This window comes from Dermacentor andersoni, chromosome 1 (genome assembly GCF_023375885.2).
Source record: "Dermacentor andersoni chromosome 1, qqDerAnde1_hic_scaffold, whole genome shotgun sequence".
In the NCBI taxonomy this organism is placed as follows: Eukaryota; Metazoa; Arthropoda; class Arachnida; order Ixodida; family Ixodidae; genus Dermacentor; species Dermacentor andersoni.
Window position 1 is genome coordinate 27,929,160 of NC_092814.1, and position 65,841 is coordinate 27,995,000.

Here is a 65,841-nt window from a genome sequence, read left to right on the forward strand (position 1 = left end):
ACGTTAAAGAACCCCAGGTGGTCGAAATTTTCGGAGTCCTCCACTACGGCGTGCATAATCAGAAAGTGGTTTTGTCACGTAAAACCCCATAAATTAATTTTTAATTTAACTCCTACGGGGACGGTAGAGTATCCGTCTCCAGTGCAAGAGGACCGTGATTCAAATCCCGGTGCCGCGCTATTCTTCACCGGAAAATACAAAAAAAAAAAAACGTGTGTTGAGAAAATTGCACAAACAGGCCTGGAGTGCGGCCTGATCCCGGTGACCAGAACCGGTAACGCACTCTCTCACCAGAGCAGGATTGGCCACCCTGGTGCAGTACTTGGCCACAACCTCCTATATGAATACAACAATCAAACCCCGGCCCTCAGTCCCCAGCAGCCGCGAAGCAACTGACCACGGCGGCGGTCAGATCTGTGACGCTGCAGAGGGTGCTAAGAATACCTGGCTCCGGACAGGCCGCCATTGGAATCTGAACCTGGCAACGTTTAACGTTAGAACGCTATCTAGTGAGGCGAGTCTAGCAGTGTTATTGGAGGAACTAGAGGGTAGTAAATGGGATATAATAGGGCTCAGTGAGGTTAGGAGGACAAAAGAAGCATATACAGTGCTAAAAAGCGGGCATGTACTGTGCTACCGGGGCTTAGCGGAGAGACGAGAACTAGGAGTCGGATTCCTGATTAATAAGGAAATAGCTGGTAACATACAGGAATTCTATAGCATTAACGAGAGGGTGGCATGTCTTGTTGTGAAACTTAATAAGAGGTACAAAATGAAGGTTGTTCAAGTCTACGCTCCTACATCTAGTCATGATGACCAGGAAGTCGAAAGCTTTTATGAAGACGTAGAATCGGCGATGGGTAAAGTCAAAACAAAATACACTATACTGATGGGCGACTTCAATGCCAGGGTAGGCAAGAAGCAGGCTGGAGACAAGTCAGTGGGGGAATATGGCATAGGCTCTAGGAATAGCAGAGGAGAATTATTAGTAGAGTTTGCAGAACAGAATAATATGCGTATAATGAATACCTTTTTCCGCAAGCGGGTTAGCCGAAAGTGGACGTGGAGGAGCCCGAATGGTGAGACTAGAAATGAAATCGACTTCATACTCTGCGCGAACCCTGGCATCATTCAAGATGTAGACGTGCTCGGCAAGGTACGCTGCAGTGACCACAGGATGGTAAGAACTCGAATTAGCCTAGACTTGAGGAGGGAACGAAAGAAACTGGTACACAAGAAGCCAATCAATGAGTTAGCGGTAAGAGGGAAACTAGAGGAATTCCGGATCAAACTACAGAACAGGTATTCGGCTTTAACTCAGGAAGAGGACCTTAGTGTTGAAGCAATGAACGACAATCTCATGGGCATCATTAAGGAGTGCGCAATAGAAGTCGGTGGTAACGCCGTTAGACAGGAAACCAGTAAGCTATCGCAGGAGACGAAAGATCTGATCAAGAAACGCCAATGTATGAAAGCCTCTAATCCTACAGCTAGAATAGAACTGGCAGAACTTTCTAAGTTAATCAACAAGCGTAAGACAGCGGACATCAGGAACTATAATATGGATAGAATTGAACAGGCTCTCAGGAACGGAGGAAGCCTAAAAACAGTGAAGAAGAAACTAGGAATAGGCAAGAATCAGATGTGTGCGTTAAGAGACAAAGCCGGCAATATCGTTACTAATATGGACGAGATAGTTCAAGTGGCTGAGGAGTTCTATAGAGATTTATACAGTACCAGTGGCACCCACGACGATAGTGGAAGAGAGAATAGCCTAGAGGAATTCGAAATCCCACAGGTAACGCCAGAAGAAGTAAAGAAAGCCTTAGGAGCTATGCAAAAGGGGAAGGCAGCTGGGGAGGATCAGGTAACAGCAGATTTGTTGAAGGATGGTGGTCAGATTGTTCTAGAGAAACTGGCCACCCTGTATACGCAATGCCTCATAACCTCGAGCGTACCGGAATCTTGGAAGAACGCTAACATAATCCTAATCCATAAGAAAGGGGACGCCAAAGACTTGAAAAATTATAGACCGATCAGCTTACTGTCCGTTGCCTACAAAGTATTTACTAAGGTAATCGCAAATAGAATCAGGAACACCTTAGACTTCTGTCAGCCAAAGGACCAGGCAGGATTCCGTAAAGGCTACTCAACAATAGACCATATTCACACTATCAATCAAGTGATAGAGAAATGTGCAGAATATAACCAACCCTTATATATAGCTTTCATTGATTACGAGAAAGCGTTTGATTCAGTCGAAACCTCAGCAGTCATGGAGGCATTACGGAATCAGGGTGTAGATGAGCCATATGTAAAAATACTGGAAGATATCTATAGCGGCTCCACAGCCACCGTAGTCCTCCACAAAGAAAGCAACAAAATCCCTATAAAGAAAGGCGTCAGACAGGGAGATACGATATCTCCACTGCTATTCACAGCATGTTTACAGGAGGTATTCAGAGGCCTGGAGTGGGAAGAATTGGGGATAAAAGTCGATGGAGAATACCTTAGCAACTTGCGATTCGCTGATGATATTGCCTTGCTTAGTAACTCAGGAGACCAATTGCAATGCATGCTCACTGACCTGGAGAGGCAAAGCAGAAGGGTGGGTCTGAAAATTAATCTGCAGAAAACTAAAGTACTGTTTAACAGTCTCGGAAGAGAACAGCAGTTTACGATAGGTAGCGAAACACTGGAAGTGGTAAGGGAATACATCTACTTAGGGCAGGTAGTGACCACGGATCCGGATCATGAGACTGAAATAACCAGAAGAATAAGAATGGGTTGGGGTGCGTTTGGCAGGCATTCTCAAATCATGAACAGTAGGTTGCCACTATCCCTCAAAAGGAAAGTGTACAACAGCTGTGTGTTACCAGTACTCACATATGGGGCAGAAACCTGGAGGCTTACGAAAAGGGTTCTGCTGAAATTGAGAACGACGCAACGAGCTATGGAAAGAAGAATGATGGGTGTAACGTTAAGGGATAAGAAAAGAGCAGATTGGGTGAGGCAACAAACGCGGGTAAACGACATCTTAGTTGAAATCAAGAAAAAGAAATGGGCATGGGCCGGACATGTAATGAGGAGGGAAGATAACCGATGGTCACTAAGAGCTACGGACTGGATTCCAAGAGAAGGGAAGCGTAGCAGGGGGCGGCAGAGAGTTAGGTGGGCAGATGACATTAAGACGTTTGCAGGGACAACATGGCCACAATTAGTACATGACCGGGGTAGTTGGAGAAGTATGGGAGAGGCCTTTGCCCTGCAGTGGGCGTAACTAGGCTGATGATGATGATGATGATGATGACCCCAGCTAAAGCTTCCTCTTAAAGGGCCCCTCAACAGTTCTGGCCTTTTTGAGCTGACAAGCGCAGAGCGCACAATGCGCGCCAACGATCGTGTTTGCAAAGAATTACATCACTACGCACCGCGAAAGGGCCTGAAATTTCAATCCGAACGCCGTTTCCCTCTTCACTCGCGGCGAATCCGCCCGGAGAGGGACGGTGACGTAATCGTGCCCCTGCGCCTACGTAATCGTGTCCGCAGTGTGACGTCACTCGTGGTGACACGTGACTTCGATCATTATTCAAGACAACCTCTGTTATCTGTGCGATCTGTTGCTTGAATTGACGAATTGAAGTTCAGAGAAATAATAAAACACACAAACGGAATGTCTGCGTGTTTTTTGTTTTACTTCGCACCGAAGCAAGAGAGATGTACTTCCGCTTCGTCTGCTTGTCGGGCCCGAGCTTGTCGTCCCACGGTCGTACGGTCAAGTGCGCAGGTACCGAAACTATGCCATTTTCTACCGTGGTCCAGCGCGTGGTCACGCTTTGCGATCCGCTTGTTAGCCTCAGTATTCGTGTAGCACAGAATTATACCGCTAATCATGTTGCCTTGTGCACAGCGCGCAAAATCGTGCGCTGCGCGAACGAGACAACAGCTCGCGCGCGACACGGTCGGCGGAAATGCATAGTGCAGAAAAAAAAAAAGCGAGGAAAGAAAAATGAAGGCGGGGCCTGTGACGTATGCGTCACGCGATCCTCGAGTTCTGGTATGGCTGAACGCAGGGAAGGAATTTTGCTTGCGAAGGCTAGACCAACACCATCTATGCTTGTCCAGGTGGTGTTGGACAGACGGGACGAGTGGAGAGAGCGTCTTGCTTGGCAGTGGAGCCCGCCTCCTGAAATCATGGGTTCGCGGCACTGAAATATTTCTATCTGAACTATTAATGAGCCGATCTGAAAAATGTTTGCCGCAGAACGCTCCCTAGAGGACACGTAACAACTTCCAGCGTATAACGAAAATTTGCTTTCGGGCCTGGTGAGGGGGTCTTTAAGTGGCTCATTGCGTGGTGACCTTGAGCAAAAACCGACAGGCCCGAAAAGTCGTACAAAAACCCACGTGACCTTCCCCGAGCAAGCGGCGTGTGAAGAGGGGAATGACGGCGCGCATTCAGAAAAACAGGTGTTGCGTCGCTGATCTCACGCGGCGGCGGTTGTGGTGACAGTCGACTGCGAAGCCACCGAAAAGCCTGTTTCACACGCAAGCGATTGAGCGAATGGAGCGAACAGCGGTGCGGCGCTGCGAAGCTTTTCGCGAGGTTTCGTTTCACATGCATTGCCGCCGCGTGTTTTCCGCCGCTACGAATATCAATGTTACTGGCAAAAAACACGGGACTTTCAGCCAGTTTCGGTAGTTTACGACTACAAACACAAGCATTGTCTTGTCCCTGCTTTTCAAATTTTTATTTTATAGGTACATATCCTATGTTTTAAGCATCTAAATCATGCTTACCTTTTATCTTTGTGCTGTTTTGTAAAAAAAAAATTACAAAATGCGCCTATGCGGCGCGCAAACTCGCGAGCGGCTCGGTACTGTATGGTTCTGTGCCGTAATGGACGCTAGCGTGTCGACGGAGGTGGATTTATGTGCGCCACATGATGAGTAAAAAAAATTTAATTATGGGGTTTAACGTGCCAAAACCACTTTCTGATTATGAGGCACGCCGTAGTGGAGGACTCCGTAAATTTCGATCACCTGGGGTTCTTTAACGTGCACCTAAATCTAAGTACACGGGTGTTTTCGCATTTCGCCCCCATCGAAATGCGGCCGCCGTGGCCGGGATTCGATCCCGCGACCTCGTGCTCAGCAGCACATGATGATTCTTACACGCATCTCTTACATCTATTTAGATTGGAGCACCCGAGCTAAAGCTTCCACTCAACTAAAGGAAAAAAATTATAGGGTTTTACGTGCCAAAACCACTTTCTGATTATGAGGCACACCGTAGTGGAGGAATCCGGAAATTTCGACCACCTGGGGTTCTTTAACGTGCACCTATATCTGAGTACACGGGTGTATTCGCATTTCGCCCCCATCGAAATGCGGCTGCCGTGGCCGGGATTCGATCCCGCGGCTCAACTAAAGGAATGCCAGCTTTCTTTTTCTCGCGGCTGCGTAATTAAAGCAATAGTTGTACAACTCGAGTGCGCAGAACAACCGCATGCAATAATGAAAAAAATCCAAGGAGCGTGTGATGTGTGCGTAAACCGGGACAATAAATATATACGAACGCGTGCAGGAGCGCGACGAAGAGCGCTGCTGTGCGAATCACGGCAAGCGCACGAAGTCTGGGCGGCGACAAAGATCGAGTTTCCGATAAGCTTCAGCGTTTCGCTAGAGAGGCGAGAAAGTTTACATTAAGACAAGCATCGTCATGCCGTTCAAGGGTCTGCAGCATTAAAAAATATTAACAACACTGACAATCTTGCAGTTCGGTACAACTGGCGTTTTTGCTTACCGGTGTCATAGGCGTCACTGACTTCTTCCCAAAGAGACTCCTCTATTGCGGAAGTTGTATTTCACATTCCACAGCCGTGGCCGTTTGGAAACCTCACTGATTAGCAATTCGTCCAAAAGCTATCTTGGCATGCTGCCCGTACCACGTGTAGCAAGTAAATAAACATCGTCCTATGCGCAGGCTTTCCCGCACTAGTCCTCCACTGGTCACGTGGCGAGGCGGGCCGTCATTGGTTCGGAAGCGGTGCCGCCGCGATGAAATTCCAACTTGCCCGAACCACGCCGCTCCCGCCGCTAGTGCCGCCGCCGCACGAAACAGGTTTCTGCGTCGCGGCGGCAGGAATCGCGAGCATTTTCGCTTGCATGTGAAACAAGCTAAACAGCCATGGAGGACGCTCGCGCGGAACCTAGCGGATTGTGCGGTCGGTCTCGGATGCTCGCCAAGCGAGAGACGAGGTGCGACGTGGGACGCAGCGGGAGCAAGGCGTTCGACCGCGGCTTTCCCCTGCTGAGAGGATGCAGCTTAATTGCGTTCGGCGTGTGTTACACGTTTGTAACACTTACTGGCTACAAGCATGCTGCACCTTTAGATAGTGCATGAAGTGCTCGCATATGTTGTTGAGGCGGTCGACCTAAAGCGCCAGACGTGCACTTCACACTGCGGCTCGTTATGTCTTGCAAGGAGTCTGGTCGCCAAGTGTATAACTTAATGCACTACCAAGTGTGCGGCAGGCTTTCGCCTTCAATTGTTACAGGGAGTGTAACATGCTGCTGGACTTGCTTCTTCTTTTCGACATGGGCCCAGCTTGTCGTCATAACTGCAAGAGAGTAGAGAGCTCGTCTAGTTGGCACAGATTCATTGTAAGAGAACTCAAACAGACGGACACAGAACAATTGGAGTCTACGTGCTCGGTACCATTTGTTTCCGCGCCTTTACAACGTGGCATGATAATGTATGGTTTCATATTTTATTACTCAGCTCAATGCACAGATATTGTAAACCAGACACGTAAGACGAAAACGGGAAGACAATAATTTCCCTAGCGCTTCATTTTCCTGCAAGAAATAGACCAACAGTCAAATTAAACCACGCTCATTCGTTCACGGCCGTATTTACTCTCGGCAGACTTGTAGTTTCATGTATGTACGCAATATAAACAGCTGCCTGACGAATACGAGCTAAGGACGAGCTAAGGAAGTTCTGCGTTCTTTATCAGAGACGGTCGCTCAGTCCAGTAGCCTTCAGAAATCACAACAGGGCTTTTGCGGCCTCCTGCAGCTGTGATATACGAGACCGTGGTCGCAAGATTTTTTTAAATAATACATTTCTTCCAGCTAGCTGGTTTGGAGGTGTGCGGAGGTCAATCCTTTCTTTTTGAAAGGACAGGCAGTATTACTGCAGAAGGTGTTCTACAATTTCTTTGCCACCACAGGCATTTCATTCGGCGTTATCGGTAATTTCACTCAAAAATGAGTACGCATTGGTGAATGAAACACCCAGGCGCAAACGACACATTACTATTTCTTCACTTCGGTGACCGGCGCTAGTAACTAGGTAACCGGCGCAGTTGCGTATAGATGAGTCGAGGAAGCGCAACCGATGGTGAGTGAAGTCAGATGTGTGCCACTTCTGCAATGTAAAATCATGCGCTTGCTTGCTTATAGTGCTGGGCTGTGTCGGTCCTCGATAAAGGTATAGAAACAAGACTTGTTTCTTCGTGCGCGTTTCTAGCTGCTTCATCGGCGAGGTCGTTGTTGGACAGTCTATATTATTGTAGTCTACGCCTGGCATTCTAATGTGCCCCAAATTATTATGACACGCACGATGAAAACCCATGCCGTGGTCCCACACTTGAGTTCATTTCGGTTATCGCCATGTCACTTGTGTGAACGACTACTAGACGAAGCAAAACTATCTGGCCTTTGCGACGCACCGCTAGTGATGCCCGAGAGTTCACATGATATCTTTCAATGGCATTGTTTCACCTCAACAACGCTGGCAATGAAACGGGGGAAAGACGGGCTTGTACATTTTCGACCGCGTGTGCACCACTAATTAGTGTAATTTTTTTTTCAGACAAACAGTCCTTTGACGATCAGCGCTTGAGAAGTGTTCCTCGGCGTGTCACGGAGCTTTCCTTTTCACCATTCGTGAGGGAGGCGCAACAACAGAATCGTGCCGATGAGCGAGCCTTGGCCTAGGTAAATTGAGTTTGTGCCTTGCGGGCGAGGTGATGGAGTTCTTGCGTGCTCGGCGTATTCCCTCGGAAAGCGTCGATCGATGCCTCACGTTTCCCGTCGTTGCGCACCGGAGCGCAGACGGGGCGCGCCGTCTCGGTTCCTGAGGTCCTGCGATTTGCCCGTAACCGCTCGCACGAGCGACGCACTGTCGCCCCAACTGTACCGCGCTTTGTTTTCTAACGCCACGGAAGGTGTTCGCGATGCGCCCACGCGCTTCCTCAAAGATCATGCGCCCGAGCTAATGAGCTCGGGCGGAGATGGGATTGGAAACGTGGGAGCACCATACGAACGCACAGGGAAACGAAAAGCAAACGGTCGGCCGGGAAAAGGCACGTACGCGCTCAACATAGCGGCAGAAGCAAGAGATATCTCGGTTCGGGAAATACAACTGCTCACGGTTACGGCCAACTTTTAACGAGAAAGCGCTGCAGCTAATTCTCCTCGCGGCGCTTCTTTACAAACAAGTTACAGAAAGCCAGCACGCAGGTCACGTTACACGAGTAGCTGATGTCAAGCTGCTGCACTGTGCGGATAAAGAGTGTTTGTGTACGTGTTGAGAAAGGATGTAGGTTTCGTCTCGGCAACTTTCGTACGTAGACAGTGGGAATGTGTAGAGGTGTGCACTGCACTCATGTCACTGTAGTAGATAAAGAAGCCGTCTCGTCCTTATTTAATTATTCATGTGGGCTGTATGTTCTAAAGAAATGTGCTAGAGCACGTACCAATCAAAAACACTGCAAAATACGTTAGGAAATTCTGGACAATCTTTTATTCTGTGTACTTGAAATCTATTTTTATAATAAAAGGAAAAAAAAGAATAAACACACGTCAAGATAAATTTATTTCGGATGAAATAAAATGCAAATGTTTGGTTCATACCAGACGTTTAGTAGGCTTGGTTAAAAAAAGGCGCGATTAAAAGAATAAAAGAGGAGCAAGAACAAAAAGCACGATGCATAGCACAATTGTAAGAGTATCGCAGTCCCATAAAAATGAGTCACTAAAAGTAGATGCAACCCAAGAAGCACCACCTTACGAATTAACTTCCTTCATCTTATTCGAAGGTTCGTGCACTCGTCGGGATTCATATTGCGTCATTACTTCAATGCCTGGAAACCTAACCGAGATCAGGCTGCCGAAGCAAATAAAAATGTGAGTTTAAGCAACAGCGCCCTTCAGCACTCCATCAGCTTCAATTTTGCAGGCATGCTATTCAAGCCTGCAAACATTGATACTTGCCGAAGTGTTTTTGTACTTAAGCGTGAAAGCACTTTGCTTTTCCTCAGTTTCAGTTACCCCGTGTACACACTGCCATTTATGACCATGAACGGACGATTTTGTTGAGTACCGTAAATTGGCTACACAGCGAAGATGAGGCTAATGGCTCACGAAAGACACGCACTGGTTTACATAGGGTACGTCACGTAAGTATGAACCCTATAACGTAAAACTATTCCAATATCTTTTAATTCCAATCTCCTGACGTCAAATTTGCGTAACCACCGACACAAGCATCCGGCGGTGACCGGCAGGGTTGTCTGAACGGACCAATTCAACGCTTCCCTCGTTTATAGGAGATCACTTTTGCTTGCTTTAAAAACGAATAACATTGCCTACACTCAGCAGCTTGTCTTATCTAATTAGCTGACAAGAGGCGTGGAGTACGATCAAGTGGAGAGGGTTTGGCTGAGCCAGTGTGCTGAAGAAAGATAACCAGACGAAGAGAGTGGTGCCAGCGTCTGCGATTGGTCCGCTTTCCCTTACTTAGCTTGGGGTGGCTAGTCGAAAATCGCGGCGGCATGCAACGGAAGGTTAAGAAGGCCGCTAAAACGGATCCTCAGCAAAGAAGAGTTGGCAGAGCGAGGTCGTAGACATGCCGAAAGTTTTCGAAAACGTTACATGGCCACGCAAAAAGCGTTATTCTAGGCAAATAAGCCCATGCTCTCCGGCAGGTGCGATGTAGCCAGTGCCTGAGCGATCGGCGGCAGGAATCTATTCCTGTTGGAACGCCTGCGCCTATTCAGAAAAAAAAAATTCAGTTTTATTCGGCATATAAATGCATCTTTAACGGGTACATTTCACTTTGACACGGTGAGTTTTCGCGGTTTTGTGACGTCGCCCGACAAGCAGGTGAAGTGGGTGCAGCCCGAAAACTTTTGGCCAATAGCCGAGGGCTAATGGCAATAAGGCGTCGAATCAGAAATGACTTTTTTTCTTTTTGTTCGGTCCAGTCATGCATAATCAGCGTGTATGCGTCATTTCAGATGGGGAGCTCCCGCGGTTTTCGTGACGCGACGTGACATACCGGTGAAGTTGGGGTGGTTCAAAAAAGTGTTTGACCAATCGCGGAGGGCGGATTGCAGAATTGGAATAGAAAAGTTTGGAATAGCTTTACGTGAGAGCGCCCTATATCTGGAATCAACTATGGTAAAGAGGTACGACCAATAGCATGCTGCTACCATTTGTCTCTAGCTATTACTGTGTTTTCTATCGTGCGTTGTAAGGCCAATGAATTAAGATAAATTACGGAATTCGGTTATATTTCCATCTATAACGGGGGTTCAGTGGCTATCGCGTCCTGGGGCCCACAACGTAAAACTATTCCAATCTGCTTTTATGCCAATCTGGCGTCAAATTTAAGTAACGGCCGACGCAAGCGTCGGGCGCGCAGTGTCTCACAGCATTCCTTGGGCTTGAAGTAACTTGAAGCTTTTTCCGATCACTAAAAATATTTTTACTCGTGCGGAAAGCTTCGGTGTTCCTTTCCCTTTCTTTTTCTTAAGGTTTGCCACGCGTTAGATGAGACACTTCTTTACAACGGTTGCCTTTTGAACGAAACCGATGGCGACGTTGTTTGTCTTATTTCCGAAGCCAAGCAGGGTTTGCAGCACATTTCTCGACCTAGTTCGCTTAATTGAACCGAAACACCTCCGCACTTTAATCGATGCAAAAGCCGACCGCGCGCATTGAAAACATGAAAACAGTGGAAGTTCAGCACTTGCCTCTTCAAGGGTTGCAAGCCGACACCTAAACTACAACTTCAATAAGTTAGCGGCTGTAGTATAGCCATAAGAGTGGATGGATGTGTGTTGTCGAAATTTCCTAAATAAATATTGGGGTATTTTTGGTACGGGATAAGTATGAATTTATTTATCTCACCCGTTCCACCGCTTTTCTCCGACATACACTGAACACTGACACAATACTTCTTCGCTTGTCACCGTGCTGCAGGGGCATCACAAAACCACTGCGCTTTAACAGAGAGTCTTTGGAAAATGTCGCAGTTTCCGCCCGAAAGGCGAAGCATCGATGGCGACAGTAAATTAGTGGACGCGCTATAAAAGTAAGGATAGTATTTTTATCGGCCGTACAAACTTGTAAACATAGGCATACTAACTAAATGAACAAGCATGGTGTCACGCGCGAACAAGCAAACATAAACGTATCTCACTCGATCACCGCGGAAACTGGCTATCAAAATGCTGGCGTGAGGAAACGCGGCAACAGCAGCGAGGTAAGTGACATTCGCGCTATCTATCGCTTCAAGGCTAAGTGAGCGCCGAGAGCACGCAGCACGCACAAAGCTACGAGCCGCCGACGCACCTAGACGCTGACCCCAACGCAGATCGCTCTCAAGATACGGCCGCGCGCAGCCGCCATGCGCACTTGCAGCCGGAGTTGACGCTGCCCCCTCCACTCAGTGTCCCGCAACGTTGGGAGCCTCGCGCGCGACGGAAGACTGCGCGCTTCCTCCCCGCTTTCCTCTCTTTTGCGCGGGCGAGACTGAGCAGCGGTCATCGTCTACCCTCGCACGCTTTGACTCGTACATACAGCGTAGGGCGCGCGGCGACGGTTATCGCCATTGGGCTTTATACGAAACCTCACGGCAACGCCGAGGGCAGAAATGCGCTTGGAGTGGCCATAATATTGCTATTGCAATAAAAAAAGGAACGACCACCTGCTCATGATATTTTCTTACAGTTCTCTCATCAAATGATTCGGTATAACGATATTTTCTTCTATACTATAGCTTTAGGAAAGGTTTTTAATATGGGCCGTACAACCACCGAAGAAGCTTCTATAAATAAAGGAAACGAAAGAACGACAAACATTTTGTGAAATAAAACAGCGTGAACATGCTCACAGCACTCCCAGTGAGATTTCACGAGACAACAAAATAATCTTCCCTTCGGCGACGGGTACATCGGGGCAGAGTCTAGCGTGCACATTACGGCACCTGTCAGAAACAGTAACTAAATGTGGCACCTCTTAGCTAGCAAGCTCTTGAACCGCGGTGTCGAAATCTGCGAACTCACCGAGTAGAAGCAAAAGAAAAGAAGAAAAGAGAAAGAATAAAAAGAAAAAGGAGAAGATGTCACACACAACGAGGGTGACGTAATGCGAGAAAAAAAAGAAGAAAATGAGCAGGCATGCCAGTAAAACAGTTTCGTGAATCGAACAAAATATTGTCACGTAGTAGTGACGGTGAATAATACAGCTGTATAACCGTGAATCACAAAACTAACTTTTTATTGGGCGAACTTGTGCCCACAAAAGCAAGCCACACTCAAAGCACAGCAATAGCGGCGAGCACGATCGGCGATCGTCGAAAATGTCATCTGCCGGTCAAGCGCGGCGGCTTTTAAACACGGGTCATCGAACGTTCCAGAGTAATCACTAGTGCCCGCGGGTCTTCCAGAAAATTCTGCGCAATTCGCGTCCATTCGAGTCCAAAGTAACGCAGACAAAAAAAAAAAAGTGGAGAGTTACATGCAATGAAGTGTTGCATGCGAGACTTATAGTGGGCGCGGGAAACAATAACCGACCGACCGACCTACTGACTGACTGATTAGCAGTGTGATTGAGAGTAAACCGCTGTAGCCAGCTGTAACTCTTGTTGCTTTGTTCTTTTTATTTGTAGTGCATGTATCAACAGATGAATTTGTTCCGTAATACCATATTTGTTAGGTCGCGCTTCTCGTGTGTATTATTACTCGTCTTCCTTTCACCACCGCGTGCTTGAAAACGGGGACATAGGCGAATTTCAGTGCTTGCCGTATCATTGGAGCATTGTCGGCTACAAAAGAGGCAACGAAGCAGCGCGCTCCTCCCACGAACAAATCCAGCGTGCGTCTGTGCCACTTTCAAGTTCAGATGCATCGCCGCAACGTCGCCTATCTGCTGGTTGCCGTGCTTTAGAATATTGGAATTTACCGGAATGCGTCAAATCGCGACTGCGCCCCCTTGATTTTTCACTGTGCGCCGCCTGGTATTTCTCGATGCTAGGAAACGTTTAGTGCGTCACTTATGGTTGGACATCGCCTTTAGGAACGCCTGCTGTTTCCGTACCGGTCTCAGGCACAGTGCCTCGTGGAGTTTGTGATTGAGACGAAACCATACAAGAAATCGTGATCTACTGCCCTTGTTTTAACAACGATAGAGAGACATTGCGTCACGCTTTAAATGGAGTGGGTAACAGAGGGTTCATAGAAGGGAAAAATCCGCGCTTCAGGCAACAAAATCTCTGCTTTATTTTTTCAAGACGACTAAGCTCTGCGACCGCCTTTGATTGCGCGGTGAAGTCTGCTGTGTGTGTTCGCGCGCATCAGTTATTCTTCCTTTCCTTTTACGTTTCATTTTCTGTCCGCTTTCCACATAGCCCAGTGTATTGAAGCAATAGAGGTGCAGCCTGGATAACTTCTCTACCTTTCGTTTTCTTTCTGTCTCCATTCTGTTCCAAACCAACGCGTCAGAACACGTGGAGCTTCCTGTAACACGTTTCGAACGGACTATTTCGCTCTGGCATAAATATGATCTGGAATGTCTTCTCATCAAGTTTCGGGGGTTTTGCCGATCCGGTGGCGTCACAAGCGCAGTTGGTTGACTGGCATTTTTTGACGAGCAGTCGTACCGCGCATGCCATGTGACACCATGATGTCCAGGAGCTGAGCCAGGGACTATACTCGAGACTGCTTAACGTCTCCTCAGTGGTTTCCTAATACACGTACCGCTCACGCTCGTCACGCTCTTCAGAAGATAACCTAGACGACACAACACACGACTTCCGGCACGGAGTCTTTTGTTGACGAGCGCACTTGCATAGAGAAACGATGCAGCGGTGCTGTTAGAGGAGGGAGGAGAGGGGGTTGCTCATTTCGTAATTGATTCTTTTGTAGGCTACGCTTTATTCGGGCATTTTATCGGATTTCTGCGTGATGTTTAGGTAGGTGCTCCTTGACTTTTTGATCATCTCATACAAAGGTAGTTTTTGTTTGACATCTGCACAGGAAAACATATTCCATCACGAATGCGGATATTGATAGAAAAATACAAAGAAACAATAAAGAGAATAACTGGATCGTGAGAATGGGCAACACTTCATTCTGTTGCGTCAGCTTCCTCGAGGGGGCTCCGTTCCTGCCTGACAGACGGGTCTGTATTGGACGTGGGCTAAACGCGCTCCGGATCGAACCTCGGTGAATTGTAAAGGCCGCGCGGATTCATGACACCTGTGGAGCCGGTGACATTTTCGACAGTGGCCGTCTCTTACCTGCAATGTTCCTCACAAACCAGGAAATGAACCAAGCCGCTGCATCGAGAAAGTGACACTCTGACTAAAACCGTCCGACATTGCTGCGTCCGCAAAGAGGATAGCTGCCTCTCGCTGGCATTGTGCGTCCGTGTCGCGCGCAGACGTCCTCACCTACCGCCTGATACGCTCGCAAGCTCCCATAATTCAGAAGTTCACTGAATTTGCGAAGCGTTGCCCTGTAGTGGCCATGTACGAAAGTTGGCTTTGTTATTCGTCATTTGACAAAAGCGTCCTGCAAAACACGTGCATCTGGTCAGTAGGTGTGCACTGTGTTTTCTTTTTTAAATGCGTGAACATTTCTATGCCTACCAAACGAGGACAAACGAACGTCCGCCCGTCCGTCACGTAAGACGATCGCTTTGAAAATAAAGGCGGCAGCAGTGGCCTTCGTGCTGCCTCTCGCTTCAACACGAACTATGCGGCGAGGGCACAGCGCGTACGAATCTATCAGCACTCGCCGCCGTGTGTCCCCATCGGGGATTGCTTCCAAGATTGGGGCCCGTGCGGCCGCGCCATATGCAGCCGCCACCGCAGTACGGTTGGTCACGGTCGATAAGGGTTTGTGAATCGTAATAATTGGCCTCAAGTTTTGTTGTTGAATTCGCACTGCGAAGCGCGGCTCGAGGCGCAACCCTCCTGCACGGTGCAGCAGGTCGGCGCAATATGAAGCCGCCCTCGCACTTCCCTCTTACCCAGGCACGTACCCAGGTTTTTTTTTCGGGGGGTGCCCAACCCAAGGTCGGACTGGTGGCGGTTTGTGTCCTTCAGTCGTGGTCTTTTGCGCCTTGCCTTTACTCATCTAAGGTCGGCCCGATGGTAGTGCAATGCCGGGCCGTCACGCGGCGGAGGTGAAGCAGACGTTAAGCACTCCCCATACGTGGGCCGATTCCGAAGATTTAGAAGGGCACGTTACAGGTTTCCGAGCCCACAGGGGTATGTGCCATTGAGCTTGGACCCTTTTTTGCACTATCACCAAGGTCCACCCACATGATGATTTTTTCTGTTGACGGATGACAAAAAAACTATGTAAGGTTAGTCATATACAGCTCTCGCTGTAAAAGGCATTAAAATGTTGACTGCCGAATAGATTGATATGTCAGCGCTTTAGGAATGTGTGTGAGGAGTGGTGGTGTGTGCGGGTAGGGGGGGGGGGGTTATGCCACGTGAATTTGGGGGGGGGGGGGGAGCAGGTCCCCTCCTGGGTATGTGCCTGCTCTTACCGCCATTTTATTCTGATTGGCGCAGTGCGAAACTCCTGATTCCATGCACAGTTAACTTCAGTGCTGGGGGTGAGACAGACCGCTTTATCGCGTCGTCTATATAGCCCAGCTTTATTTTACGCCGCCCGAGTACGTCACACGGGCGTTGCTTTGCGAACCGCACTTCGTAGTGCTGCGTACGTAATCAGGCGAGTTCAACAATCTTTTTGCCAATTATTTCGGCTCACATGTGCACGGCCGCTTAGAAACGTTAAAACACGGAAGTAGATTTTCATCACGATTTCTTGCAACTTTCCAACGTAAGCAAGTACCATAAAATCTGTTACTAAGTAGTTAGTTTTTGTAATTAGTTTAGTAAGTGAATTGCTTGGTTTGGCTTTTCTTGCAAATGATATCTGCCTGGACACATAATGAATCTGTAGTGAGGGGATTCGAGTAACCCTTGTGCCATTTTCAACAAGCATGTTCAAAGTAAAAGAAAGGCACTGTAAAACAAAGAATACGGGATAGACCTTTTCTTTATATCCACTCATTTTATATATCAGAGGTAAATCAGCTACAGTTTGTCAACATATACACCTAAAAGCAATGATTTCTGGTGTTGTTTTTTGGAAATCTGAAAACGTTTCCGCACGTTTATATTAGCTGAATTTACTCACCCGCTGCAGTGAAGGAAAATACTTAGTTTTTGCACATTTGCTGTCTATAGTAGTCATCCGAGTTAAGATAAAGAAAAATGAAAGAGTGCCCGAACGCTCTGTTAAAGAAATAGGGTTTTTCGTTCACCATTTAACCGAGTTGTGCTTTGACGCATCCGTATAATATTGACCCATGTATTTATCTTTCTCCGATGGCTGCTTTTCACCCGCTAACAAATGTTAAACCTTATCACTCGGCGCAGGACGCGCCTGGATGTATCGGAAGTCTCTCGAATGTTATGGATGGTTCTACGTTGACTGTTGTGACTAACCTTGTGTAACCTGATAGTGTGTGCGACGCGAATCTCGTAGTACTTTTAGGAAGACACGTGGGGGCCAGCAATTACACAGGCCCCTTCGACGACTTATGTATAAAAGCCGACGCGCTTGACCCGCTGATGAAATTTTCGACGATCGCCGTCTGTATTCGCCGATATCGTAGTGGTTTGAATGTCAGTAGCTTTTAGGGGAGCAAGCTCGCATAATAAACAGTTTTTTTTTATTCACAGCTTTGCTACTCTGTTCTTCACTGTCACTACAACGTGACATCTACCACTGCACCCGGTATATAGGGTGCCCTAGCTAACGTTAGCCAAGCTATTTGTAGAGAAAAGAAAATTCACCGAAGATTACAATGCTCCCTAACGCAAAATTTGAGCGCAGCTCTCTACGTGTTCTCATTTCGCGATATATTGGCTGGCGCGGGCAATCTGTCTCGTGCGGCACATTGCAAACGGAGCGAAGTGCGATCCGACTTTTTCGTTAAGCGGGAGATACAAAAGGCGGCGCGTGGGTGACGCGTGGGCGCGATTCGCAACAGCCGCTGTAGACAGACCTCTGCTCATGCAGTGCTTTGTTTCCATATATGGTATCAGTGAACGCGCTCGCCGCAAGCCATCGGTGAACAGAGCGCCGCACACTACTTTGGCGCCATTTCATATATGTCGTCGCCACAGAGCCAGTCTTGCGCAGCACTACGCTTTTCTTCTCACACTTTCGCCATACTCTCCTCCTCCGCTTTCCTCCTTGCGTTCTCTTAGTTATCGCCGTCTTTCATCCCACATTGCGCTTTGCATTCGCTCTTTCACCCTTCGCTGTGCTCGTTCACTCGGTTACGCCGAAGGACGCCGACGCTAAACGCAGGAACGGGCGCCTAAGAGCTGCGGTCTAAAGGAAGTTAAAATAAAATTGTTATGGAAGACATGATTATCAGGCCTGAGGTGTTTGGTGCCCACAGGTCTGGCGACCGAACACCGTATTGTGCATCATGATTTCTTAATTTTTTTTATTTCTTTGAACACCTTGGCAACCCTGACAGAGTGGGCCACATGGTGGATCGAAGCCTCTGAAACCACTCGTGTGACTATAGTCCGAAATTTACGAGCTACTGCAGTTGCCTCAGAAGAAATGCTTTGTGAACGGACCGATGCCAACGATTGCAGGTACAGAAAGCCCGTTCTATTTTATTTCTGTGTCCGAAATTCCTTTCGTTTCTGGTACTTTTAAAATGCGGGAAGCTCGTGACAACGCTGTCGACGCTACTCAAGTTGCTCCCTGCAGCCCCGATTTCCGCCTCACACTCTTGCATTGATCTAGTGCGCGCCAACATCGCGACTTTATTGCTGTTGTCGACGCTGCCTCGTCAGCTTTCCTCGTCGTCAGTCGCCACACGATGCTTAACGGGCGGCCGCTCTGGGTGGACGCGTCCACGCACCGTTAGTGTCAAGATTTACTGCGATTTCCTGCAGCAGCCCTGCTCTTGCCACGACAAAGAGCACAGGGCCGGGGAAAGTGGACCTCGTGCTGGCGCGCTTATCTTGCCCCTCGATCCGCGCCAGGGGCAGACAGGAGCGGCGCTGCTATGCGTGGTGCTCGCCTACACGGCTGTCCTTTTCTAGTTTTGCGTATTCAGCCGATTGATATGAAATTCTAACTGGGCACAAATGTGGTGCGCACTGCAATGTTTAGACTACATACTGAAGAATAAATGAATTATAGGGTTTTACGGACCAAAACAACAATTTGATTATGAGGCACGCCGTAGTGGGGCACTCTGGAATAATTTGGACCACCAGGGGTTCTTTTAACTTGCACCTAAATCAAAGTACATGGGTGTTTTCGCATTTCGCCCCCGTCGAAGTGCGGCCGCCTCGGTCGGGATTCGATCCCGCGACCTCGTGCTTAGCAGCCTAACACCATAGCTACTAACCAACCACGGCGGCTAGACTACAGACTAAGAGAGAGGTTTAATTTTATCGGAACAGCTGAGAGCTCTGTATGGTGTAAAATGCCAGGCACGGCACGCGTTATTGTATAACAAGCTCATTTTCCTTTACTATATGATCTAGGCGACCGTATTGCGCCTCATCAGACACCCTGTATAATTGGGCGCTGGGCACGTGACATGATTCGACACAAATTATTCCTCGTGCCAACAAGAGCTGCGAACAAATATCTGGCATGTTGCAATGGTCAGAAGCTTTCCGGAACTTTCAGACGCGCTGCATCAGATTGTGATGGGACATTGACTTTGACTGCTACGCTTCCAGTTCTTACTTGACAGCGAGCGCGTTATACTCCGCCGTTCCTAACTCCGAAGGCTACATGTTTGGACACTCAAGCTTTTTCTTTATTTATGTCTGTTTTATTTGCCGACGCGTCATTAACTCTATATGAAATCCGTTTCCAGCAATGCGCTTTTTTGAACACGGATCCCATTAAGATCGGGCCATCAAAAACCCAGCAAGTCCCACGCCCTGTGGGAATCGATGTTATGCGAAACAGTGTGCTGGGAACCTACTTACTAAGTTAACGAAACGACCATGAGAGCTCCTAGACGTAGTCGGCTGTTTCATGACTTCCATGAAACGCAGGTCATGGCATTCATATCAAGACCTATAATTTGTGTTCGTCATACACTCTATATGGCAATTTTAACGCAATTTTATATGGCAATTTTATATGGCAATTTTAACGCGATAGCGTTAAGGGTCCCATGTCGCAGAAAATGCGGCGGCGGGAAGTCGCCTCGGCCAAAAGTGTTTCGTACCAGGCATACCGAATCATGCAGGCGCTCCATGTGGCGCAAGAAAATTACTGAACTAATTGAACTTATCAAGGTAAAATGCGTAGAAAAAACGTAAAGTACGACTTACACACAACGGACGGACGGACGCGTTTTAACGTGATACAGTTTATTGTCTCTCATATTTTACCTTTACGAATCGATCGTGACTCTACGGCCGGTGTGGTGTATGACGTCGACACTTCCATTAGCGATGCTGACCAGCATATACTCATTAAGCCAGCGACAGAGGCAATCGCCATATTGCAAGCCCGTCACCTGGGGAATTCGCACTGTGTGAAGCTAACATTTAAAGGAGACAGCCTACCGTCACATCTCAAAGTCGGGCACTTCCGACACGTAGTACGGCCTTCTTTTCCAAGGCCGCTTCAGTGCCGGAAGTGTCAAAAGATAGGGCACGTTAGTGCTGTTTGCACAAATGGTGCCGTGTGCTCACGATGCTGTGGGTCGCACAGCTCCGATGCATGTCGTGCAGAAAACCAAAAGTGCGCCAATTGTCAAGGCTCTCACGATACATCTTCAAAGAATCGCCCACGTGTGAAAAATGAGCTTAAAGTCTTGAGGCAAATGGTCAGAGATGGTTCGTCACACAGGGAGGCTGCCGCTAAAGTGCGACGTCGACGTTCACATCGCCGGAGATCTAGGAAACCCACTGCTATTGCTAAGGATGCACCGCGTCCACTGACAGTCCACAAACTTCCATAGACAACTAGCAATACTAGCAATGAGGTTCCTAAGCAGAAAGTCTCGAATAACATTGCCTCATGCGAGGAGTGGCCGCCGTTGCCAAGGCTAGACGAACCAGCGGAGCAGCAAGATGTAGCACGCTCGCCGAATTATGCTTCACCTTCTGGCAGCAGCCCAGACGACGACAAACAAGTCGTCACCATTATACGGGCCCTTATGAACACGCTTCGTGTACTACTGACTGTCATGCACACTCCGGCGGCTCGAGGTGCACTTGAAATATTGAATGCTCTGAATCCGGTACTGTCCGGTCTTGAGAAGCACCATGGCTGCTCCTGAGCACTCCTTCCTTAAAGAAGTCAAGGAAGCGTTCCTCTTCCAGTGGAATGCCAGAGGCCTTAAATCGCCTATTTCGGACTTTCGTCCGTTTGTTTTCAAGCACAAATTTCCCATCGTTGTCATTTGTGAGCCAAACATTGAGAGCGCCATCCGCCTATCAGGATATGAAGCTTTCATGTCTGCCACCTATGCCGACCGCAGCAAAGTCATCGTCTACGTCAGATGCGATTTCACTTATCTTTTACACTCAGTGGCACCTGATAACGACAATCAGTACGTATGTTTAACTATAAAATGCAAGAACGTTTCACTCACGCTGGTAGGTGCCTACATTTCTCCTTCGAGTCGATTTGACAACGCAAGACTAAGCACAATTTTAACAGCGACACCTGGACCATGGATTCTTACCGGCGATTTCAATGCGCATCACCCGCTATGGGGAAGCTTGAAGATGGATTGTCGAGGAAGACATGTACTATCCTTCGCGTCGGACCATGAACTCTGCTTCCTAAATGATGGCAGTCCCACTTTTCTGCGGGGATTGACATACAGTAGCTGCCTGGACTTAACTTTTGTTTAAAGATGCCTCAGTGCCAGTGTGAAATGGTTTCCGGACAATGAATCACATGGTAGTGACCACGCTCCAACGTACGTTAATATCGATGGCATACGCAAGTCACACTCTACCACAGTTCTTCAACGCATCGACTGGCCTAAATACACGTTGTTCATGGAGAAGAATTGCCAAAAGTTCCAACAATGTCCACCTGGCAACATCGAGGAGCTCATTAACGACGCTGCTCGAGAAGCCACAAAAGTTTTTAGGCCTATTCCTAAGTTTTCTGAATTCGAAGCAGAATTGGAGCGGCTTCGAACAATTCGCCGTCGCGCGGAACGAAGGTACAGGTGCACCAAGTCCATCTATGACCTAAGGGAGGCGAGACGCACACAGAAGAAGATCCAACGTCGGATCAACTCCCTGCAGTCTCTAAGATGGAAGACTTTTTGTGATTCCCTTGATCTGCATAAACCCCTATCACATATATGGACAACGGTGCGCGGTCTTCGAACATCACCACAACAACGCCACCCCTTCAAATGCCTGGCTCTCTGTCAAGGTCGCCGAGAGATCGACGTAGCGGAGGATTTCTGTTTAAAGGTAGCGGGTCTACCATCCTCGTTTCCCGTACATGACCCTTTTGACGTTCCGATCTCGCGGGATTCTCGTATGGACAATCTGTTTTCCATCAAACAGTTACAAGCGGCGTTGGCAGCGGGTAGACGTTCCTCATCGCCTGGGCCTGACGGGGTGACTTACGCAGCTCTTGGCAGCCTCGGTCAAACAGCCCGGCATGCTCTTCTAGAGGTGTACAACAATTCATGGCGGGAAGGAGTGGTTCTAGCTGCATGAAAGTCCAGCCACCTTGTGCCTCTGCTCAAACCAGGTAAATCACCCCTAGATGTGGCGTCTTATCGTCCCATTGCTCTGGCCAGTTGTCTAGGAAAAGTGATGGAGAGGATGGTGCTTACACGTCTAGAGTGGTATCTAGAGCACTACAAGATATACCCTGACGCTATGGCAGGCTTCCGACGCGGACGCTCATCAGTAGACAACGTCATAGATCTTGTCTCGTCTGTTCAACACGAAAAAAGCCTAAGGAGACTGTCAGCGGCGCGGTTCCTGGACGTTAAAGGCGCTTATGACAACGTAACACATCGAGCCATCCTGGACGCCTTGGGCGATGTCGGCCTAGGGGGACTTGTGTTTCGATGGATATTCAGCTACTTGACAGACAGGTCATTCTTTGTGCAAACAGAGGATGGTGCATCATCACAACACAACACCTACCGCGGAGTACCACGAGGCGGAGTCTTGGGCCCCAATCTATTTAACCTCGTGCTCATCGACCTGGTTCACACCCTTCCACAATCCGTCCATGTGTCGATCGATGCAGACGATATATGCATTTGGTCATCAGGAGCGACGCGTCCACAGGTGCGCGCCAGACTGCAAAAAGCGGCCCCACTAACATCCAGCTACCTTCGAGCACGAGGTTTTGAGGTGTCCTCCCAGAAGTGCTCTATAGTCGCTTTCACGCGCAAAGCAATGAGACAATACGTTGTTAGAATTAATGGACAGCCTATTGCCTACGAGAAGACGCACTGTTTTCTAGGAGTAATAATAGATCGAGACCTCTCCTGGAGTCCTCACGTCTCTTACCTAAAAAGGAAACCAGTGATGATAACAGACTTGCTCAGATTTCTTGCAGGAAAGTCATGGGGTGCGTCTGTGAGTGCAATGCTCCAACTCTATAACGCACTGTTCTTGGGTCTCCTACGCTACAGCTTACCTGTACTAGGTGGGACCGGTAAGACCAACCTCCGAGCCCTCCAATTTGTACAAGCTCAAGCTCTGCGAATTTGTCTTGGCCTTCCCAGGTGTGCATCAACGGCAGCCCCAATAGCCATCGCGCATGGCCACCCTATCAATACGTATATTCATGTCGACTCCTTAAGGGTGCACATCAGGCACTTCGCCCGACTTCCATCGCATCATCTCGCCTCCCTTCCTGCCGCTCGACCTCGTTCAGCGTTTAGCAAGATTATTGCCGCCAACCACGGAAGTTTACCGTCAAACTTCAAGCCTGCAGCACGACCATCTCTACCGCTGTGGTGCCTGAATCCACTCCAGGCCCTTCTTGTTATTCCCAGCATCAAAAAGAAAACGGAGATGTCATCTTTCGCCCTCAAACAAACCGTCCTTTCATCCTTACATGAAAAACACAATGAACGCACCCACGTTTACATGGAATGGTTCTGTCTGCTCTAAAAGTTCAGCTGGAGCAGTGGTACTTCCCGCTCAATCTGTCACTATCAAATTCAAGACGTCTCACGTTACATCATCGACGGCTGCAGAACTCGCAGCTATCTGTGCTGCTCTGGAGCTTATAGGTCCCAAATCACCACATTCATAGTCCATCTTTTGTGATTCAAAGGCAGCTCTCCAGTGTCTATTGTCCCCTTTCAACCACGGTCCAATGTGCAATTAGTCGCAGATATCCGACTACTCCACCATTACGCAATCGACAAGGGACACAACATCATCTACCAGTGGATACCGGGTCACTGCGGAATTTCGGGAAATGACAGTGCGGATGACGCTGTCCGGTCGGCCCATGATGGTGCCCAGATTGCACCCATACCCATCTGTGAAGAAGAGATGCAGCCACAAGTCTTCGCTCCCTCGCACGCGAGCTTACGCTAACTCTGTGGAACACCAGTGAATTCACGAATACACGTCTTCACAGATTGGATCCAAGTTTGCAACTCCGTCTTCCACCAGGGTTGCCACGAGTGGAAGCAACACTTCTGTGCCGCCTATGGCTCGGCGTGGCATTCACGAACTCCTATTCCTTCCGCATTGGAATGGCCGACAGCCCTGCTTGCGACACCTGTGGCTGCGAAGAGACGATCGCGCACCTCCTCTGTGACTGTCCACGTTACAATGTGCAAAGAAAAGTGCTCGTGACCGTGCTCGAAAAACTGGACAATCGCCCCTTCACAGAAGAGAAAGTTCTAGGACACTGGTCCAGACGGGTTTCGGCACTCAAGGCCTTAAGGGCTTTGCTCAAGTTCTTAAGGACATGTGAATTGTGCGAACGCCTTTGACTATTGTTGCGCGTAACATTGCGTTACTGTGTGCATTTTCTTGTTTTTTTTTCTCTCTTCCTTCTCCTTTTATTCCCTTTACCCCTTTCCCCAGCACAGGGCAGCCAGCCGGTATTTACACTGGCTAACCTCCCTGTTTTTCCTTCCCTTTTGTCTCTCTGTTTTTAAGAAACCGCTTGAAAACGCATTGAAGCACGATAGTAACTGGAATGCCAATGGCTTTCGACGGACACTTTGAAAACTTATATCTCGCAACTGTTGCTGTCCAGAGAATTCGTTTCAAGTGGATACGTGTGGAACCTCAGCGGCTATAATTCGTAGATTGAAATATGCGGCATAACGTAACTAAATAAAAAATAAATGGAGTAATTTACGTTAATTATTCAATTGATCATTTTGATTTCTTGTAGAAGATTTCTAGTAGAATAACATTTTGATTTCTTGCAGATCAGTGGTTAGCATTGTGCTATCTGCCATGGGCAACCTTTAAAAATATTGGTGTAGCTAGAAAAACACTATTTACAGGGTGTCCCAGCTAACTACAGCCCGAGTATAAAAATATGCGAATGCCACGTAGCTGGAAAGAAACAATGTCATGTTTTTGCCGTCGCGTGGTTACACTCAAATAATTTCTTTCATTCTGCCTAATTAGATAATTAGTCCTAATTAATCAACTTCTCAAGTATCATAATTATATTAAAAGTGTCAAAGAAAAATTGTTGAGTTGTGAAAAACTACCGATACAGCTTTCTGTTGCTCAATACGTGCTACATAAAAGTTTTTCGAGGGCGAAAGAAGCCCTGAAATGCACGCACAATTGCCGCGCGACTCGCCACTCGAGGCACTTTGCGTTACAGTTACTTATGTGCTTGAATGCATAAAACGGCGTTTTGTTAAGAAAGTAACTGGAACGCCAATGGATTTCTCCGCAAAGTTCGGGAATTGATATCTGGAAACTGGCCCAATCCTGAGAATTCGTTAAGTTGATACGCCTTGCGAACTGCGCGGCTACAATGTGTAAATTGCGATATCGGCCTTATGGTAATTGGTTAAATGTTTATTAGGGAACATTTGATTAGTAGATTACGCATTTCAATTTTTTGCCCAAGTAGTGTCCGCCGCTTCGAGCTGACCACCTCATGAACTAGAATTGTGCTCTCTGCCATTGGTAACATTTCAGAATTTGCTGAAACAGACTGTATGTATATATATATGTGTGTGTGTGCGTGTGTGTTTCCTGACGAGTATGACCAGAGCTGCCCAAAGACTCACGGACTCTCGTATTACTCCATTTTTCATCATGTCGCTCACTTGCACCCCGATTATCGCCCGCTCGCTAGGCGAGATGCGATAAGGCTTTTGTCTTATCGGGTGAGCAGATCATTTATCGATAGTGTGGCGTAAAAGAGACTCAGGAATCGAGAACATGATGTCCAGCTGCTCAACGTAAAACACTGATAGATCCTTAGAAAGCGTATCCACCAGGGTGTGGCACTGCCTTGTGCTGGACGACTTATCATAGACAGAAGCCTGGTGTCTGCGTGGGTTAGGTCAACAGGTTCACACGGCGAATCTTTTAGTACGGCTACGGATGATGACGTGTATTCTGTAAAGTAGGCGAGTTTCAAGCCGTCTGGAAGCAAGACGGGTTCTGCCGAGCAGTTAGCCATCCACAAGCCAGCACGCCCGTTGCCGATTGAGACTACACAATGAGGAACAAAAACGATCTTCTTCACACAGTTTAGATGCATTGGCTCTATTGAGGCATCAAAAATGTCTGGAACTTCACCGCGACATACAACCGGAACGCACACAGTGGTGGATGCAGGCACAGTACTGTCTGTAGAGACACAAAGTTCACCTTCACTGCAAGTGTCCTCTCAGAGCGCGGACGACGCATGGCCATCAATGGAAACTGACCCTGTGCGGCAATCGACGGTCGCACCGCACTGTCACAAAAAGTCATGGCCAAAATCACTTCGTGCGTCGATCGGTGAAAAACTACAAATTCCGTCGCAAGAACTCCACCGCCCAAGGATACTTGAGCAGTGCACACACAAAGAGGGCGCGACGACTCGCCGCTGACTCCAAAAAACGTTGCAGCCTGGTCCTACCAAAATGAAACTTTGAAGTCCTAAGAGAGCTTTAAAAGCGAAATTCGTTACAGATACACTTGCTGAGGTACCCATGAAAGCTCCATTGCAGAAACACTATCAGCAATTACATACACTTTGTTCTTAGTCATAAAAACTGCAGGGGGCATTTCTGTCGATTGCGTGTGTCGAGCGACCTCACCCCCATCGGCCACGCTATAGCTAGTTTTCCTGTTGCGAAGGCGAGGCTGAACAGCGCATTGTCGACGGCGATCGAGGTAAGCGGGGTGCACGAGAGGATGGTGGTGACGTCAAACTCCTGTCAGATGCCGGCGAGCGAGTCAGAAAGCTTCTCTGCCAGAAATCGTTGCCTGGAGGAGCGCCAGCTGACGAAGAGGTGGTGTAAGGCAGCAGAGTTGTCCCCATAGGAAGTGTGGTCCTCGTTGAATACCTGGATCGACCATTGTACGTTGTTGGGCGGCGATTGCAAAACTACACTATGTGGCCGGCGATACCGCATTGGAAACACACCAGCAGAGGTCGGAAATTTCGATGCTGCTCCATGTAGTCCGGCACTTTGGTGTCGACCGCATAGCCAACGGGTGGGTCACATTCATCGTGGCTAGGCATCTGCCGCCGGGAGTAGTGCGTGCGGCGAAGGCGTTTGTCGTAGTCAGGATCTTAATAGCTCCTGGTCCCTCTCACCGGTGTGGCAGACATATATACTCCACAGTCGCTGCGTGAACCGTTGGTTGTCACGAGGTCGAAACGGCCGTGTTTGTCGTCTCCGTGTCGCCAATAAGCACCAATGATGCTGGGTATGCGACGGCAGATCTCGATGGAGTAACTCCTCGCGAATAATCTGCCGTATGGTTTATGGAAGGTCAATACTCGAGCTGGTATCCACACTCACCCACCGTGGTTGCTTTGTGTTTTGGTGTGTGGCTTTATTGTTGCGCTGCTAAGGACGAGGCTGCGGGATCAAATCCCGGCCATGGTGGCCGCATTTCGAGGTTGGCGAAATGCAAAATCGCCCGTGTACTTCGCTTTAGGTGCGCCTTAAAGATCTCCAAGTGGTCAAAATTAATCCGGACTTCCCCCCTACGGCGTGACTCATAACCAGGTCATGGGTTTGGCACGTAAAACGTCATATTTTTTTTTTTATCTACACTCGCCACCGTTGCGAGGTTAGCCAAGCGACCAAATTTCTGCGTTATCCGTCGCATCGTCAGCGTCTTGAAGGTTCTGCAGTGGCGAACTACGTCAGATACGGAAAACTAACTAAAAGAGGTTGGCACGAAAACTTTCAGTCCAGGTTAAAATGCCGGGATCAAGCTTAAGTAGTAGTAATTTATAAATGTGCATTTTGTGACATACTTGGTCGAAGGCTTTAGAAAAGTCAAGAAAAAGACAGTCAGCCACGGTCCTATTGTAAAGAATGGTGTCTAGTTTGTGTAAAAGAAGTGTTAATTGAGTTTCACATGAGTATGCTTTGCGAAATGTATGCTGCGATGGCGTGTAAAAGTAAAGTGACTTCAAAAATGTAGCTAGGTGAGAAGCTAACATATGCTCTAGTATCTTACAAGGTATACTAGTGAGCTAAATTGGTCTGTAATTTAGAGAAAAATGTGTATTGTCTGATTTATGGATTGGAATTACCTTCCCGACTTTCCACTCTGATGGAGGAACACCATCGTTCAGTGACTGCTAAAATATTTTAGTTAAGATGACTGAGGTGTAGCAAACTCCTTTGAAAGAATTTCACATTAATCTGACCACTACCCGGCGCAGAGGGTAGCTTTAGTGACCTAATGATGCTTGCGACACCGTCTTAACTGATAATGAGAGGAAACAGTTCATATTGGTGATATGGTCGTAGGTGGGGCGTGGTGGGGTGGCTGAGTGAGGAAAATTTTTTTGTGAAAACTTCATTGAGTAATCCAGGACACTTGTTGACCGCTATTGCGTCACCACTAAGGCCATTGAGCACTATTATAATATTGTCTTTAAAATTACCCATCTGCCGAAAAAAATTAGGGTTTGTTTTAAGCATGGAAGGTATTGTGCGTCCTAGGAATTGATCTTCGGCGGCTTTTAGGGACTGCACGTATTCATCGGCGCTCTGTTTGTAGGCTGACCAATGAGCATTACTAGGGCTTAGTTTTGCTAATTTTGAGCAGGTGCTTTTCTTTATTGGACAAGTCTATTAGCTGACAGGTATACCATGGTTCTTTTAGGTTACAAGTGATCGTGTAAGCAGGGAGGCGCTTATCTGTTAATTAAGTAACTTTATTAACAAAGATACTCCATTTTTACTTAACATTATGACAGTCAAATTCGCATAAGTATTCATTGAGAAATACTGCGAGTTTATTATTGTTAATTGAAAGAAAGTCAGCCTTGCTATAATTTCTTGACGTATTGATCTTTTTAATCAGTTTAGGTCGCCCGAGGCAAGCTTTAAATGAACGTAGGCAGGGATCACTGATACCTGGCAGGCATGGTATTTCGGAAATAAGATCGGATCGGGTGGTAGAAACAAGTAAAGTGTATTGGAAGCTGACGGGGTTGTTCATGTTGGTTCTTTAACGATATGAATGAGCGAAAAGATACTACACATTTCTAAGAAATCTTGCACCGTATAGCAGTTAGGATATACTGTCGGGGGATAATTTTTCCACATAATATTGGCACCTTAAAGTCAACGAGCAAAACATTTGGCATTGTGCTGTGGCGAGAACAAACACTATGAATTGCATCGCGATAAGTGCCAATCTCTCAAAAATGATGCAGTGAAATTTATTGGGCGATAAAAGGCAACATAAATTTTTTTTGGATAGCTGGTTTTACAACCGCCCGCACAATCTCCAAACTGGACTTAATTTTAATCCAATCTGAAAGAAGCCTTTATTTATCGCCAGGAAGACACCGCCACCTTCACGTGTATCGCCATCACAGCCTTAAACAGAAAAATCGCACGACTTCGTGAATAATTAATGATCTCTAATTTGTGGATAATGCAAAGTTTCTGTTAACGCGAGAATATCAAGTCCGCATGTGTCAATGGCCGATGCCAGTGCAACGCCTTTGTTGATAAGGCTTCGGATGTTAGTAACAAGAAAGGATATGTTCAATAGATTGCGTTTGCTTACCCTGTCGCGTTCCTATCTCACAGAGCGAGCAGTGAACGTCGACTGCCGGTAAAAGGTGCGCGCCCAGGTGCATGCTATGTATTGTCTGCAGCTCTGTGTTTTTGTGACGACTCGTTTTTTTTTTTGACACATTGGCTTATCAGGTCGTAGAAATATGGTTTCTTATTTATGATTAACTTTCTGTAACACACTTGGCAGGCGCGTGCGCCAAGTTGATCTTTAGCAAATTGGAATAGAGTTCACTTCACTTTACACAAAAGTCTTCGCTGACATTTACATTTTTTTTTCGTTATGCGTTACTCTTGCAGAAAGCACTTATTTCCACTTGAAGTCTGAAAACTTGACGATCATCGGGCGGAATTCTTTTTGAGAATGCGATACTAAGGGACATGCACGCTCGGTCGCGTTGTCTGGCAGGCCATTAAGCGCACCTTCTAACAAGAACCTTATCTTGGATTCGGAGTGTTCCCACGATTCTTGAGAACCTGGGATATCTCGAAGAATTATGTTATTGCGCTGCGAACGTTCTTCTTGCTTGTTAAGACGTGATTCTAAGTGGCAAAGACGGGTGTCAACCGCCCTCACTGAGTCCTCTGCGCTATCAACACCATGCTCTAAGAGCTCAGTCGATTTAGTTTTCGCTTCAAGCTCATCAGGTTTCTTCTGGATATATGTAACTTGAGCTTCAATTTTCTTTTGGCTTGTCCTTATATCCATGACATCGGCTGCCAACTCGTTCTGGTCCTTAGCGGAGTGTGTCATGCGCGTAATAAGGTATTTAATGAGGGTAAATAAGACTCATCTTTTCGGAGTGATCATAAGGCAATGAATCCATGTTGAGCAAGACTAAATTTAGTTCCCTGTCAGTGGTCGGATTAGTTTCCACATCACCATAATGAACTACAGAAAAAACATCGACAAACAATCACAGGCAATGTCAGCACTTCCTGGCACGGAAGCAGGACCAAACAACGGTTATAATTTTTCTTAGCGTATAAAGAGTATGGCTCACACACCTGCAAAAGGCAGAAGCGTGGAAATCTAGGGATACTGATCCTGGCCGTGCCTCCGTGCCCACTGAAGAGACCGTTGCACCGACATTCATTTAAGTCCGTTCCTGGCAGTGACGTCATCGTGCAAGAAGGCCATGCGCAGAAGACTGACACGATAATGCTTCCTTCTACTGCATTTATTAGTGAAAAGGTGGCATTGTTTCAATTGCAAAACCTAACTGCCGCCCGATTCAGTCTCATCTCACGGACCCTTTACAATAAATTCCATTTTCTGCGAAACCTTATAGCATTTAAATTCCCATAGATATTATTCCCAACACTCCAATAGTTTACTTCATTCTTAATAAGTTGGTTTTACATGGGGAAGAGCGTGCCCCTCACCCTTATACGTGCTTCGTAAAATACTCGATCAAATTAACTACAAAGATCTACACGCTTACTCATCTCTCTTGATTTCAAAACGCGGAAATAGTACTATACGCACTCTCAGATCTCATAACTGTTCTAAAAACTTTTCCAGCTGTCCTTGAACACCAAATTGCCGTTTACTGCTCTAGTGTTGGTGAGGTGTCAGCCACACGTTTAATTTGGAGTACCCGATTAAGAAATGTTATTAATAAACTTTTAAAGCGCCATCCCCCCCCCCCCCCTTTTCTTTGTGGGTCAACACATGCATACGCCATGAATTGAATCAACTTGAATAAAAGAAATAGAGAATCCGGGAAAAAAGTTAAATCTGACAATGGAGTCAACAAAATAATTGAAATAATATGAAATTACCATGCAATTATGCCACTTTGCATCCTGTTTAATGCCCCAGTTTCAATACATATAAATACATATACTTGCTATCCTGAACACGAATGAACCGGTTCAGGAAGCTCCGAACCGGTTCGAACTGCTATTATTTACGCTCCGAAGTTGCAGCTGAACCAAACCAAAAAGCGTGAACCAGAACCCGAACCAAACCCGAAAAGGTTTCGGTTCGACACCCTGGCTGTGAGCCGTCTGAAAAGACAGCCATAAAAATGCAGCAGCCCTTGGTCTTCACCTGTGGCACTCATGAATGACACTCCGATTTTGGGCAGATTACAAAAACAATAACATGATCGCCTGGCGTATGTACCACATGTCACGCTTGTTTATGACTTTTCAGACCACGGGAAAAACCGGGTGTGCTACTTCTTTACGCTAGATCATGTGTTAGGTTACTGGCAAGTATCCATGAACGTAATGACGAGGAAGGGGCCGTTTTTGTCACGCCAGGTGGGTATACTACTTGGACCAGCTGCCGCTCGGCCTCTCGAACGCCCCAGTGACGTTCTACCGTCTCGTGGATAAAGTTTAGGGGCATATCATCAAAGTGCACTAGCATCAACGTCACCTAGAACTTCTTTTGAAGGCATAATCGTCAGCTGGCCTTCGGTTAAAACCCAATATGTGCTTCCTTTGCGCTGACTAAGGGACGTATTTAGGCCACGCAGTGAAGCGCAATGGCGTTACATCGAATACTGAAAAGCAGTGAGGCGTGCAGACAGTACACAAGAGTGCATAACCGACTGCATAATGAATCCTTACCAACTAGCTCAGCTTTCTCTCGTTCTAAACTGAAAAGCTCCCTGCTCTGGTTTCGTATGGTGCCCCTTCCACATCCAAAGAACAGGGGAGCATTATTCGGGCTTTCTTCATCTTTCCGGCTCTTCATCACAAACTTCAACACTCGTAACTGGCTTGCCTGCTGATAAATATGCAAGGAAATCTGCATAACTTTGTTATTAAAACACATAGATGAGCGGTGGGCAGGCTAAGTATACCAGTACGGGCAAATAGCAAAAACAAAAATGGCTGCAGCGCATAAGATGTTGAAAAGAAGCCACTAACCACAATACCTAAATACTGTTACGATTAGCGCGAAGCACTCAGTGCAAATAGGATTATCGAAAAACCATTAAAAATTAAACTATTGGGTTTTAGTGGGTACGGCGGACAAGACTGCGGCATGTTTTCACAAAATCCCCTTTTCTACTTCGTGCAGGCTCTTCTGCTCGGCTTCGCCGGAATGCTTGATCGAGAATCTTGCTTAATCACTAACACGTGTCTCTTTGCTGACACGTGTACGTGCTGCCACATCTCAGCTAGCTCACGGTGCAACTCCTTTCTCCTTTGAAGCCGGGAGGACAGTGCAATCTATTGCGACTGCGTCATCGGACCTGCCTATAAAGGATCGTCCACAGAACTACACCTTCAGTGGGTACAGCGGTCCAGACTGCGGCATGTTGTCACGAAATCCCCTTTTCTACTTAGTGCAGGTTAGTCCTAGCTACAGCAGCTTTTGTAGTGATTATCGTAGCCTTCTGGTTCTGCCGTGCCCAGAAAAGTGTATCATGATTGCATATGATGTATTCTCTGTATGTGCGCTACTTCTTTGTGGTGATGTGGAAACTAATCCAGGCCCTTCTACAACAGGAATGCTGAAGGAATTATTGGCAGGGCAAAATAAATTAGCCCAATAAGATGGCTGCCTTAAAGGAACACCAAAATAGCATGAAAAAAGTAATGTGTGATCTTACTTTGAGCTTTCTTGAAATAGAAAAACGAACTGCACAGGTCGAATCACTCGAAAAATCAATGAAGGTCTTGAAATCTGAATTAACCAATCTGGAAGACCCTAGTAGACTTTCAAATTTAGTTATTTTAGGAATGCAGGTAGATCCTAATGAGAAAGACTCAGTTTTAAAGCAAAATGTTTTAACCGACTTCTTTGCATAAAAAGTACAGGTATCATGCGTATCTATTGGTAGAATTCACCGCTTAGGCAGACGTGGCAATGCTAGATCAATTATAGCTAATTTTCCGGACTATAATGGGAAGCAAGCAGTGTTTAAGAACGCATACAAGGTTAAAGGGACAAAAATATCCATCCAAAATGATTACTCGCGTGAGACGCTGCAGAAAAGAAAGCTGTTATGGGCAAGTGTTAAGGATGAAAAACAAGGAAAGAATGTTTCACTCATTAACGATAAGCTGGGAGTAAATGGGGAGCTCTTCATGTGAGATGAATAAACCCAAACCAGAATAAAGGTTCCTTTCTTTCACGCTGCTTCTAAGATGGTCTGACCTGTACGATCTTCTAATAATCAACTTAAAATTATTAGGATAGATGCACGTAGCGTCGTTAACAAATCAACAGAACTAGAAGCCATCTTGTTAGATTACGATCCCCACGTTGTTTTTATTACAGAGACCTGGCTTCACGATGACATTGTTGACGTTGATGTTTTTCCACCCACATATCAGGTTTTTACCCATAATAATTTTACTAGAGGCGGTGGCGTTACTGTCTTCATAAAATATGGCATTCGAACGTCATTACTGCGTCAGATAGATAATCACGAAAGTGTTACTTAGGAATTGTTATGTTCAGGGCGCGCTTTATTGTTGTCCGCGGTTTACAGAGCGCCGGATGCTCCACCGCGATTTTTGAAAGATAACGCGATCATTTAGGGTTATTTTCTTGCAAAGAAGCAACCATTGTTGGCGATTTTAATTTACATTTTGATGATTGGAATTATTAATTTTCAAATACAGATCAGTGTTCAGAAGTTGCATCCTTGCTTGATATTATGCTTAACCTGGATGTGCAACAAGTAGTAACCGAGCCTACGCGAGTTTGTGGTGCATCCTCTTCAATCCTAGATCTTGTTTTTGTTCCTAGGCAATTGAATATATGGTCTCTGTAAATCCCGGTATTTGTGATCATGCAGTGGTGTTGTTATCATGTAGCCTTGAGAAACCTTGTATTGCTCCCACTGAAATAGTTTCTGTAAAAGTTTTTTCTCGTGCCAGGAATGAAATTGTCCTGGTTTACCTTGGTGTAAATTCAGCAGCTTTCAAGGCTGAGATGTTAATATGCTTTGGAATCAATTTAAACAGATATGCACTTACTGTGTCGATAATTTTGTACCAAACAAAACTAAGAAAATAAAAAAAATTGAATCCCTGCATAACAGGAGACATGTTCAGCGCTTTAAAAAACAGAGGATCCGCTACAAACATTGGTAAAGCCGCTCGAACGGCGCTTAATCAGGTGTTGCAACGTTCCAAATCAAAGAAACAATCAAAGTTTTGGCATTCTTGAATCAGAATAAAAAGTCTGTGGACGAGATACAACTCGATGGTACAACTCGAAATTTCATGCATGCAAACCACTCATTAGGCCGAAAAGGGAACAGGCATGCACCGTCTTGGATCCACATAATAAACACAATATTAATGCACTGGAAATGATTCAGCGGAAAGCAGTTAGGTTTATCTTTTTCAAGTAGCGTATAACTGACTCATCAACAACTATCATGCACGATCATGCTATACAGACATTACAACTACGGCGAAAAATTCTAAGGATTAAACTTCTTTTTCAACTCAAAAATAACAAACTCTCAATCCATCCTGGTCCATATGACCCACCATTAACGACAAGACAAACCAGACGTCACCACTTTGAATCCTTAACTGCCTATCAAACAAGAACTAATGCCTTCAAATTTTCCTTTTTTCCCCGTACTATTGAAGAATGGAACGCACTACCATTATCATTCTCGAACAGCACTGACTCAGTTGATCTGAATAATTTTTATCTGTTAATTTCGCGACAGAGATGTCATGGTTTTGCTTGTTTTCTTCTGAATGCATGTATGATTATTTTTTGTAATTTTACCACTCCTGCTTGGGCACGAATGGGCTTGCAATATTTTGTAAATATTGCAAGCCCAAATGTTGCAAAGTTCCACACGCAGCAGTGCGGAACTCCCGAAATCTGGATCAGTTGGAGTTCTTTAATGTGCACTTAAATCTAAGTACACGGTTGTTTTCGCATGACGTCGCGACCGAAAGGCGGCCGCTGAGGCCGGGACGGAAAAACCATGCCTAATGGGAAAGCACAAAGTAGACCTCAAATTCCTATGGGTGTCTCTGAAGAAGATAACAAACAATGAGACCAAGGACAACATAGGGCAAATTACTTGTAATTACTAAGTGAATGAAAGAAATGATAAAGTAATGGAAGTGAAAGCGGATGAAGAAAAACTTGCCGCAGGTGGGGAACGATCACAGTCGGCAGTCGGCGGCAAACGGTGACCAGCAAGTGACCGGTTTTTTTACCTTGCTGTCGGCAGGTTACGTGGCTACATCCCTATCAGCTTGTGGGAGTATCTTCTGTCTGCAAAGGCTGCTTGGTCTTGGAATACACATCGGCGCATGCGGAATGCTTACCTGCTGCCTGGGACGCTTCTAGTCGGCTCTTTGCCGCCACCGATGTGGCTGAATTCAACACCCTTGAAGTCACGCCCATCTGCGCTTATTTAAACCTTGCTTTCGCTGGGCTTCTTTGCAGTCGGTGGCAAACCGTGACCAGCAAGTGACCATTTTTTACCTTGCCGTCGGCAGGTGAGTCCTTGTATCAACCTGCTTTTGTATTTTTTCTCACGTGCCCTCGTTTGCCACTGACTGCAACAAGATGCCGAAAATTTGTGCTGTTTGCCCCCAGGTGTTGCCTGCCGATGGTAAATATTTAACGTGCTCTTTGTGCAAGTGGTGGTATCATCTTGGCAAAAGTTGTTCGGGGGTTGCCGAGGGTACCTACACTAAAATGACGTCCGAAAGACGCGAAGCTTGGTCTTGCCAGACATGTAGGCAATCTGGATCCATGAATAGCGATGTCTCGTTCTCACATCAGTTAACAGAAGTCAAGAACAAGCTGGATCAGCTTACAAAAATTGTAGAAGCACTAGTAGTTAAGATGGAAGAACTGGAATTTAAAACGACGGGAGAAGAGCTGACCGAGACTGTTGGGGACATACAGAATTCTATTGAGTTTCTGTTCTCAAAATACGATTCCGTACTTTCGGCGGTATCTGATAGCCACGCTGAACTTGGCCAGCTTCGTGCCCAGTGCGACACGTTGTTATCGACAGTTTCTTCTGAGGCTGCAGCCCTCCACAGCATGACCACTGAAATCAATGCCCTTGAGCAGTACATCAGAAGGTTTAATTTTGAGACACGGTTTCCCCGTGCAGCATAACGAGGACCTGATATCTGCACTGGGTCAACTGGCGGAAAAGCTTGGTATAAAGTTTCAGCTCTCAGGTGTTTCTGTTGCACACAGGTTCCCAGCTCGCAAGGATTCCATCCCGGCTATTCTTGTGCAAACGCAAACTGTAACGATCAAGGAAAAGTGGCTCGATTCTCTAAGTGGTCTCCCAAGTCTTGTTTTTAATGGAATGGCTCCAAACCCTCGGCTATATTTCAACGACAATCTGACACGTGCTAACCGAAATTTATTTCGTCAGGCTCGCCTAAGAGGGAAGGAAAAGGACTACAGGTTTATCTGGACACGCAACGGAAGGGTGCTGGCCTGAAAAGCTGAGGGTGCTCCTCTTGTTCGCATTGATATTTCAATTGACCTCGAAAAACTCGTGTAAATATCAATCTAGCTAGATCACTCTCGTTTCATACCTTCTCAGAAGTTCATACCTTTCTTATTGTTAAAACCGGTAATTCCTTCACTGCCACCCATGCTAATATCCGCAGCATCCGTAAACACTGCAATCATTTTTGCGCTTTAATTTCGCATTTCCTGTCTATCTGTGACGTCTTTGTTTTGACTTTGTTTCGCTAATTCTTATCAGAACTTGACACAGCACTATCATCCCTATCTCTTGACGAAAACGTTTGTGTGCTAGGCGATATTAACATCGACACCTTCCACCCCACTCTGCCACCGGTCGCCGACTATCTCGATCTATTATCTAAATGGGGAATAGAAGGCATTATACATCAAGGAACGCGTGAATAATTTCTGTGTGGAAAGCTGGTTAAATCCTGCATTGACTATATTAATGTTCGGCTCTCCACTTTTGTGATGCAGGCAGCTGTTGTTGAAACCAAAGTCGCTGATCATTATTTCGTCTGTTGTGGTCTTGTAGAAAATGCCAAACCTTCGAAAGTCAATAGCATGAAAAAGGAAATTTGCATTGTTGATCCTAGGCTCTTTGCCGAATGCGTCACCAAACATGATTGGCAGTCCATGTTATATACACTCTCTCCAGCTGATTTATACGACCGTTTTATTCAGATTCTCCACAGTTGTAGAAACAAATGCACCCGGTTTGTAAAAGTCAGATTACTTCGCGAAGAGAACAAATGGCTATCGCCACAAATATTAACGGCAATTAAGGAAAAAGACCTTATGTGGGCCCAAGCTAAACGGGCTCCAAATTGTCCGGAGCTACTACTGAAAGTTAAGACATGTAGAAATCGAGTGAATTCCATGATTCGGCTATCAAAGTGAAATCATATGTGCCAAAAATTCAAAGAAGCTCGTTCGGACGTGAAAAAGACGCGGTCTCTTGCAAATGAATTAAGAGGTATATCCAAACATGGTGGCCGCCTGTTACCACTTGAGTCCCATTTTTCTGCAGACGGGGCAACTGTTTCAAATGAATTTAACACATACTTCTCGCACGTTTCTGGTACTGATAAACCACACCCTGATCACTGCACTTTAAGAAACAGCGTATACAAATCTGCGCACCTTCCTTCTCTACCAGAACTTGATCTCAGATCAATTCTTTTTAACTTAAGAGCTGGTAAATCACCGGACGTTGATGGCATTTCTGTGGACGAGTTACGCAGAAATTTCGATGCTGTTGGGTATGTGCTGTTATCACTGCTGAATCACATTTTAACCAGTGGTATTATAGCTACAGGAATGAAAAAGGTCATAGTCATATCGCTCTTCAAGAGTGGTGCACGAAATAGATACAAAAATTATCGCCCAATTTCAATTCTGCAATGTATCACTCGAATATCAGAAAAACACCTGCTGCAAGTCATGTCGAAGTACCTCGATGCCAGTAGCATTATTTCAAGTACGCAGTATGGTTTTGTCCCATTCAGAGGCACACAGGCTCTCCTTGAGGATATTTCAGATATTATAAATTCAGCTTTTGATGCTAACCAGGTCGTATGTGCTCTTTTTCTTGATGTTAGCAAAGCTTTCGACAGTGTTTGCCATAGTCTTTTGTTATATAAACTTTCCTTGATGGGATTTCATGGGCCTTTTCTAAAACTACTCTCTAACTTTTGGGAGGATAGAACGCAGTTAGTCTCCATTGGCCAGTACCGGAGTAATACAACTTCAATAAAAGCCGGAGTACCTCAGGGCTATATATTAGGTCAACTTCTTTTCAATCTATATGTGAATGACCTCGCCGCTTCTATCCCTACTTTTACATTTCAGTACGCAGACGACACAGTTATCTTGTCTCAAGCTCCCCGTTTTTCAGATGCAATCTCCCTTTTACAAGATGCAACCATTAGCATTATGAACTGGTTCACTAACAATGTCATTAAAGTAAACGTCTCGAGAACACAGCTTATATGTTTTCATAATCCTTTGAAGAAAATCAGTTTAAACCTTCCATTACTGCCACACTCTTCATCTTGCGCCCCATGCACCTGCTCACCCGTTCCATATGTTTCAACACTGAAATACTTCGGCGTTTTCCTCGACAGTGACTTCACATGGAATTCGCATCTGGCCCATATATGCTCAAGATTACGTGCAGTTTCAGGTACATTATACAATATCAGATATTACATGCCACTCTCTGTTCGCAAAATGGCTTTACAAGCTTTGGGTTATGGTATGCTTCGCTATGGGATTACGGTGTACGGTCACTGCGCGATTCGATGGAAAAAGAGTCAACTGTATCCTTCGATCTATTCTGAAAATTATTGGATATGATTTAGGTTTAACCGCCGGCATTGACCTTTTCAAAGCCTTAAGGTTGCCATATTTTAACGCCCTTCCAACGGAAACGGCCATCCTGAGGCATCTCTGGTCGCACAAATACAAGGTCGATTATGTTCCTGCTCGTTCTCTCCGGCCGAGAGACCGTTTTCGGGTGCCTTGCCGCTCTACCAAGTACGGTCAGTGCACTCGTAATTACTTCATCCTTTCCTCTCTAAACAAACTACCACCAAGTGCCTTTCGCGCCAAATCAAAGTATAAATTAAAACAAATTATTCGTCACATTAACCTCTAATCCCTTACACGGTTGGTTCTTTCATGTATATTGAAGCCCTACATAACTTTATGGTACTGGAGCAAATACATCAATTTATTTGTTTCATTATACACATGCTGATGTGTGTGAATAGAGCGTGAAAAGAGTACTTTTGTTTTGTTTCAGTGCCCTGCTCCCTGCAGATCTCATATGTATATTCCTGTCTCTTTTTTGGTTCCTATTTCGATTGTTTTTCGTTGGCTGTTGTCAATAGCCTAATTGATGGTTTTTAAGTAATATACAAACGCCTGATGTATGTTTTCTTGCTCTGTATTAAGATTGCAGGGTTAGGCTACTTTTCAGCGTAGGATACGTGGTTCGTTTTCATTTTTGCCTCCTCATTGCCGTTTGTGTTTCTCTTCTGTGTCCGTTCCTGCTAACAATGTTTCTGCATATCTTGTTTCATCCGCGATATTACATTGCGTTAAACGCTGTCTGTCGGCTCTGCCCTTCAAGCCCAATGCGGCTTTGGCAGGCCTATTATGTATGAGTGCTGCGGGAATTTCTGTGTCAATAAAATATTATTATTATTATTATTATTAATATTACACGTCTTCACATTAGGCGTGCGATGCTCTCCTAATTGAGCTACCGCAGCGCCGTTTTCCATCCACTTTTTGGGCGTTTGTGTTTTACTACACTCTTTAACAAATGTACACCATTTGGGTCGTATCTTGCCACACAGCAATAATCGTCATATGTATTGCTTGCGTTTCCTTTATTGAAAACGCTGCGCTAGCTACTTGCTGTCGAGAATGCCCTGTCATGCTGATAATGCGCATGCCGTTCGTCACTTGGAAGTACCGGGCTCGCGCCGTTAAGGAAAGGAAATGTGGACAAGGCAGGTGATGATTATTGTTGTGTGGCAAGGTACGACCCAAAGGGGATAATTTTGCTTAAGAGTGTACCAGAGCATTCTCGACAGGAAGGTAGCGGGCGCAGCGTTTTCAAGAAAGGAAACGCAATTAAGATACATGGCAATTGTCATAGTGTGGCAGGATACGACCCAAAGGGTGTACATTTGTTTAAGAGTGTACTAGGACACGAGGGGTGTTAGCCAGCGCCACCACTCACAAACATTGGCGGCGGATGTGGAACAACCTTTCTGCCGCAGGCGTGACCAGTACGTCATCTTTTCTTTTTGGGGGTGAAGGCGATTGGTCAATAAACCCACATATGCTACTTGAAGTCAGCAATGTTGCCAGATTCTAGACCCTCGTTATGTAACAAACTTTAAGAAACGTGGTTAACCAAGGGGCCCGATATTTATTAATCCTGTCATAAGAAGGCAACAAACAATCACACCAAGGAAAACATAGGAAAAATTACTTGTGCTTTCTAATTCAATTAAGGAAATGATAAATAAAGGGAAATGAAAGTGGATGAAAAAAACTTGCCACAGGCGGGGAATGATCACACGTCTTTGCATTACGCGTGCGATGCTCTACCAATTCAGCTACCGTTTTATTACACAACGAGGATCTCGAATCCGGCAACATTGATACCTTCAGGTAGCATATGTAGGTTTATTGTTTAGTGGCCTTCACCTCCCCCCCCCCCCCCAAGAAAAAAAAAAAAAAAGATCATGTACTTGTGTCGCATGCGACAGAAAGGATGTTCAACATCCGCCGCCAAGGTTTGTGAGTGGTGGGGCTCGGTAACACTCCCAGGGTTCTAGTAGTAAAACATAAATGCCCAAGAAAGTGAATGGGAAAACGGCGCCGTGGTATCTTAATTGATTAGAGCATCGCACGCGTAATGGGGAGACGTGGGCTCGGTTCCCACCTGCGACAAGTTATTGTCCATCCACTTTCATTGCAAATAATTTATCATTTCTTTAATTCAGTTAGTAAGTACAAGTAATTTCCCTTGTGTTTTCCTTGTTATTATTGTTTGATGCCTTCTTATGATGAAAAAAATCGAGCCCCTCGGTTAAATTCCTTCCTTCTCGTTTATGGGTGTCTCTGGTGGTTCCCGGTCTGGCTGGCGCCCCGCAGTGATTACGGGCCCCTCTGTGTGTGGGCGAGAGGAAGAGAGAGGGGAGGAGGCGGCTTCCGCGAACTGTGCGAGTCAAGGAGGGCCTCCTTCCTCAAGGTTCAACTAACAGGCGTTGCAACAATACATAATCAGGCGCAGAGCAGGCTTTGTTTGCTGGTTCAAACTGAAAAAAATGCTGTATCCGCTCATAGCAGACATGTAGAATGGAGACGTCGCCTTCTCGCCTTTCATCGAAACCATTGTGACTTCAACGTGCTGTGCTTTTCTTTTGACTTCGTTTTCAAAGCGAAACCCTAACGATACCCTGGGGAGAAATTGCCGCTCGTGCCGTAATTCCCGTTTCTACGCGACGGGAGAAACTGACGTTGCTATGATTATATAGATTGACCTCGAGGCACTAATAGGAACCTGGGGTCGTATTTTCGTAACGTTGCATTTGATATTCTTCTTGTCTTTCTGAAGGCGTCGCGTGCTGTAGGCAATGCCAGCGGTATTGGGGTCGCCGCAGCTTCCGAGCCACGCCTGAGCCACTGACGGAGGGGGAAAATATTCGAGAATTGAATCGACAGTTGGAAAATGCAAGAATGCGGTGATAACTTAAATATAATTAGTCCAATATCTCTTATATCTAACCTAGTTAAACTCATCGAACGAATCTTACAACCGCATAGATAATTGGTCGATAGAGAATATGATTTTGAACCGCCCATGCCATATTGGCTTCACACGTGGGTGCTCGATTTGTTGTGGTCATGTCGACCTGGAAAGTCGTGTTCAACTAGCTTGATGACAGAAAAAATATGCAGCCTTAGTCACTTTGGATATCACTAAGGCGTATGAGAGTGTAGTACATGTGCGCCTAATAAACGCGCTCCAGAATGCTGGTCTGCCAAGGTATTTTGTCATCTGGGTAATGAATTCTTAAACAGCGAGGAATTGTATTGGGCACAACGCGCATTGCCTTCACTAAGGTACAAATAGTCAAGCGGGCTACCACAAGGAGCAGTTCTATCGACATTGCTGTTTAATGTTTACTGAGTAGTGTACCTGTGCAAAACGAAGTACATGTGTATGTATACGCCGACGACATCACGTTTTTTTTTTTGCTGCATCAGTGGATTAACATGCTTCGTACCAAACTCTGCAGTCCTGTATGAGTAGCCTAGAATTGTGGTTTGATGGCATTAACCTCTCTTTTAACGTCAGAAAAAGCACCATTCTAATTTCATCTCAAAGCGTTCCTGTGCGAATTTCGGTTCTTAGTAGACTTAGAAGCAATCGATGAGGATTGCGTCGGCATGCCCCCATTATGATCTATTACATGTATATTCGCCCGATAATAGACCTGCATAGAAAATTAGGTCTCTGGTTCTATTAGAGCGAGAGGCATTACGGTTATGTCTTGGGCTGCCTAAATTTGTCGTTATATCAAGAAGCACGCCTACCTTAATTCTGTTCTCATGCGATTTCATATCCTAACAGTACAAATTTTGCTAAAGATATATGCATCACCACAGAGTAGGTCACAATATATTTTCATTAATTAATTGGCCTCATTTTTTAACCATCAGTGGTATCGCTCACGTTGCCCTCAAGTTGTTTTCGTACAAAAACTATTGAACCCATTAAATGTTCGCCTATGCGAGATGTTCTTACTAAATTCCTTTGTTCCAATCGCTAATATTTGATTATATTTTTCCGAACAATGCTAAACATTTGCCCTATGAATATCTGAATATTATTTAGGAAGACGATCTAACACATCTGGATACAAAGACCATGATAGCAACTGATGCGTCCGTCTGTGAAGAGAAGGCAGGTGTCGGTATTGTGTAACCATATTAAAATTGGTCTGTTTCCATTTGGCTAATTGAATTCACGCCTATCTTTCAGGCGGAATTATTGGCAATTGTATTAGCTCTAAGCAAATTACTATCACATCTGCCATCAACCGTAATTTTAACTGATTGTATGTCTCTACGTTCTTCACCAAGCACGTCCAGATTGTCAGATTCATTAGAAACTGTTCATTCGGTCCTCCCAAGACAGTTACGTCTCGTTCGTTTAGTGTGCGTGCCAAGCCCCAAAGCTCTAGCCTTAAATGAATATGCAGATACGCTCGCAGTAGCATCCCACGATGGTCCTATAATCACCATTTTACCTCCGTCAGCTTTTATCCCTGCGTCGTGTTTCAGAAAATATACTACTGCAAATAACTTGGCGCAATCACCGTTGTCAACATTTGATTTCCCGCATCTCAACTGTCCTTGGAACAACAAATGCTACTCCACTAGCAAAATTGAAGTAACGACTACGAGACTACGGTGCGAAGCCCCCCCCTCCCCCCCCCCCTGAACATTTACCTCTACAGGTCTGGTCTGGCTATATCCCCTTTGTGTCCTATATGCAATGAGAGTGAATCTCTGCAACCCTTCTTTTTGACATGCCGCCGATTCATTATTCAAATGAAATTATTTTTAGAAGAACACATCCTAAAACTTAGCTTGAATTTGACTCTTCCAGTAATTCTTTCCTTTGGGGCTACCGTACTGGCTTACAGCGACAGGAGCGTTTGTGAAGCCCTCTGCATCTTACTGCGTGAGACAAAAAGAATTGCATGCTAAAATTATTTTTATATTTATTGTGCTCGCATCACTTTTATCTGTAATACTTAGATATTTGATCATTCATATCTGTAATAGTGGATACTTTAAATCCCATTTACAAGATACTTATTTCATATCTCCTTACTTTCCTCAAAAAAGATTGATAACTGTTTTTCACCGCCCGATTGATGGCTGATCCCCCATAGTGGGCAGCGCCATTTCACTACTGAAAAAGAACAAAACGCATTTGAGACCGAAATCACCGCACATTACTGCAGCCAGATATCGGAAATTTTCTTTGAGCGAGGACAAAAAAGCTCTGTCATTATCAAAATCTTCAGATTTTTTACACTTAAATTATTCTTGGAACCGGCAATGGTGTCCTAACCGGAAATTTGAAGTTTCATTTATTAGGCTGCGTTGCCGTATTCCAACACTTTTACTTGCACAGATGTGGTCTGGCGGTATCCCCTCTATGCTACCTCTGCAATGAACCAGAAACTATAGATCATTTTTTATTATCATGCCGGCGGTTTTCTAATCATCGAAAACTATGTCTAGAAATTCCACTTCAAAATTTAGGATTACCTTTAAGCAGCACTGTTATACTCTCCCTTGGAGCAACAGTTTTGGGATATAGCCACAGGAACGTTTGCCTAGGCATTTATAATTTCCTATGTGGCACAAAAAGAATGCCTTGTTAATAGTTTTTAGTTTCAAGAATTGATTTATTTCTGCTGCAGTTTAGAAAATTCAAGAAAGTAAAAGCACAAATTCACAGTTCATATCTTACTGTTATGATTCATAATTTAACTTACTCAAGTTTAAGTATATCCTTTTTTTTAAACATTCCTATCAACGCAAGGCTTAATATAGTATTGATCAATACTTCATCTCATGTATTCATAGTTTATTTTACATCTTGGATTATTAGTTTTCCTTTCTTTTTTCGTGTTATTTATTTATTAACCGATTTATTTTATTTTATTTATTGAGTCATATTACCACCCGATTTGTGGCCTATCCCCCTCAGTGGGTTTGTGCCATTGCCTGAGGCTTCATCATCATCATCATCACCGCACCGACTGGTAGTGGGCCAGTGCCATCAGCGCCTTGGCCGCGGGAGGGGCAGTATGGGAGCGCTAGCATCGTGAGCGACACCGGTGCCAGCGGTGGAAGACTACGACGACGACGAACGCACGAGCAGGGGCACGAGCGCATTCGCGCGGCTACGCCGAGGGACGGCGACGTTCAACCCATGATTGGGCGCCCAGAGCTGCGCTGTAAATCAACGCAGTGAGCTTGTCCCCTAAAGGCTGTGCAACTAGGTGCAAACAAGACGTCTGTTTCCTTCTTTTTTCGTTTTTTTTTTTTTTGTGAGAACCATGGTCCGTGCACTTTGATCACAGCCAAACCAGTATCCAAAAGAATGCTTTATTCATTCACCTATGCACCTTCTAGAAAGAGGCTACGCCGTCCGGACATGGATAAAGAACATAAAGGATATACCGGCTCACTTTCCATTAGAACACTTGACAACCCAGGCGGTCTCAAGACAGAGCCAGTTACCCGGCTGTCTTTGAAGATTCCACATCAGTGAGGACGAGTACTGCAAGAGCGAAGAAGAGACAACATCCTTCGACCACTACTTTACCTCATGTTAATTTGTAAAAACAGAAAGAGAAAAATTACAGATAAAGTACAGGCAGAACGTAGGCCTCCACAAACAAAAAAATATTTGAAAAATAAAGATGAAATCAAGCTTATACAAGAAATTCCTAAGCAAGTTAATGAAAGCGTATTAACATAATAGCATTAAACTGTGTCAAAAGTACTACTCTTAAACAAACCAAATGGAGCGTAAAGGCTAGGGGGCAAATAGGACGGGGGATGACAAAATACGAAAACCCGTGTAGTAATTATAGGAGTTGGATGTGGTGAATTAACGAATCAATCCTGGCAACAGGTGAGGGAAGTATACCTATATCGGATAGTATGTATGTAGGTGTGCATATATGTACATATGGTGGGTATATATATATATGTGTGTCTGTATGTAAATGCTTATACCACCAAATTTACAACCAGGTCGGAGGAAATGTAGACACCCTGGATCCACAAGGTGGGCGACTCAAAGCGTCTCTAAACGCCCGAGGAGGTGTAAGAAGGAGTATCGCGTTCCCAAGCGACCCGAAATGGGGAGCAGAAGAAATGAAAACGGGCGTATCAACTACCTCACAATGATTCCACCACTCAGGCCTCCTGGATTCACAAGGTGGGCAATTCAGGTGCGTCTTCAAAACTCCAAAATAGAAGCAAGAGGGGGCAGCGATTTCGTGGAGCCCCTGGAACGGTGTCGAAAACAAAACTTAAAAGCTAGGAAAGCTATAGTTCACCGCGCGCTTCACTGATGGCAAATTGAACGAGGCGTCAAGATGAATAGGAAGCAAATCCTTCGCAATAAAACAATCTTGCTGGAAAGGAAAACTTCTGAGTACAGTAAAGGGAGGCTTCCCGAACGCGAATTCCCAAAAATATACCTCCTAATATATATATAATAAAGAAACAAACAAATGTGTGAGAAAGCCTCTTCTGTACACGTTTAAAAAAAACGCTTCTGCGAAATCCAATATAATATACCATCATACTCCCTTTTAAATTCTTTACTTGCCAATGCCCTCGATCACATAGCCATAAAATGTGACGATAACTAAGCGACTCAGAAAAAGAAAAAGAAAAAATGGAGGCAAAGAAGAAGAGGGAAGGAGGAAGGAAATGAGAAAAAATTAGAAAAAATAAATGAATAACAAATAAAATATCAGGCTGGGAAAGATAGAGGGAAAAAAACTCAAACTTTCAAACAATACCATAATGATTTGGAATGAACGTAACATATTTTCAAAATTTAGTATCTATTACGCTAATTCTGATTAGTTAAAATTCTCGAAGCACACGAGTATTCCATTTGTCACAATGCTAAGGATCAAGAATATTTCCCTTAGTTAGGTTAGAAAAACATTGTAAATCCCACGTGATCCCCTCAGAACGAGGAATTCAAAAGGAAGCGAAATAAGATTATAGGCCACAAGAAATTAGAGATACTACAATAAATCGAATGTGGTAACCCATAAAAACAACACTGATTTAATGTTACTATATCTGCCATTCTGCCTTAAAGAGATGAAGCTAACAGCCTAATTAAAATCCTACAAACCGGGTGGTGGGAGGTGTTTCTGTTCAAACCTTTTCTTATTTTCCAGATTGACCTCTTACTCAGTCCAAAGGTTAAGAAATAAGATAAGATGAAAACGAAGAGAGAGGAGACTCACAAGAGCCAAAATCCAAAGAAAACAAACCCAGAAAAAGCCAAAAACCGGTAATAGTTAAAGATGTTAGCCGCAAGGCAACCTAATATTGTAAAATCCCGCAGCCGGTCCACTCCCTGGCTCTGGTGTGGCTGGTAGTAGAGTCCTTCATCCGTTTCTCTTCCCTTCCTTTTCTCTTCCCTCTCAAAAGATTTTTATTAGCAATGCCCTGTTCATTTATTTTAATTGGCAATGTCTGTTATATTTCTGTGGTTGGGTAAGAGATTTCGTTTTTATTATTTTACGCCTTACAATAACAAATGTCTTTAAATAGGCTTGAATGCAGCAGATGATCCGAAAAGGCACAACTAAGCATTCTATCTTGTGTAAAAGACTACCATATGGCACCTTATCAAAAGCCTTGCAGAAGTAAAAGAAAACCACGTCTGTCAGCCCGGATATATCAAGCACGCGCGCAAATTCGTGCACAGATAAAACAGCCTGAGCAACTGCGGACAACCCCTGCCTAAACCCGTGCTGGTTATCAGACAAAATATTTGGATCCCTCAGGAACATTTACAAGTAGCCGGCAACAATATCCTCCAACATTTTGCAACCACTACATGTGATGGAAACAGGTCGATAATTTGCATCTGGCAATCGATCACCCTTTTGCAATACAGGAACCGCACGTTCGTACATTATAAATGCGATGAACACAGGTAACGCGCAGTGCCGGACAAAATCTGCGCACACGAGCATAGCTTGTGGTGCGATGTGGTACACGGTTCTAAGCAGGGGAGTGCCAGCGAACTGAACAGGGAACAGGAAAAGCGAGAGGAACGCAAAATCTAAGGACAACATTTTACTGGGATAAATTTGTAAGACTAGCGCACTACGTTCAACTTAGTTTTTGTCTTGATCGCGGTTTTCTTTTACTGATTCTTTTTCTGTTCGCTGGCATTCCCCTATTCGGATCCACGCACATAAGTGTACAAAACCGATGGTGTTGATTAATGTAGTATCATAAATACTTGAGAGGAAAACAAGCTGTTAGATTGGTCCCACTTCGCTGATTGGAGTCTTCTTTTTTTCTCTTAGAGAAGTGCGGGGCGCGTAGGGGGTGAGTTTACCATACCGTGTCCCGCTTAAACGGCGTTTCCCATGAGGCGATTGTCATCGCAATTGCACTAAAGAAACAGAAAAAAGGAAGGGAAAAGATCCGTCCAAACTGCACCGTGAGCTTATTTCGCGCTTTACCTTGGTTGTGGTGGCCGTTGGGAAATGTCGTTTGTCGTTCAAGGAATCCTGAGGACTGCAACAAATTGTGGGAAGTCGTGAATTGCTAAATCCATGCGTACCATCAGCATCGACACGCGAATAGGTCACATAAAGATGTGCGCATTTCACGCACTGTGGGAATCGATGTAAGCGAAAATTTGTATGCTGTTTGCTTTGATTGACGGTAATTAGCGGTGGTGTCAGCGGCGAATGTGTAATTTCTTCAGCGTTTAGTGCAATACGACAGTGGTGAGTTGATGTCAAACGTTACCTTGCGTGGACCACTGCTGTTTGCCTGCGTAGTCCACAGACCACAGAGGGAGCCGGGCTTGCTTGATGCGTTATCAACCCTCTCATAATCTCTGAGAGGGTTGAGCATTATCATTGCCTGACATAGCACGTCGTATCGTGGCAGAAGGGTTAAACTTTTATTGAATTATAGGGCTGTACATAATTCACTTAATTATTATAATTCCATGCATACTTTGTAAGCATCAATTCGAGGTCTGCATGACATATCGCTGCGATGCGAAGACGCTCTTGCTCCGCGCGGCGCTTTTTTAGGGCCTAGGTGTCCTCGACGATGAGCGCCCCTTTGGAGCCATTTTGTTGGGGCGTTTTTAGTGCTGCTTCCGCATATGTGGCCAGCAGGCTCTTGAGACGCCGGCTCCAGGCGCTCTCTTCATGCTATGGACGATTGTAATGTTCACACGATCACAGCCCAGCACCTGCATTCTTGTCTCATAGAAAAGCGAGCAAAGCACGTGCCATACGCACAAACTGTGAAACGCTGCCGCGATGGAGCCGGCAGCGTTTGGTGCAGCGGCAGCGTTTGGCAGTCTGGTGTTGTTGCAAGAAACCCAGCGGCGTGCGCGAGCATGGTTGGATGGATGATATGTGCATCCCTTTTGGAACGGGTGGTGGGTTGCGCCAGCAAGCTCTTGTTATTATGGTGCCTAATGTCTTACTTGTGCTAAAAAAAAGGAGAAAAGAAACCCCACGAAGAATTCCCATCGCCAAATTTTCTGAGCCCCTATTGGGGATTTTGTTTTCGTATGCCTCCATTGTTTGTCGTTTCCCTACTTTTCTTTTACCAATCTTCCAATCGCCTCTTACTAATCTCTACTGCGGACATATTTGCTTTCCCTCTGATCTCACTGAAGCCAAGGGCTTCAAGGAGGCCAGAGGTGCCTAAATCTACCGCTGGGCAGATATCTTCACATTCTAATACAACATGCTCCATCGTTTCCCTAGCTTTACCGCAGCAAGCACATGCTTCTTCTTCCTTCTTATATCTCGCTTTATAGGTGCGTGTTCTAAGGCATCCTGATCTCGCTTCGAAAAGTAATGAGCTTCCCTTTGAGTTATCGTAAATTGTTTCTTTCCTGATTTCGTTTTTTCCTCTTACGTAGTTACTTATGACAGGTTTCTTTTCCATTGCCGCCACCCATGAGATTATTTCAGCCTCTCTGACTGTCCGCTTGACGTTCTTTATTGCTGTGTTGCTCACCCTACAGGCCGCATACTTGCTGGTAAGCTTCCTGGTTCTTTTCCTCCACTGTGAATCAACGTTTTTCCTGTACAGATACCCCAACACTCTCCGTATCCATTTACTTTCTTCCATCTTCCTCTGTCGTTCTTCGTAATTAATTTTACGGTAAGCTTCCATCACTTAAAAACTTGTCCAGCCCATATCACCCTGCACAGCTTTATTTGTAGTCTTCCCATGAGCGCCCAATGCAAGGCGTCCTACTGACCTTCGGTTGCCATCGAGTCCTCATTGTACGCCTGATTTCAAGCAAACAACCGCATTTCCAAATGTAAGTCCTGCAATCATTACGCATTTCCACGTACCCCGCAGTACCTCGTACTAATTGTATTCCTATAGCGCTCGGTGTTTTATTATGGGCGCATTTCTCTTCCCCTTTGCTGTTGTTGTTTTTTCCTGTGTTTCAATATGTAAGTTGCCTTTGTTTATATACATAAAAGTATTTATATTCTTTTACGCGAGGTATTTCTTGACCCTGTATTGTCAGGAGGCGCAAGACCAGGGGCAAGACCAGGCGGCGAACGTCATCTGGTGGTGCTTCAAGAAATCCACCGGCGCACGCGAACAAGACCACAGCGTAAGCGCTAGGAAAGTCGGGAGAAGAGGCAAGGAAATCTTCGCTTTTAGAAGACGTACTTCGGATTCCATACTATCATTTCTAGGGGTTTGTCAACAAGCTCAAATGAACTACATTTTCAGGTTGCCCTACGGGTTGCTGTGCCTGGCCGTCCTTTTGGGCAAAGGATGCACACCGACGAGAGGGCAGGTAAGGAATGCAATTCCCGTTTGATCCTCGTTTGACACCAAAGAGCTAGCGAACGAGACGAGTTCTGGAATCCCAAACTCTAATGGCTCATCATCGGTCATGTGCCACCTGCCAAGAGCCTACGCTGGCGACTTCGTAGGAACAGTGTCGACCCCGGTTTCACATGAAATTGCATCTTCGTTGCACTGAGGGCGGTATTTTGGGTGGCATTTCGCAGGCTGTCCGACAGTTCCAATTGGCTGAGAACAGTGAATTCCCTCGAGTGAAAGGGGGAAGAGAGAGTAAGAGAGAGAAGGATGCATAGAAAGGCAGGGAGGTTAACCGGAGGTAGTTCCGGTTGGCTACCCTGCACGGGGGAAGGGTTAAGGGGGATAGAAAGAGAGACGAGCACGAACAAACAGCGTGCACTACAGAGCGGTAGGGGCCGGCGTTTTTAAAGTCTCTCGAGAAGCCCCGTACACCGCAGGAACCTTAATAACGCGAGTAAGGCCTTCAGCGCGGATGTTCTTTGGGAGTACTGACATAAAGATTTGAGTTCTGTTAGTGGACGATTGTCTAACTGGCCCAGTACTCTGCACATCCCTTGTCTCTGGGCACTATATCGCGGGCAGACACAGATAATATGTGCGAGGGTCTCATCGCTATTGCATGTGTCGCACGTGGGGCTGTTGGCCATTCCAATAAGGAAAACATATGAGTTCGTAAATGCAACGCCTAGCCACAGACGGTACAACATGGTCTGTTCATGTAGTGGTAACCCAAGGGGTAGGTGCATCCGTATGTCCGGAGACAACGAACGCAAATGACACATGGTGAAAACGTTCGAGTCCCACAGGGGCAAAGTACATTCACGGGACATCAATCGCAGTCCAGCCGCAGCGTCTCTTCGCGAAAGCGGAATCAAGACGCGTTGAGCACTTTCATGTGCAGATCAGGCGGCTTCATTGGCGTGGTCATTTCTACTGATGCTGCAATGTCCTGGAAGCCGTTAAAAATTATATTGTGTCCCTTGTCATGGCTGTGATATATGTGTCCAATTTCTAAGGCCAGTTGTTCATTGGGTTCGTGGCCCATCGGGCTTTGTATGCACTGAAGGGCTGCCTTGAAGTCACTAAAGACTGTCCATTGTTGTAGTGGTTCCTGATTAATAAAATCAAGCGCAGGACAGAGTGCCGCAAGTTCTGCACCCGTCGATGTGGTGACACATGAAGTTTTTAATTTGATTTCTTCAGATTTTTCCGGGATGGATGACTGCAGCAGCATGGCTATTGAGTTTTACCGAACCATCTGTGTAGACATGTTGCAGGAATATGTGCACGTTGTGAATGTGCGAGAGGGGGAAATTGACTGCTTAAAAAAGGGGGCTGGAGTATTGAAGAGGGGGCTCGGACATGCAAAGAATTTAGGATGTAGTGTGCTCCGAGAATCATGGAGCCGTTCTTCTAGATGGTCATCAGGTATGTTTGTGCATAAAAGTAGTTTTCTCATTGCTTTCGACCTCTTTTTCTACCGGCACCTGGCACGGCACCAGCCATGGAACGTTCGTGGCCGCTCGGACCCCCTACTTGACAACAGGGGATGGCAGCTTATGGGATCGTCCAGCATTGGCTACATCAGTGTGGCGAGTGCTACGTATTTGCTTCTTTTTCCGCCACACTCATTAGCGCAGGCAGTCGGTAATGGTGTTTGATGTCGCTTGTGATTTTGACTCGCACACCAAGAATTGGTTGTGGATGGCTGAATTTCTAGTGGGGAGGAACCACAGGGTGCGCTGTAAATGTGGACTAGTTTAAAGTCCATATAGCCTTGCAAATTTGTGAGGAGCTGGGAACTTGGAAGAGGCTGGGGAAACCAGCGAAGCTATTTCGGAAAGAAAAGAACGCGTAGAACGAGAGAGTAAGGAACGCGAAGAGCGTCAAAGGAAGGAGTGCGAAGAGCGAGAAAAGTGCGAAAAGAGCATGAGATACGGCTTAAACAACTTCAGAGCAATGGTCGTCCCAAGAGTACAGGAAGACCCTATAGTTCAAAATGAAAAACCTTCTGCATCCTTTCCGAACAAGTGAACACATTGCCCTTTACCTCGTACACTTTAAAAGAGCATGTGAAAAAACAGGCTTCAATAAAGACGTTTGGCCGCAGAAGTTGCTGACTCTGTTACCATGTGAAGTCTCAGATGTGATTGCACGACTGAGTAAGGAGGACTATGATGCGTATGACAAAGTAAACGCTGCACTGTAGCGCAAATTTCGCTTTTCGGCAGAGGCTTTCAGCCAGTACTTTAGGTACGCGAGGAAGGAAAGCGAGTTTCACCCGGATTTTGCCTACCAGGTTAAAGTCAACTTAGTGGAGTTGCTCAAAAGCGCACAAGTCTACGGCGACCAATACAACGCAATTGAGTTCTCCAGCAGTTTTGTCGAGGGATTCCCTAGGAATTAACGCTTTGGGTGCAAGATCGGATGACAGATTTAGATGTAGAGAGAGCGGCAGAACTCGCCGAGGATTACTGCACGCGCCCAAGTTTCTACAGTACACCGAGACGACTAGCGAGAAGCGACAAAGCGGATTTCGTTCCGGGAAGCCAGAGGCTAAGTAATTTTTTCGGAGGAACTTGAAACAAAAGACTTCACATTCCCCAGTCACGCCTCAAGAGAAACATGGTGACGCAACTAAACTATAACGCAAGATACGAAGGCGCCCACTGATGGTGTGCGTGCGCTGGACGCGCGGAAAACAGTGGTTACAACTGCGGAGAAAAGGCCAAAATGACAAAAAGCTGTGAGAAGCAGGTGGTATTTGCCACAATTCAGAGCTACGGTAAGAACCTGCACCTGTTAAAGCCGTATATGCAGCAGATTTCAGTGAATGGCCGGGTGCATAGGGTATTGAAAGACTGTGCGGCATCAATGAATGTAACTCATCCTAGCTGTGTATGTCGCTACAATTTCACAGGAGAGTCCGTTTAGTTTCAGCAAGTGATCGAAGAGCAAAGCATTGGCCTTCCAATAGCAAGGGTGGTGATAGAGGGCCCTTTTTGGCCAACTGAGTACGGAGACGGCAATTTCGGCCAGCCTGCCAGAGAAAGTCGCCTATTTCCTTTCGAATATGTCGGAGCAGATGCTGTTCGAAAGGCAAACGTACTGCGAAACCCGAGAGGGCAACGTAATTTGAACTGCGTGTATATCTTGCGATACTAGCCGCTCCAGCCCATCAGACCTTTTTTTTTTTTGACATCTTCTTTGAGACCGTAGATGACAATGTTATTTCGACGGCTTCTGTTTTCGAGGTCTTCAATTTTGCTATGCAAGCCAGTAAATTTCTTGCGCCCGGCGGAAACACTTTCTTCGCATTTCTCCACCACCTCCTGACATTCCCTCAGTAACGCAAGCGTGGCTTAAATCTGCAAAAGACGCAGCTGCACGTCCAGCAGGCCACTTCCTAAAGCTGAGTGCGAGTCCTTAATATCTGTGACAACGCATACTATCTGGTCTATCTTATCAGGACCAGCGTTTTCTTCCATATCGCCATTGCGTGTCAACAACATCAAAATTATACGAACAGATTCCAAGTAACAACGATGTATGCACTGGGGGCTCGGTAGCACAATTAAACCAACACAACCACTTATGGTGTATTTAACAAGAAACCACTCATCACTAACCTGAATAAATAGGGGCACGAAGCTTAGCATCGCGCTCTAGGCCGTCCCCCCGAGCCCAATGAATCCCGCGTCCCCGCGTGGCTCCAGCGGTTCCTTTTATGCTGTTGCAGTGACGTTCCAGGTGTCACTGACGGCAATGGCGTAAGCCGTGGGCTGTCCACGTGGGGGGAAGTTTGTAGTATAGTCAGCGATATCGCCGATGCTTGACGCACAGGCTAATACGATGGATGTCTCCAGTGCTGTTGTCGCTCCGGCGGTGTGATCGCAGCAAACCGGGAAAGCGTCATCGTCAATTGCGTGAATTATAGTCGTTAATCTTTAGGCAGGGCGCGGACCGCGTAACTCTAGCAGGACATTAAGTGCTGCAACTTCTTTTCAGCACCTATTGTGTGCTTGCCCTCGCTACGACGTACAACGCCTCTCTTCAGGACAGTTTTAAACTGACTGGCCTCGAGACCATTCCCTGATCAAAGGTACTCGGACCGTGGCCACACCCGTCACTGGCACAAAAAAGGTATTTGTGCACTAGTACACTGCTTGAAGTGCCGCAGCTTAAGAGACCGCTTATAGTGTCCCTGTGCATCCTCTCATGTGCGCTGAGTGATCACTCTCTCCCTCTCTTCCTCTTTCTATTCCCCTGTCCATTACCCCCAGTGTAGGGCAGCAAACCAGGCGCTCTTCTGGTTGACCTTTCTGCCTTTTCTGTCCTTGCTCTCTCTCTCTCTCTCTTTTCACCACCAAAGCCTCGTCCCCTTTGTCAGTTCTGATTCGATGCATGTAGGAGTAGAAACAAGTGATCTGAACTCGCCACACCAATTACGCCGAGCCTCGTGCCAACCTTAGCATCACAGTGTGCTCATTGGCTTTTCAATATGGCTGGCTATCACTCTTTTCGGTTTTACTCGTGCCTTCACCGTGCGAAACAAAACGAGAACGCTGTGCGGCCCAAGCGCTTCGCGACGTCATAACCACAGCACGGTCACGAACACTCGCAAATAAATACTCCGTATCCTCTTTCACCAACTTAGATATACACCGCAGGTATTTCTCGCATTCAATTCGGTCTTCTCAACTTATTCTATTACTGTCTAACCTATCGTGAGATTACAGTAAAGTAATTATGATTTTTTTTAGCACACAACGCAAGAAATTGCGGCAACCTTCCCAGAATTCGTCAGCACCAGCCCGCCCTATACATCCGCATGGAACTACATGGCGGTACTTTCACTGCGCACAGGGATAACCTGGCAGCGTTTTTCTACACTATACATCTGACACTAAAAAATATGGAGGGGGCGACTTGGAGAAATGCAACCTAACCTTCATATAGATTTTACTGTACTGTCTGATTATGCTTTGTTCTTCCCCTATGCATAGCCCGGAAAGGGGCTTTAGGGTTAATATTTTTTTAATTAAGGAAATTTGTTTGTAATGACTTAACTTGATTGGCAGAAAACGCCATGCAGACGTTTGAGGAGCAAATTTAAAAGTTTATTTCCCGCTTTATTTGGGAGGGTTGTCGCTTTGCCTAGCGCAAGCGCCATCGACCAAGCTCGACAACCGCCTCCTCAAGGATGACAATTCTTCGACTGTGGGCTCAGCCAACACCACATCGAGTGGCTTTAACGCACAGGTGTATAATTCTAACGCGCCAGAAATGCGTGAGACTGTGATCGTTCTATATGCGGGGATTGTTCCTCTTTAGCACCGTCCTTTCTCATTTTTCTACCTTTTTCCCTCCCAGCATTACAAGCCTGCCAACCGAATATTTATACTCTCGTTACTTCTTGCCCTTTTATGTGTTATTTCTCAATATATCTGGACACGTTATTACCCAACGTCAGCCACTGACGCGTGTTAGTTTATTTAATAGTGTAGGGTTTCAGTGGTTTGTTGGTGAATTGCCCGGCTATTCTACACAAGGGGAGGGAGCGGGCTAATTGTTATTCTATATACTTACCAGACTTGAAGCTCGGGATTAATATCGGGACAAGAGAAACACAGACAAGCGCTAACTTACAATTAAGGTTTATTGAGTGAAGGTAGCACGATATACACATAGATCGGAAGACAATGCAAGGAAATAAAAAAAGCTTCACAGTGTACACAACAAATTCCAACAGAACGTTTCGGTCATTTTTCCTTTTAAGAAAATAAAATGGTGGGGCACTCAGTTGATTGTGTGCAGTTTGGATGTTCTGCTGAAATCTGTCAAGCTGTGATTTACAGCCACAGCTATACGACGAAGGGCAGCGAAGTGTTCTCCTCTCGATCATCGGTTAGCGCTCGTCGTATGCTCCCCTTACGCAATCGAATATTTCAAGCAGTGACCGGTCTGGCCATTGCATGACACACTGGACAATGAGAAAGTACAATACACAGCCGCCTTAACAAATGACGCTTATTGATCATACTGCTTCATTTTGCGCTATTGTGTTAATTTATCGATGGAATTGGTTAGAGAGAAAAGGGGATCTAGAAGGCATCACACTTTTCACATTTTAGAAAGGGCATGGGCACCCGAAATACCCCATTGGCACACTTTTCTGCTGGGCCCCTTTTGACTGCTAGAAAATGGGTGTGCGCAGTGACAACAGCGTTTCTTTTTGTAGAATCCGCCGTCCCCAAAGGTTTAGACGCACCGAAGGCGTCCTTCTCGACTTTTTCGTAGTACCTCAGATGGAGCGGCAGCAAATGCCCTGCTAACTGAACACGGGGTGGCTGAGATCGAAATTTATCGTGTTTAGCGTAGAAATATATGTGGCTCGCTAGACAATTACTATGAAACACATGGGCTACGGGTTCGTTAGTCCAAGTTTTGGGTCAGCTGATTTGTATGGCGAAACCTTTTTCGTTTCTTTCGTTCATTAGTTCCTGCAATGATGGAGCCCCCGTGTGGCAGTTCACTGTGCGATTTCAGTGGCTTCCTTAATTGTGGTCCTAGTATATGTAGAGATTGGTGGCAGGCGCTTTTTATGGAGATATTGTTCCCCTCCTTCATTTTGAAACAAAAAATAACGCAGATGTAATTCGTATGCGCGCATACTAGGGGTGCTAACTTTTGGCGCGTCACCAAGGCTGACTGCCGCAACACTTTCATTGAGACAGGTTGTGTCAAATTGTTTGTATTGAAGACAACTAAGATTATATTTCGACTTGAGCATCAACCCAATGGTGTAATGAGATATTGACTCTAATAGATAAAGTAAGCCATGTGGTTTGGCACAGAGAATTGTGCTGTGAAAAAGTTATGATGACGGACAAGGACATCTTTCAGCGCGTAAGAAAAATATGAGGCCCAGAGACAATAAGAACTACGGAAAATGTAGAGCGCTGATCTTCAACTGTATTAACTTTAAAAATAATGACAGCAAGGTATGTGGTTACAGAAAAGGCACATCTTGGCGCATGCGTACAAAGGAGGGTCAGAAACTAATTAGTATAGCTTGACTAACGCCACTATCAATTCAGCAAAGCACGAAACCGCTTGTCCAGATTATTGAGCTCTTTTTTCACCAAAGCAATAGAAGGAACGCTCACGCAAATTGTATGTCTCATTCAATATACCAAACGCGTCATGTATTAATATGCACTTGTGCGCTTTTGTTGTACTTTTACTGACTGACCTTACTTGTTCTGACATACTGTACTACTGACTGAGTTTCGGACCCTCCTATATAGGCATGCACCAAGATGTGCCTTTTCTGTAACCATGTTAGTTGCTATCATTATTTTCAAAGTTAATACAGTTGAAGAGCAGCTCTCTACCTTTTCCGTCGTTTTCACCTCATTTAAGTTTTCTTACTCGCTCGAACATGTCCTTGTCTAAATACCAACTAGCCCAACTGTCTCCCTTAAATTAAAGGGTGGCCCAAGCGCACACGCGTATATCCATTTCGGTCGTGTATGTGCTAAATATGGTCTAGTAGTTTGGTGAGTCCCGGAAGCGAGAGCCTTCTGATACTTTGTATGTTAGAGAAAACATGTTTAGGTTCCTGATTTCTATTTATTCTACGACACGACCAATAAAGTTCGCATGTTACGACAATGCGAAAATTTTTACACTGAGGTAGCGGGTATATTGCCAATCAACCCATAATGTAAATGTTGCAGGGTCGACGGGTGAAGTGGACTGATGAAAAGAGATCAGAGTAACATTATTGGCGTTTAGTTACCACGCTTTTCATTTGTCATCGACGTCACGTATGCCCCGTTGAAGCATATCGGATGCCCGCATTGCCATTGAAATGCCGGTAACGATATGCCAGAAGTTAGCACATTCGATTGAATTCACCCCCATCGTCACCACGTGATGCGCCACGACCTTCATTCACATTCCTTTAGGTCGTTTCATGTGCTGCAAATTTAATGTCAGCGGACTGTGACTCCCATTGCACTGCGACGCAAATTGCCATCGCGCTAGGCGCGTGCCACCTGCGACTGATTACCACCACGTTGGTCGCAACACTCGGTCGGCACTATTTTGGAGCCTAGTAAGAGCCACTGCAATTGGGCTGAGGGGCTCATGCACGATTTCTTTTGGTGATGTCTGTTGTGAGAAACACTGTCTATAGTCCAACAAGCCGGCGCTAGAACAAGCTAGTTGACAATGTTGCCAAGCACTTCACACCTGTAGGGTATTTCAGAAAACAAATAGAGAAAAAAAGTAACCAAAGGTAACCGTCGACAGCTTTAAACATGCAGTGACAGGAGGACTGAAACGCACACCTTAATTACTATAGTAAAACAAACGTTAAAAATATAATAACATATGGATTAGTATACAGTACACAAAATTGTGGATGGAGACTACGCAGTAATATGATATGAATAAGTGGCTACAAAACCGTCGGCATAGATGTGTCGTTGTTTGTAGCAGTACGAGATATGTTAAATAGTAGAACACTTCAACGTGGGCTGGCTTGAGGGTTCTTGCTTTTCTCTTATCGCAGGCACAGTCATTGCTCACAGTTCAGGCCGGCAACCACTGGCGAGGAAATAAAGACAAATAATGATGGGGGAGTGTGTCGTTCATTTCGGAAATTGACAACAGGCTTGTACGCCACGCAATTCATTATGCAATAAAGTATCCTTGCTTTAGACCACATGTAAAGGAACCTGTCCATTATATATAAAGTACAGTCACAAATACAAGGTTTCATGTGATCACCAATGCTGGTACACTTCAATGCCGTCCGAACAGCATCATGAGGTACATTGTCGAGCGCTGCTTTAACATCCATGAGTACAGCTAGTGGGAAACAGTTGTATTGTGTTTGACGTAGTTAACAAAGGCAAAGACGTTACTAATGCTGCTGCGACATTTTTGCAACTTCACAGCTATGGATGATAAGCGTTCTGGTTTACTATATCCCTGTTTCGACGCAGAACAATCTTCTCCATTAGTTGACCAATACAACTGAGGAAGGCACTATGTCGATATGAATGAAGGCCTGTTGGGTGCTTGACCAGTTTGAAGATGGCATTACACGCGCATGTACAAGTTGATTCCTAAATGACCGGCACTTGATTTGTCATTGTTAAGCAGCTGAGCCTTAGCTTTTCTATCGAGGTCACACACATGGTGCGATTTTAGCTTTCGGAGCGGTGCTTGTACGGCAGACGAGGTTAGACAGGCAGGCTGGGTCCGCAATTGTTCCACCAGAGTGTCTCTTTGCGCGGCGTCATTATGTGTCACCATGAGTCCATCAATTTAGTCTCTCGCCATTTCTTGCCCACTATCCGCGATCCTCTCGGGAAGGCTAATGGTTCTACATGCGCGTCATGAAACCCACTTCTTCTCACGTTGTCCTTTCAACGCAGAAGCACTGGCAAGACCAGATGGAGTGCTCCGTGTCGCCCACTGCGTTATTTTTATCGCAACGTGGAGAACACTCAAACATAGACGCTCATGTCGCAGTGTAGGCCGATCCTTGTCCTATCTTGTACAGCAGTGCCGCTTCCGTATTACTAAGTCCATTTACAACGCAGGGTTGATGTTGCAGTGTACAAAGTAGAAATGGAGATGAATTGCCTTTTTAGGGCGTTGTTGAGTGACCGGAGTTCTTACTGTTTGCCATGAAAGACCTTCATTGACAGGGTCATCGGCCCTTTCGTTACCAGTGGCCTCAACATGTGGAAGAATCCACTGAAGCCTGATGGCAATTCCTTTCGTGAGATTAAGCAAGGGTCTCCACTTGTGTATTGGCTATCCTCCGGCAACCTCAAGCAAAGAAGCCATTCACGCAGGCTTGTCTACTTTTATGTATCATGGCTTCCCAAGCATACTTCACCCAGCTTCTTCGGCTCGGTAAGTGCATCCAAGGCAAAACTATTCTCCGAAGATTCAGCATGTCAAGAGCCTGTGACATTATTGCTAGAACTGTCGGGGAGAGACCTAACGACATCAATAAAGCTGATAATCCTGTAATGACAATGTTGGAATGAATTCATAGCTACAAGCTCTAAAACAGACGCGACAAAACGCAAGGTGATGGTTTGTCCCTTTCTTTGCCCCATTTGTTGGGTAGTTCGCGGTAAAGAACCTTACCACTATTCATTAGTTTCAAGAATACCTCTTTAGATCGCTCTCTCTAAATTTATATAATGCCTTGCCGAAACAGAGGCCGATGAATGAACGAACACAATGTGTAGCTCAGAACAGGCGTTCGCAGTATAACGGAGAATATGCCTAAAAACGCACTGTACTCACCATTTACAACCAACGTAAAGCAACTGTAAACTGTGTCTATTGGTTTGTTTGAATGAAATTGGAAACGCTGACAGCTATAGTGTCGCCACCTTTTCCACAACCAACACATTGTTCTATGATTAAAGGGTATACCCCAAAATTATATAAGAACGTTCTGGAAATAAAGCGTTTCAGCAATAAAGAAATAAACCGGCACGTAGAGCAGTTTCTGCAATGAGACACAATTCACTAAACTAAGAAAAGTAATGCAATATAAGAAAAGAGAAAAATACTTGCTAAAGGACAAAACATCGATATAACTCCGTTTGATTTCACTAAAAAAGTGTTAATACATTTCAGTGGACGTTTCTATCGAAGCGCTAAATTATGGACCAAACAACTACTCTACCCTAACAGAAGGGTCCTCAGATTGAGCTAATACTGATGATCATGATCACAATTATCATCATCCGCCTGTTTTATGTCCACTGCAGGACGAAGGCCCCTCCCTGCGATCTCCAATTACCCCTGTCCTACGCCAACCGATTCCAACTAGCGCCCGCGAATTTCCTAACTTCATCGCTCCACCTAGACTTCTGCCGTCCTCGATTGCGTTTTGCTTCTCTTGGTACCCAACCTGTAACCCTAATGGTCCAACTGTTGTCTAACCAGCGCATTACATGGCCTGCCTAGCTCCATTTCTTCCTCTTCATGTCAATTAGAATATCGTCTATACCCGTTTGCTCTCTGATCCAAACCGCTCTCTTTGCCTCTCAACGTTATCCCTGCAATCTTCGTTCCATCGCTCTTTGCGCGGTCCTTAACTTGTTCTCAAGCTTCTTTGTCAGTCTCCAAGTCTCTGCCCCATATGTCAGCACTGGTAAAATGCACTGATTGTACCCCTTCCTTTTCAATGATAATGGTAAGTTTCCAGTCAGGAGCTGGCATTGTCTGCCGTATGCGATCCAACCCATTTTTATTCTGTGAATTTCTTCCTCATTATCAGGATTTTATTTATTTATTTATTTATTTACTTATTTACTTATTTACTTATATTAAGTACCTGTAGCACCCGAAGGCATTACTGCAGGGGGGCATACACAGTGTACATAAGCTCGACAATATACAGAACTGATCAAACAAAAATAACACAGCAATAGAAAAGTTCACGCCGCTATATATTCAACAGAAATGCCTCTGAACGATGCTTCAGTGCGACAATAAGCAATTTCCTGCGGTAGCTGATTCCTCTGTGATATTGTGTCTGGAAAAAACGAATGTTTGAAGACGCCTGTTCTACAAATAAGTTCTCTTACTTTTAAAGAGGGGTCACTTCTGTGAGATAAGAAATTAGGAGGTAAAAGGTAAGTTTCTTTATCTATTCTAACCATACCGAAATAAATTTTAAAAAGCATTTCTAATCTCATGTTTTGTCTGCGTTTGCTTAATGACTTCTACCCCAAGTTATCCTTAAGTGCAGTAATACTAGAAGAAAAGTCATAGTTATTACAGACAAAACGGGCTGCTCGGTTTTGTGCATGCTCGAGCATATTAGACAGAGTTTTGGTTTGCGGGTCCCAGGCCATACAGGCATACTGTAACATGGGTCTTACGTTCGAAACATAAAGTAGTTCTTTAATTTTGGGAGGAGCTAACCGGAAGTTGCGTTCAAAACAATTTTGCATTTTACAGGCTTTCACTCTAACATATTCAACGCGATTAGTACAAGTTGAATTCGATGAGAAATAAACACCAAGATACTTATACTCAGTTACCCGCGATAGCTGGACATTGTCTAAAGTATAATGAAACAGATATGGATTTTGTTTACGTGTAAAGGAGACGTATTGACACTTACTGGGGTTCAAAGACATTTACCACCTAACACACCAGCGTGTTATACAGCCCAAATTGCATTGCAAGTACTCGTGGTCAGTGGCAGACCTAATGCAGTGATAAGTCACACAATCATCCGCATACAGACACACTTTGCATGACGCAACCTGAGCAATGCCATTGATGTAGACCAAAAACAGCAATGGCCCCAAAACAGATCCCTGGGGAACTCCCGAAGTAACAGCAATATAATCAGATCGTGAGCCATCAATTACAACACGTTGCATGCATTCTTGTAGATAACACTTATTCCAATCAAGCAATGGAGAGATACCGACGGATGATAGCTTATGCAACAGCAGAACATGGGAAATGGAATCAAATGCTTTTCTAAAATCTAGAAATATACAATCAGTCCGTACACAGAGATCGAATGAATAAAGAAGATCGTGGCTGAATTCTAGGTGTTCTGTCGAACAAGAAGGACCTGACCTAAAACCATGCTGATATTCGCCAAAAAACAACAACATTGTTTTCTAGATATTTTAGTATGGCACTGTATACTATGTGCTACAATGTGCTCCAGTGCTTTGCTATAATAATAATAATAATAATAATAATAATAATAATAATAAGTTTATTTCTGCCTCAAGATATACGGACGGGGGAGCTGCAGAAAAAGCTGTCATAAACAGCTTGACTCAGCCGCAGCCCCCAAATACAAAGCAGCAGCGACAGGCAATCCCATCGAAGACATGCCGGCTTCACGTTATATATATATATAGCAAGAACATAAGAAGACCAAACAAAATCTTATCTTCACTTACATGTGCAGAAACCAAATTACTTCGTCACAAGCATGATTACACTTCACATAATTGTCAAATAACATACATCAAATAACAGCACGAATGACAAAGAATAATGGACACAATAAAGATAGAACAAAGAAAACATCCTATATTAAGCTTAAATATACCTAAAGATTATTCAGTTCAGTGGCACATTCGTTTGCATATGAATTGCATATGGAACGTATATCTCGTTGGGTACAGGTAAACAAGTTGATGTTAGCAGATTTGTACGCGTTGAAAAGGGAAGTGTGTGTTGGAGGCGCTCTTTCCCCGTATTGATGCGTGCTGTTGGCACCAACCAGTTTTCGGGGTGTCTGAAAGGGTAACTCTTTTTATTTGCTTGTAAGTTTGCTAGATGCCGAATGTGACTTACATTAGTTCTGGTTTCTGTTTTAAAACGAACGCTGAGCCGATACTGATACAAATTAAAGATTTCGATCATGCCGGTTTCAAGAAAAAAGCGTTTGGTGGTTGTTACATAATTTGCATTAAGGACATTACGAAGAAACTTTTTTTGCAAAATATAAATTTTCTGTAGACAGGACGGTGTTGCAGTGTCCCATACCAACTCGCAATAGTTAATGTGAGAATAAAATAATGAGTTGTAAAGATGCAGTTTAATTGGTTTAGTAAGAATTTATCTAATGCAGCCAATTGCGTCAGTTATTCTAGCTAATTGCTTGACAACTTGGTCCACAAGTGCTGTCCATGACATAGTTGAAGAAAATACTACACCGAGACATTTAAAATGATAAACTATTTCTAATTGTTAGGAGTTAAATATGATTCTCTTGTGTGGAGAAACCGTTTAATTTTTCGGTCCGAAGGTTACCGCTTTTACCCGCCGTGGTTGCTCAGTGGCTATAGTGTTGGGCTGCTGAGCACGAGGTAGCGGGATTGAATCCCGGCCACGGCGGCCGCATTTCGATGGGGGAGAAATGTGAAAACGCCCGTGTACTTAGATTTAGCTACACGTTAAAGAACCCCACGTGGTCGAAATTTCCGGAGTCCTCCACTACGGGGGGCCTCATAATCAGAAAGTGGTTTTGGCACGTAAAACCCCACAATTGATTTTTTTTAAACCTGGACCTTAAATAAGTACTGCGTAAGCACAGTATGTAAAGAAAGAAAATAAATGATACAGTGTCCGTATCACCTTCCGACTGACCTGAACCACATTGCGTCGTCTTTTTCTTCCGCATCCATTAAAGCGGTACATATCAATGTACGCTCAGTGAAAAATAAAGCAGAATTGCTAGAAGAATTCTTTAGTGAATTTCAATTTAAGTTCTCCGTGATAATGTTCAGTGAAGCATAGAGCACTAGCGCAGATAATGTCTATAAAATGGTAAATTATAGAACATACTAGCTTAACAGACCCGTTGGTCCCCCCCGCCCCCCCTTGGCGGGGGAGCAGCACTACTGCTGGATGCGAATGAAAATGGTGAAATTCTTAGCCCATTCAGTACAATTACACCGGTTTATGAGATCATGTCATTGTGTTTGGGTAAATGTTTTTACTCTGTCTGTTACTGCCCACCAAGCGGAAATGCTTCTTTTTTAAATTCTATGACG

At 45.3% G+C, this 65,841-nt stretch overlaps 1 protein-coding gene across 1 annotated transcript; it reads left to right on the top strand.

Annotated features, from left to right (window-relative positions):
* The first annotated feature begins 35,825 nt into the window (after window positions 1-35,825).
* LOC129388175 (uncharacterized) lies at window positions 35,826-60,604 on the top strand. The gene is made up of 6 exons (XM_072285895.1): window positions 35,826-36,039; window positions 46,415-46,614; window positions 50,949-51,038; window positions 51,161-51,227; window positions 55,265-55,399; window positions 59,838-60,604. The coding sequence occupies exons 2-5, from the start codon at window positions 46,522-46,524 to the stop codon at window positions 55,327-55,329; spliced, it is 315 nt and encodes a 104-aa protein (XP_072141996.1). The 5' UTR covers window positions 35,826-36,039; window positions 46,415-46,521; the 3' UTR covers window positions 55,330-55,399; window positions 59,838-60,604.
* Window positions 60,605-65,841: the final 5,237 nt, after the last annotated feature.

What these genes read in the sequence shown, in the direction of transcription:
- LOC129388175 (XM_072285895.1), top strand. Translation starts at nt 46,522, where the DNA reads ATGGGGAGCAGAAGAAATGAAAACGGGCGTATCAACTACCTCACAATG. An exon ending in CACGCGAACAAGACCACAGC is followed by an intron (nt 51,039 to 51,160) that starts GTAAGCGCTAGG and finishes CTACATTTTCAG; the next exon opens with GTTGCCCTACGGGTTGCTGT. An exon ending in GCACACCGACGAGAGGGCAG is followed by an intron (nt 51,228 to 55,264) that starts GTAAGGAATGCA and finishes ACTTCTTTTCAG; the next exon opens with CACCTATTGTGTGCTTGCCC.